Source organism: Lissotriton helveticus, chromosome 1_1 (assembly GCF_964261635.1).
Source record: "Lissotriton helveticus chromosome 1_1, aLisHel1.1, whole genome shotgun sequence".
NCBI classification, from domain to species: Eukaryota; Metazoa; Chordata; class Amphibia; order Caudata; family Salamandridae; genus Lissotriton; species Lissotriton helveticus.
Genome location: NC_136057.1, coordinates 124417721 through 124489809, shown reverse-complemented (window position 1 = coordinate 124489809; position 72089 = coordinate 124417721). Strand labels below are relative to the sequence as shown.

General features: G+C 45.8%; 1 protein-coding gene across 1 annotated transcript; it reads left to right on the top strand.

The window, feature by feature from the left end:
• The first annotated feature begins 19333 nt into the window (after window positions 1-19333).
• LOC144759757 (uncharacterized) lies at window positions 19334-42589 on the top strand. Its single transcript, XM_078646500.1, has 3 exons — window positions 19334-20508; window positions 20599-20763; window positions 41736-42589. Exons 1-3 carry the CDS (start codon window positions 19362-19364, stop codon window positions 42587-42589), a joined length of 2166 nt encoding a protein of 721 aa, XP_078502626.1. The 5' UTR covers window positions 19334-19361.
• Window positions 42590-72089: the final 29500 nt, after the last annotated feature.

Genomic DNA, 72089 nt, shown 5'->3' with positions numbered 1-72089 from the left:
CAGCGGAGAGAGGGGAGGTGAGTCCAGGGGAGAGAGGGGAGGTGAGTCCAGGGGTGTAGAGGGGATGTGAGTCCAGGGGAGAGGGGAGGTGAGTCTAGGGTTGTAGAGGGGAGATGAGTCCAGGGGTGTAGAGGGGAGGTGAGTCCAGGGGGAGAGGGGAGATGAGTCCAGGGTGAAGAGGGGAGGTGAGTCCAGGGGGGAGATGGGAGGTGAGTCCAGGGGTGTAGAGGGGAGGTGAGTCCAGGGGGGAGAGAGGAGGTGAGTCCAGGGGTGTAGAGGGGAGGTGAGTCCAGGGGGGGGGTTAGAGGAGCTGAGTCAAGGGGGGAGAGGGGAGGTGAGTCCAGGGGTGTAGAGGGGAGGTGAGTCCAGGGGTGTAGAGGGGAGGTGAGTCCACGGGTGTAGAGGGGAGGTGAGTCCAGGGGTGTAGAGGGGAGGTGAGTCCAGGAGTGTAGAGAGGAGGTGAGTCCAGGGGTGTAGAGAGGAGGTGAGTCCTGGGGTGTAGAGGGGAGGTGAGTCCAGGAGTGTAGAGAGGAGGTGAGTCCAGGGGTGCAGAGGGGAGGTGAGTCCAGGGGGAGAGAGTGGAGGTGAAGTTGAGTCCAGAGGGTGCAGAGGGGAGGTGAGTCCAGGGGATGAGAGTGGAGGTGAGTCCAGGGATGTAGAGAGGAGATGAGTCCAGGGCTGTAGAGGGGAGGTGAGTCCAGGGGTGTAGAGAGGAGGTGAGTCCAGAGGGGAGAGGGGAGGTGAGTCCAGGGGAGGGGAGGGGAGGTGAGTCCAGGGGGGGTGAGGGGAGGTGAGTCCAGGGGTGTCGAGGGGAGGTGAGTCCAGGGAGAAGGTGGGAGGTGAGTCCAGGGGGGAGAGGGGAGGTGAGTCCTTGGGTGTAGAGGGGAGGTGAGTCCAAGGGTGTAGCGGGGAGGTGAGTCTAGGGGTGTAGAGAGGAGGTGAGTCCAGAGGGGAGGGGGAGTGAGTCCAGGGGTGAAGAGGGGACGTGAGTCCAGGGGTGTAGTGGATAGGTGAGTCCAGGGGTGTAGAGGGGATGTGAGTCCAGGGGGGAGGGGAGGGGGTGAGTCCAGGGGTGTAGAGGGGACATGAGTCTAGGGGTGTAGATGGGAGGTGAGTCCAGGGGTGTAGAGAGGAGGTGAGTCCAGGGGGGTAGAGCGGAGGTGAGTCCAGGGGTGTAGAGGGGAGGTGAGTCCAGGGGTGTAGAAGGGAGGTGAGTCCAGGGGGGTGAGAGGGGAGGTGAGTCCAGGGGTGAAGAGGGGAGGTGAGTCCAGGGGGAGAGGGGAGGTGAGTCCAGGGGGGGAGAGGGGAGGTCAGTCCAGAGGGTGGAGAGGGGAGGTGAGTCTAGGGTGGAGAGGGGAAGTGAGTCTGGAGGGGAGCTCTATTGACTTAATTAACTAAAAGGCAGAGGGGCTGAGAGCAGCGATGTCTCCTGACTGTTGTTCAGACTGACATTGCTTTTATGCTGGATGTCCTGTAGCAGATCTTTGGTTATAAGAGCTTTAGACCTAAGAGGTATCTTCGCCTGAAGGGATGTCTTTCCACATTTCTAGACTGAATATCACCTTTCCTAAATGTTTCATATTTAGGTTTTCCTAATGACCCTAAATGTTGTGTTGTACAATGTTTGAAAGCGGATGAGATTTGCTCAATGGGATTCAAGCAAGATGCTGAAGGCCATTTGTTGATTGCCAAAAGCCCTGTGCTCCTGTCAGATCAGCTGATCTGGTCGGATGGGTTGGGCATTTTATGGCAGAAGGCGGGGTTGACATGAGTAAATTTGGGCACACTCAGTCAGGGGCTCAGTGGTGCCCAAAACATTTTTATTATGCGCCAGGTTAGATGATCTAATGATTGTATAGATTGGTCATCTGATTTTACTTTCAAGACATTTTACTATAAACCAATATCCAATGTGCCATCTGTGCTCGTTGACAAGCTTTAAACATGCATAATCTCAGCCTCCGGTCCTGACATACAATAAAAAATTATCTAGCTCCTGCATCAAGAATTTTCAATTCTATTAAGGGCACAGGATGAGGATTATCCCAGTGTTAGTCAACATGTGCATTAGATGTGAATTAGGTCCTGAATATTATGTTGGTGTTGGGTGTACTCCATCTCAACAGTGACAGAATATGCATACCGCCAACATGAGGGTCCATCTGCTTGATTTAAATGCAGGTGGGCCTTCAGTGTGTCCATAATGTGACTACTTTGTCTCCGCTGTGGCATAAGTAAGGGCCATTGGAGAAATGGCTACATGCCCGTCCAGTTTAGATCCTGGACATGTAGTAATTTTATGCTGTTTCTTACTGCCAGAAGGAACAATAAAAGATTTATAATGCTCCACTCACCATGGGAGAAGACTCTCATGGCGAAAGGAGCATTATATTTTTTGTTTACAAAAAGAAAATCTAGGTTCATTACTCCATGCTACAGGGCTGCGTCCTGCTGGCACAGCCCCATAGAAGAGAGTAATACACATTGCCAGGAACCACCGTCATATTTTGATAAATGATTGCCTGCTCGGCAGTCATTCATAAATTAGGTGGACGGCTCTCCACCATGGGTATGAAGTAATATATTCTGTTCCCTAAGCAAAACTGCAGGCCATCCTCCAAGTAATGAATCAAGCCCATAATATTATATTCCATAATTGTGTCTGGTTTGAATATGTTCATTTGAAGTCCCTCTCTGTTATTTGAATGTTCCGTTTTGGGTTGGACGTTACCTTGTTTGATGTACTGAGCAGAAGCGGAGGAAAGGCCTCTTTAGGAAGTGGCCAGGTCTTACAGGCATTGCGCCATTAACAGGTTGGATCTGTGGTTCTTCTGGAGTTGCTGTCTTTAGTGACAAAAGTTTCTCTTCCATGACCTCCTGAAGGGTTCTACTCTATAGTGGAATTTCGGAACGTTACAATTCCGTTTGATTACAGTGACTTTTCGTTCTTCTGGAAGTGAAGTTCAAGTTGTCAATTCTCTTTTTGCTCAATTTTTTGTCAATTGAGCAAAGAGAGAGGAATAGTTTTGGTGCCTCTAATTGATAAAGGGACATGTATGCGCTGATTAGTCACTAAATTGATGGTAAGTGTAGTTTTTGTGTTTGACTGTCTTAATGGCCGCTGCGAATATTGCAGCAAAGATTGAGAAGCATAATCCTCACCTTCGTATAGTTAATAGAATTGTAGTTATTGACACAAAACGTGCTAAACCTTTTATCCTTCTAAATCTTCTGTTACGTTGTACACTCCAGTGCACATGAACAGTTTCAACTCACAGAAAGCCCTTTAAATGTTCGATTATGGCATACACTCCAGTGTTCGTGAACAGCTTCATGTTTAAGATGCATGTATAATACCCCTCCATCTCTAGGATTCTCTGAGACCACATATCATGTGTTGCTATGTACTGCAGGAGAGGGATTCGTTTATAACATTCTTCAGCCTGACAACCGTCATCGCAAATGTACTATCAAAAGTTCCCATGCTACTCTGTTTAAAAAACATATATTTTATTGATTTTTATGCTTAACAATCTAGCGAGACAGCGAATTCTATGTAACAAAATGCATATATGAGTTTCCTACTGTAATCAGAGGGCGATCATTACAACTTACTTCTATTCTGTAAAGCGGTGTTACCACCGTAGAAGATAGAGTGACAGTGTTGTAACTCGTGGTAGCAGTGCTGGTGTCACTGGTATATTAATTCATTCTACATCAACTTAACATACCCCCGCCTTCCTGTAAATTACAACTAAACATTCCCACCCCTCCCTTCCCTAGACTCTCTCCTGTCCTCCCATGAGTCAATAAATAATTGGTTTCGTTCCTGTTTGTATGTATATTTCAAAATTATTGGTTTACAGCTGTGCGTGTATCTGGTTTGTTCATGTCTGGGGGGATCTGTTTTTGGTTTTCTACGTTTTGTATTGGTGGGTGAGTATCTAAACTACAGCGTCTTAATGTAATGAAGCTTCAGAGGATATAAAGAGTTCACGCACTGCGGCCCATTCTAGTGAAATAGGGGTCTTTCTTAATCCCCTGGTTTCCTCCCTCCTTATTGCCATGCTTTTGGCCCTTCCCCATCTGACTACTTCTCCATGCCAGGTGAGCATTGCAGGGGGCAATGCGGATTTCCACCTCATAGTAATTGAGGGCTTTCCAATATTAGGGCTAAGTTCGCAAATCGGGGTTGTACTGTTTTTTTCTTGCATTTACGGTGCAGTCCTAGTATACAGTATTCTGCGGTGTGTCCCCTAATGTTCTTAACAGTTCCTTAGACCTTCATCACATTTGCCCAGAAGGGGACCATCGAGGACAAGCCTATAACATATGTAGCAGATCAGCAGTCTGTGCAAAGCATTGGGGACAGTGATCCCCCACCCCCGGGTACATCTTTTTTTAATTGGTACGGTGTAAGGTAGGCCCTTTGTAACACCACTTGTTGAATACATTTTAATTTGGCATTGCAGGATACTTTTTTGGGGGTATTCTAATGTGATGTCCCATTCTTTAAGTTATCAGAAGAGACTAGCTCAGTATGGCTTTTATGTTAGGACTCTGACTAGTTTTGTCAGTGGGCACCTTATAGGTGCGTTCATGAAGCCCTCACCCACCAACCTAGTTGGTGGCATGCTTCATCATCGGGCCCACCCAGTAACACCTAACGTGTCCCGGGTGTGCTACGACGCCTGATTACAGCGGAGCTGGTATATTACTGAGAGTGCAGTGTAGGGTGCGTTGTGAAGTGACAGTTAAAACTGCTTGGCGGGGGTCCCAATACCCGAGAGTAAATTACACTTTAATAATTGGGCCGCCGTCATCAGTTAAAATAAGGCTGGAGGATGTTAAGGTGGGGAGTTATGACCTCCTACATCCATAAGTGGGTCGACATGTTTCAGCCAGTGCCTTAAATATCTGGCTTTCCTCAGGACCTAGTATATAAACCAACGGGGACATTCTAGTCCTCCCTCTCTCTTTTGATACATCTATGTCCCATTCTTTGTCAATTGTTTCTTTATCTATATCAGTGCTCCACTTTTCTCTGAGTGTCTCCAGTGAAACTGCTGTGTGGGAGTGAATTCCCTTGTACAGCCATAGAGTTAAATGCCTTCCATTGCCCATAAGGTGTAATGTATGTACTAAATTGTGTGTGGGGCTCTCTGCAATCTGGTGCCCAGTTCCGTCTAATGTACCTACTGATGCTCGCATGTAGAATGTAAAGTGAATTTGGTACCCCTTGCTTTCTAACAAAGTTCTCATGGTCTAATAAAACACTGTCAGCGAACAGCATCCCAACAGTGTTCACACCTTCTCATGTCCATCTGGAGATGCTTTTAGTTTTTATTACTCTTGTTTGTGTGGGGATCCCTAACCATGGAACATTAGGGGCGTAGGGGAGTAACCTCTTGGTGTATTGGATTGTTTTTTTCCAATACCTGAGGGCTGTTTTCAGAAAAGGGGGAGCCACTATTGGGGTCCTTTCTCCAGGCAATAACAGGGTATGGAGGGTCCTCTGGTCTTGTGTCTGTTGCGTCATCCCTGTCTCATGGAGGTTATGACCTGCAGTCCAGTATGATAGCCTTTAAAGTTGACTCGCATAGCAGTGTGCCTCAAAGTCCAGGACCCCCAAGCCTCCCTGGTCAGTACTCAGCTGAATTTTCAAGAGCCCCACTCTCCTGCAGCCCCCACCCCATATTAATTATGAAAGCAGCATGTTCAAAGTTTTGAAGATGGTTTTTGGTACTACTACTATGGGCAGATTTGTGAAACAACATAGCAGTCTTCGGAGCATAACCATTTTTGAAATGGCAAATCTCCCTGCCACCGAAAGTGGTAATGAGGTCCAGAATGTGATCTGATTTTAAGTGCCTTGGTTGCACGTAATAGGTTACCGTCAAGTAGTTCCTGAGTTCCCCTATATATTTGTATGCCGAGGTATTTGAAAGTAGTAGGCTCAACTGGGAATGCCCAGGGGCCAAAGCGGGTCGGCTCTACCCTTGCTGTGTCATTGAAATAGTAGGCATACGATTTGAACTCATTCATGGAAAGGCCTGAAAGACTTTGGAAGGGAACAAATATACTTGGGATGGGCTCGAGATCACCCTGTAGGTTGTTTAAATAAAGTATAATATCATCTGCATTTGATGAGAGAATATGGGTGGTGTTTCCGATCTTAATACCCTTTTCTGTTGCAACAGAACGTAGTTTGATGGCTAATGGTTCGAGTGCTAATACGAACAAAATCGGAGACAGTGGGCATCACTAATGCGTGCTATGGGCTACCGGGTAGTACTGTGAAATGTGGGCACCCGTGCGGGCCCATGCAGTAGGTGCCGTTTATAATAAGTTAACCCATCTCACAAACTCCAGCGGGATAACAAATTTTGAAAGCCTCTTGTACGGCGGTTCCTTTGAGGTCTCAGTGATTGCTGTCTGCTCCAGTCTACTTTCTGTTTCTTTTAGCTCTCTATTAATCGTTCGCCGGACTCCCAATATTGTGCTGATAGCTACACCTCTAATAACTGTCTCAAATGCCTTCCCATTCTACTTGTCGTGATTCTGTAGTATCTGCATTTTCGGGGAAATAATTCGAAATAGCTGTGGCTAGGGTGTTGCGAAATACAGAGTCTTCTAGTGTTGGGGCTGCAGTCTCCATGTTGGGATTGGAGTAGGAATTTTCCCCCAGGAAAATGTTACCTATAAGGGGGTTGTGGTCCAATAGAGTTTTCCCGAAGTATGCTGTTTGGGCAATTTATGCAACCAGGGGCAAAGAGCAAAATATCCTATCTATTCGTGTATGTAACATATGTGGGGAAGAGTAAAATGAATACTCCCAGTCGCTCGGGTTTTTAGTGCGCCAAGCATCAGTTAGTGCCCATCCCTTCACCCATCTATGCAGAGAGGCTGCTTGTTTCTTGGCACCTGTTCCCTGCAATGGAGGGTGAGAGCGATCGAGGTCTATATCATGGACTGCATTTTAATCCCCTCCCAGAAGCCAGGGGGATTCTACCCAATCAGCTCGGATATTGTTACGGGTACCTAAGAATGTATCCTGCTCTGCATTTGGGGCGCATATGCTGCCAATCGCTATATGCATATCGTCTAGTGTACCGTGGATCAATACATATCTACCGTTCACAGCCACTCCTTGGTCTAATGCAACAGAGGGAGTGCCGTTTCTGACCCATATAGCAGCTCCCATTGCAAAGGCAGAGTATGTTGTATGGTATATTTAACCCCTCCATTTTCTCTGTAGCTTGGTGGCCTCTGAGTTAGTGAGGTGTGTCTCCTGCATTAAAACAATATGTGACTTCCACCTATTCACTTGGGCATATATTCTGTCACGCTAATCAATCAATCAATCAATCATGGCATTTATAAAGCACACTACATACCTGTGAGGGTCTCAAGGTGCTGGGAGGGGGTGGGGGGGGGGGCACTGCTACTGTCTTGAGGAGTCTCCTGAAGGATAGGAGGTCTTTGGTCTGCCGCAGGCGGGTGGGGAGGGTGTTCCATGTCTTGGCGGCGAGGTGGGAGAATGATCTGCTGCCGGTGGTCACTCTTTGGATGCAGGGGATGGTGGCAAGGAAGCAGTCTGCGTGCGGAGCTGGCGGGTTGGAGTGTAGAGGCTGAGTCAGCTGTTGAGTTACGCTGGTCCGGTATTGTGGAGTGCCTTGGGTGCGTGGATGAGGAGTCTGAAGGTTAACCTTTTGCTGATGACAAGCCAGTGCAGGTCTCTCAGGTGGGGTGTGATGTGGCTGGGATGTTGAGGATCAGGCGTGCGGAGTCATTCTGGATGCTTTGGAGCCGTTTCAGGAGTTTGGCCGGGGCTCCTGCGTAGTGTGTTGCCGTAGTACAGTCTACTGCTGACGAGGGCCTGGATGAACGTCCTTCTAGTTTCGGTGGGGATCCACTTGAAGATCCTGTGGAGCATGCGGAGGGTGTTGAAGCTGGAGGAGGAGACGGCGTTGACCTGTTTAGTCATGGAGAGGGTGGAGTCGAGGATGACCCCTAGGTTGCGTGCGTGGTTGGTGGGTGTGGGGGTTTCTCCTAGTGCAGTCTGCCACCAGGAGTCGTCCCAGGCCGAGAGGGTGAATCCGAGGATGAGGACCTCCATCTTGTCTGAGTTCAGCTTCAGTCGGCTGTTTCTCATCCAGTCGGCGACGGCCTTCATTCCTTCGTAGAGGTTGGTTTTGGCGGTGTGGGGGTCTTGGGTGAGGGAGAGGATCAGCTGGGTGTCGTCGGCGTAGGAGATGATGTTGAGGTCGTGCCGTCATGCGACGTGGGCGAGTGGTGCCATGTAGACGTTAAACAGTGTTGGGCTGAGGGATGAGCCTTGGGGTACGCCGCAGATGATCTTGGTGGCTTCGGAGCGGAAGGGGGGGCAGGCGGAAGCTCTGTGTTCTACTGGAGAGGAAGGAGGTGGTCCAGTCCAGGGCCTTCTCTTGGATTCCGGCATCGTGGAAGCGTGTTTGTAGTGTGTGGTGGCTTATGCACAGATCCCTATCATCTAACATTCCAGGTTGTTATTGTGTACTTTCCTAACGTAGCCATACGCTTGTTTATGTTTTGTCTTGTGACTTGTCATTCGTTGACAGCTTGTATACAAGGTGGACTTACCTAGGAGTGAGTCAACTGTATGAGTACCCTTAACATTACCTAATACAAGGTCTGTCCGAAGAACTATGGTGGACCAAAGTACAAAACAAGGGTGACTATAATTAAACTTGAACTTTGGTGCAGTCACAATGGGGGAGGTGGGTTCCATAGTCTGCCATGTTTCTATGGGCGGAGTTCTCCCAGCTGCCATACAGCTGGCCGGGTGCAGGCCTTTTGTAATATTGTGAATATATTGCAAGGCCAAGAGGGCATATAGCTCAGTGTCTCGTCTACCTTAGGGTATTTTTCTAAGGCCTGATTGACCTCGAGTCAAGGTATTCATCCAAGGTAATTGTTTACTAATTGTGGGGTGATGGACAGGAAAAGACCCATACTGTTCTCAGAGTCTAAATGCAGGTTAGTATCTTCGGATGATTCGATTGACTCAGCCAGGGAGAGAGTATCTTGGACGTCAAGTGCTGCTATTAGTGCTGATTTTAGGCTTTCTATTACTTGTTCTGGAGATTGGCTTGGCTTTTGTATGTATGAAATGGTTTTCTGAGGCCTGATCATTCTTAACATGATTTATGCGACTTTTGTGATTTCTGTTTGGGGGACTGTGCCGACCCCTGCAATGTGTCGGGAGCCAATGTGACCTCAGTCCATTCCACAGCCTCCTCTGGGTTTTCAAAGAAATAAGAATTCTGTTCGGCGGCGGGATGCCTGACTTTCACCTTGTGGATACCCTGCTATCTCACAGGGGAATATCAGGAAGGGTTCCCTAAGCAAGCGCCGGGAAACCCACTGCGGGTAGCTGTGCGCTATATAAGCTCAACTACATTTACATTTACTTTTAAACGGGCCGTCTTTTTGACCTCCTTGAAGGAGGCTCTTTGGTGCTGAACTGCCAACGTAAAGTCTGGATATAGCAAGATTTGTTTTTTCTCAAATTGAATTGAGGCCTTCTCCCTGGCAGCTCTAATTAAAGTGTCACGATTTTTATAATTAAGTATTCACACAATTATTGGCCTGGGTGGTGCCCCGGCAATCGGTGGTCTCTTGGGGATTCTGTGTGCCCTTTCCACGCTGAAGGATTCGTTTAGTCGCTCCGGGTGATTGTATTTTGTAGCTACTTTTCCACAAATTGCATTGTGTTTGTTCCTTTGCTTCGTTCTGGAAGCCCCACTATTCTCACATTATTCTCCTGTGAACGGCCTTCGGCGTCGTCTACCCACTATTCTCACATTATTCTCCTGTGAACGGCCTTCGGCGTCGTCCACCCTATCTTGCAGGCTGGACACCTGGCACCGCAGTTGTTCTATCTGTTCTGCGCGGGCTTTGTGTTGTGGTACCATTTCAGTGAGGAACATTTTATTGTTTTTCACAGTCGTAGCCGTTTTGTCATGATCGGCCATTAGGAGTGTGAAGCATGTTAGTGTGCTCATTTGTTGCTCAATCACCTTCCTTATTTTATTTGAAAGGTTTTATATAGCGCTGGCTAGCCCCGGAGGTATCAGAGCACTTTACATGAGTATCAGATCATAGTTGCAGGTTACATCGTTACAAAGGTTACACAGTTATTAGAGCATAGCTACATGGTTACATATTAGGTCGAGACAAACAATAAGGACATATGCGTAAGGGAAAAAGCAGGCAAGTGGAAAGATTCAGGGGAGAGGGGTTGGGAGCAGGGGAAGTAGACAGCAAATGTAGGAGGGAAAGAGGAGGTGGCGGGTGAGAGACACAGCATGAAAGTAGAGGGGAAGGGTGATGGGGCACAAACCGGTAGACGAGTAATACTTACGTCCAAAGTCCAGTAAGCTGTAATCCCAGGGGAAGTCCCCAACTCCGTTGTAAGAGGCTCCCTTAACACAGTGGACTCTCACAGAGGGGTCTCTGAGACTCCAATGCCTATCTACTGGATCCTTGCCCGAAAAGGGGAGAGGGAGTGCTTTGGCAAGGGGCGCCACACCATACCTCAACTGTGAGTGACTCCCTTGGCACTGTGGACTCTCTCAGAGGGGTCAATGAGACTCCAGAGTATAAGTAATTGGATCTTTCCCCAACAAGGGGAGAAGGAGTGCTTAGTTAAAGGGCACAAGGGACTGGGGCTAGGCGGCATAGCAGGCACGGGGAGAGATTAAGGGGGGAAGGGATAGGAGATGGGGAAGTAGACAAAGAATGAAAGAGGGAAAGCGGTAGGATAATATCTAGTTTATCTTCAGGGTCTTCGGTGGCTGTTGGCGGAAGGCAGTCTGGAGCAGGTACTTGGACTGTGCCGTCCTGCTCGTTATGTTCTGCTCCCCCGATGAGAGTGGGTCTGGTTGTTTTCCCCTGTACGCCCCATCTTTGGTTATGCAAGGGCTTGATTGAAAAGGTGATTATCTTTTAGGTCAGTGTCACCTTCTTTCACATGTAATTCTCAGCATCTTTGTACCTTGCAAGCAGTGTGAGGTAACTTGCCGGATAGTCCCCAGAAAAAAGCAACAAGGTCTCTATAGGGTGGTGGAGCCTTACTCACGAGTCACCACTACTTTTGGAGTGCGCTGGTGCCAGTTCTGAGGTGTATGCCCAGGGGGTTCCTTTTATTTGTACCCGTATTTTATTGGGCAGATGCAGTTCTAGGTATGGGCTCCCAGCGCAATACACAGCCTTACAGACGCGCTGCACTCACTGCTTATCGGGGGTCTGATGAGGGGCAGGTGATGAGTGGCACTCGTTGCTTGTTCAGGGCCCGCTGGTAGTCCGACTCCAGGGCTCGCCCAGGCCTCTAGGGATCGGGTCTGCATGCTTGTTCGAGTTCAGTCTGCCCACCTGGTACCAAAGAAGGGAGGCCCAGAGCCCGGGGTGCACTCCACACTCACAGTTCTCTTTATTTGCTCCTACTGTAAAGGGGCTCCAGTGGATTTGGGCCAACGTTAGATCGCGGCACTGCCAGGGCCCGGTGAGGCCGCTGCATCCGTTGTTGATCGAGGCCCCTTTGTTTTTCGATCACTTGATAATGACCAGGTGGAGACCATGCCACAGAGGCCTGTTTACATCAAGACTGGATCACCTGCTCCTTGGTTTTTAATCTGCAGACCGGACCCTTTAGCAGAGGCAACTGATGTGTTCTGTCAAGACTGGAGGCAGGCGCTCAATTATGCATGTCCCCTGTTCTCCATGAATGTGAAGCTTATGGCACAGGTCAGGAGACAGAAGATGAACCTGTTGTTATGGACACTGGTTTGGAGATTGCAAGCTTGGTTTCCAATTCTTCTTGACCTTTCTTTGGATTCTCCAATCCGTGTTCCCCAGGCTCAAAACATTCTAAGGGATGTCCAAGGAAACTGCCACCAGGAAGGTTACAGGGAACTCATCCTCTGGTATGTAGACTTCTCAGAGAAATCAGACTTTCACTTCCTCCCCTAACCTTGATATTCACAATTGTAGGACATGAATGTGGTTCTGCACTTCTTGGAATCTTAGCAGGACAAACAATTTCTTTCCAGAAAGGAATTGTTGAGTAATATATCTAGTTTGTCATGTCTTATATTAGGTAAATGGGTCTCTGATGTCAGAGCCCTGGATATTTCTTTCTGAGTGTACACACTGGAAGTGGTTACCTTCACAGTGTCAAGAAATTCCAAATCGCACACTAGGATAGTTGAATATCTGGCATTGCCAGGCAATCCTAAATTGTGCGTAATTGTGCAGAGTAAGTTGTTTACGCGGGTATGAGACCTTAACACTGGAGGTGAGACTCCCTGGGACAAAACAGCTGCGCACTGCAATCAAGAAACCATTTATGCCGGTTCCCCCAGCAACAAATGCACAATTGTTTCGGTGGATTATGGCCAAGGATGGAATCGGTGTCTCCATCTTTTGGTTGCACTGAGTGAGGGGTTCGATGGCATCAAAGGCCTATACCTTGGGTAGCCGTCTTGAGGATAGTTTGAGGGCGGCAGCCTGGTCCTTGGACTCCACCTTAAAGGAATTCTGCTTCAAACTAGTGATGGTGGTGGCACCACTGGTGGTTAATGAAACTTGCATAATCAGAGTCTACGGTCCTAACAAGGAATGTAAATATTGCTCGCAGCATGTAAATGATGTGCAGGACTGCCCGGTTGCAGGAAGCTGTGCTGTTTTAACTTGTGTGTGTGTGTGTGTGTGTGTGTGTGTGTGACCTTGAGCGCTTTTAAAATCTTTGGCATCAGAGTCTGTGCTTGACCTGTATTTTCTCGCTGCCATAATTTGTCTTTTAAAAACGTACGCAAATTGCACAAATTACTCGCGGGTTACCCTTTATCTGCACTCACCGTATCTGGGACTTAAAATCCGCCAATCCCCCTCGGTCCACCACCAGCCATTAGCGGGCTGTGTGTGTGGAGGGAGTTGAGAGTTGCGGATACCCACTTCCGGTGTGCCGCACTCCTCTGCCATTTTGGGTGAGGCGACGGTCTAGTTGCTCAAAACTTAGCACCAGCCCAGTAAAAAGGGGCCGATGGCGCATAAGCACAGAGCAGGCGCCCCAAAGGCACGGCAAAGGCAAGGCTGTTTGCGCCTGTCCACGCCAGACATGCTGTCTCCCCCACTAGAGATAGGCTCTTCTACGCTCAGAATGACCTCCTAAAAATTAGATACTCTGTGAGCAATTGTAGACAGTCCTATGGGGACGCCATTGAGGGCCCGTTCTGCTGTATACAGTGCGGCTTCAGTACTGTACTAGCCCGGTCCCGGCGCTGCTACCTCACCATCCCAGTAAGCATCTTAGCATCCTCAATCTGAACTGTCGCTCCTTAGCCAAACACTTCGCTGATGTCCATGACCTATTAGGGGACACCTCCCCTGAAGTGGCTCTCTGATGCCATGATAGCCGAGCCAGGCATTGCGCTGCCTTCTGGCTACTGCATCCTTACTTTAAATAGGGAGTCCAGAGGTGGAGGCATTGCGATCATTTTTAAATCTTGCTATACATGTACTTCTGTAAAACAGGTCGTCGCCGGATGCGAATGTGCACACTTTAAGATCTCACTGAGCCCCAACTACACGATGTCGGGGCTCCTGGTATACCGCCCCCCTGGGCCATCCACTGACTTTAGGACTACCCTCATGGAGACTGTTAGCGTATTAGCAGTTAACACCGCTAACTTTACCGTCACTGGGGATTTGAACCTCGATCTGGATAATTATGATGACATAGACATAGCTAACTTTGTAGCTGATCTGGCGGCTTGTTAGCTTGTGCAATTGGTATAGGGTCCGACGCACATTGCTGGCCACCTGTTAGACCCAATCTTCACGAACATACCCTCACTTACAGTGCACATGCCCATCCCCAAATTGGGAATCATTCGACGCATACCTTTCGATTACCTGCCTGAGGCTGCCGGTTGACGCCAACAAGGCATACAGGGTATTCTCCGTTAGACAGCCTAATCCCTGGGAAATGGTCTATTAACCGCAAATCTAAAACTAGACCATGGTACAAAGGCGACTTGGCCAATATGCGCAAGAGCTGCAAGCGGCTGGAGCGTATTTGGAGAAGGGATTTCAATCCCGCCGCGAAGGGCATTTACCGGGCGGCGATTAAGAGGTACCACAAGACCATTCAATTGGCCTGAGCGGCATTTTACACCAATAAAATCCGCGAAAGTGATAACCCTGCAAAGAGCGTGTTCTCAATACTCTCTGACCTTCAATCCCAGCAGACTCCGCTGGGCCAACTATCAAGTCCAATGAGCTGTGTGAGGACCTTGCCACCTTCTTCGTTAGGAAGGTGGATAACATCTGTAGGTCCTTACCAACAACACATAGTAGCGAGCAAGCGGCACGGGGCCCTAAAAAGGCAAATACCTTAGACATCTTTCCGCCTATCCCTGCCAACCAGCTGCGAACACTGCGTAATAAAGTCAAGTCTGGATCTCCAGCAGACCCGCTCAAACCAGACCAATTCAGGAAAGTGCTTCCTACTATCTTATCCTCCATGGGTCAGGTGATAAACGGGTCACTTGCCACGGCCACCGTTCCCAGGGCATGGAAACAGGCCAAAGTGATACCCCTTCTTAAAAAACCTTCCCTCGACCCTGCCAAGCCAGAGAACTATCGTCCTATTTCCTTGCTCCCCTGGGTGGCAAAGATCACGGAGGCCTATGTTAACTCCCTCCTATTTGACTTTCTGACCAGGAATAACATGCTGGACCCCTCCCAGAACGGCTTCCGACCAGGCCAGAGCATGGAGTCTGCTCTTCTGGCTGTGACAGAACTTCTCTGGTCCGCACTAGACGCTGGTCAAACGTCGGCGTTGTTCCTACTGGATCTGAGCGCCGTGTTTGACATGGTGTCCCATGCCATACTGCTGCGCCGCCTGGAAGAGGTAGGAATCACTGGTCCAGCACTGGAGTGGCTTGCCTCTTTTCTTCATGAGAGGTCGTTCGTGGTAACAGTCCCTCCATATGCCTCAGCTGAACACCCCATCAAACCCCCCTGCTATTCAATCTTTACTTCCAACCCCTGGCCACTGTAGCTAAGATCAGAGGTCTGACCATGGTCTTCTACGCTGACGATAATTAGTTGGTGGTGGCGCTCTCGGATAACACCGAGCGGGATGCCCTCAAGTTTCAGGACGACCTAGCAGCAGTTGCTGAATGGATGACCACCAACTGGCTCCAGCCGAATGCCAGCAAGTCGGAGGTACTGCTGGTGGGCAAGGACCATCGTCAGTCGAGTGAACGCTGGTAGCCCACAAGCCTTGATAGTGGCCCCCCCACCCCCCACCAAGCAAGTTGTGAAAAATCTACAGGTGTGGATAGACTCATCTCTCAACTTCCGAGCCCAAACCAAAAAAGTGGCAGGTGCCTGCTTTGGACTACTTCGGGGCTTCGACCCCTATTGGGTTTCTTCGATGCATACAGAAACAAAAAAGTCCCTAACTGGTGGGGATATACCCTGGGGCGTAAGATAACCTGGCCGAAGGGCTTGAGGGTTATCTACGCTTACAACAGCTAGAAATATGTCAACATACCATCATTCTAATAGCGGCCAACAGTCAGTGTAGGGACCCTATCTAAATAACACACAATAGTTAAAAGACTGTAATCTTCACCAGTGTAAAATCAACAATTTATTTAAAACAATACACAATCAATTTGCATCAGAAAAAACATTACACAATAAAGTACACATTTATGTGTACTTTATTGTGTAATGTTTTTTCTGATGCAAATTGATTGTGTATTGTTTTAAATAAATTGTTGATTTTACACTGGTGAAGATTACAGTCTTTTAACTATTGTGTGTTATTTAGATAGGGTCCCTACACTGACTGTTGGCCGCTATTAGAATGATGGTATGTTGACATATTTCTAGCTGTTGTAAGCGTAGATAACCTGGCCGAAGGGTTTGAGGGTTATCTTACGCCCCAGGGTATATCCCCACCAGTTAGGGACTTTTTTGTTTCTGTATACTGCTTACCCGGTCCCTTAAACGGTTCTAAGGGTACCTCCCTCCTTGTGTTGTGAGTGTTTCTTCGATGCACCCACACAACAGATCATCATTCAGGCGTCTGTAAAGTCAAGACTGGCCTATGCCTGCTCTCTGTATCTAGGGTCTAATAAGGCTGCAATTCTGAGGCTACAAAGGGCACAGAACGCGGCAGCAGGGACCCTGCTAGGTCTGCGCAGGTCCTGCCCGGTTTCCAACACCATCTGGTACCTTCACTGGTTGCCTGTAGCCAGGCGAATTAAATTCAAGGCTTTATGCATTGCCTTCAAAGCCTTGAAACTGTCTTCCCCTAACATCTTGGCCAGCCTCCTCTTCCATTATGTTCCCTCACGCCATCGTCGCTCACAGAGTCAACACTTGGTAGTGGTCCCCGAACAGAGAAAGTCTGCGCTGGAGGCCGCTCTTTTCGCAGCAGAGCGGTCCTCCTCTGGAATGCACTTCCCGCTCACATGCGTGGCCTTAACAACTATCTAGAATTCAGGAAGGCCATTAAAACTCACCTCTTCCCGGCGCCATAGTCCTTACCTCAGTTCCACCCATACTTGTCAGTTGCTCTGCTGTCAACGGCGGGATGCCCCTTCGCTGGGGCAGCTGTTGCACTTTACAAGTTGTGGTAGCATAACATAACCATATTTCCGAGCTGTCATGAAAGAAAATTAAACTCTATTAATGTCACTGAGGCGAGGATTTTCCCACCCTAGGTACAACTAATACTGCACCCACTCAAGAAGGAGAATGGAAGCTCGTTGAGGCTAGGCCATTTTTAGTATTGAAAGATCTTGACAAATCTTCTCCCATTCGATTGATGATTGTAAGAAATACTTTGCGCAATGTGGACGATTCTACGGTGGCACAGGGTCAACGAATGACGTGACTCACAAGGGCTTTTCCTTTCAAGCTCTGACCAGAAACATTATTACCAGTGGAGGAATGACAAAGGAGAGGCTGAACACGTATCGCCAGATTGGGCAACTTTTCGCCCAACACATTGCATGCAATTTCAGAGTGACTTTTTAAATTATGTGCCTTGTTTTTGCACATTGATTTATTCCGCATTCACGTTGTGCAAAATGCCGTGGGTGACTCTTCAATTGCTTCACTTTGAATCTGCAATAAAGCGTCATCTCTCCCTTCTCCCAACTTTAAAAAAAACTCTTCCCCACGGGCGCCTGGGGATTGGCTCATGTGACCGCAACATCATCCAATGAATAATGAGCATTTACGAACACGGAAGTACACTCTTCCGTGACTGTGAGAAGCGCGACTAAAGATTAACGAAGGTAACACGGCCGGCCCCTTGCAGCTCGTTATATCTTTCCTTTGCATCTATTCCATTCGCCCAGCGTTCGACCGCGGCATTTATAGCTTTGCTCAATCTGTTACAGGGCGAAACAGAGACCTTTCACTTGGCGAATTTTTGAGCTGCAGAGCCGTGTCTGTCTTATGCACGTTACCGGTAAGGTCTCATCCATTAGTCTAGCGCCTATTCAAACGCTTCCCGGTGATTTCAGCAACAGTTCCCACAAAAAAGTCTGGCCCCCATACTTACAAATGTTTCCATTTCCCTTCCTTCTGCAGAGTCATTTTGTCCAAAGTAAATAGGTAAGTGTCGATATCTGCACAGTATTGAAAGGACTACAGTTATGACCAGCCCTAAATACTGAGTATGTTTGTTATGTCGTTTTGTCTAGAGTGCCACTCCCTCCAAACATCTGCTGGGGATTGAATTATACATTAAGAAGGTAGGGAGTTGAGACACCGACAGGTGGTGCCATTAGTATTAATTTCTTGTGTCATTTTGGACTGAACATTAAAACTAGTGTTTGTCGTTTTTTTAGAGACTATTTGGTCCTGAGGAGAACCCTGCAAATTGGGGGTTCGAAACGCGTCGACCTGGTTTTCGTCCTTTTGACACCTACAATATAGCAAGATTAAATTTTTTTAGCAGGGCTCTGCTTCTAAAATGTATTGTTGACCTAAAGAAATCATGTTTAAATAATCATTTATTTGTATGGACAATTCAAGAATTTGTAAATTGTATTGTATATAGCTGCTTTTTATGTAATGTTTTTCATGTGTACATGCAAAGATTTATGTTTTGCTTAAAAGAATAAATACTGTTCAACTAAGATATAAATCAATATAATAAACTAGTGACGTAAGTTAAAAACGGACCAGCATGTTTTATTCATAAAGGTCATCATCAGTAGTTAAAAGTGATCTCCAGTACTGGCAGTTGTGTTGTTGATCTGGTATATTGGGCTTAGCCTTGCTGGTATTAAGCCACAACCCTGTGTGGTTTTTTGTGTCCTTCTCAGTAGTGGAATGTCTACATTCATCCTCCGGCAAAGCCCTAGATGCAAAGGCAAAAATGACTTGCTTTCCGATCATGCCGCTGTTTCAGTTCCACTCCTGGGCCCTTGTCTCTGGCATCTGTAACAACACAACCGGGCAAAACTACGCAGACTGTGAGCATTCACAAGACTCTCTCCTTAACATCTGAAAATCCTTCTCGTATTCCCTACTCCACACGTATTCTGCACCCTTCCTCAGCAGGTCTCACAAGGCACAAGTAAATTAGGTACAAACTGAGAATAGAATGTTTCTCACCAAAAACATGTGTGTCTCTTCTTTCTTAATGGGTCTACGTATTTCCTGTGTGGCTTTAATTGATTCATCTTTGGGGCAGAGCCCATCAGCAGAGATTACGTGACCTAGGTAGCTCAATTCCTTACTAGCAAATTTTTTTTCTTCTGTTTATTAAAATCTAATATTCCCCAATGCTCAACTTCATAGGAAATATCAATTATGGTAATGCTTACCGAATTTTCATTAATAAAAAATGTAAGAATTACAAAAACGTAATAAGTCCGTTAAATTATAGGTTTAGGTTTGATGAGGTCATACTGATACATTTTGAAGCTTAACAGATCAGCTCTGAAAAGGGAGTCCTCTCTGGCAGGGCAGAGCGGACCTGCATGAAATCTCACCATATCACATAAGGGCAGCACTGAGTGGGGTTTGGATGTGTAGCAGGGTAAATCCTGATGTCCTCGGGGACAGTCTGATATTGAGCAGGGTAGATCCTCTCCAGCTCTCGAGATAATTTAGTTCTTTCGAGTCATTAGCTGGACTGAATAATTTTTCTTTAAAGCTTAAACAACGTGTGGTGAGACAGGAAGGAGTATTTTGACCTAAGTGGCCTGTGATAATGTGTTGTCTTTTCTATTTTCTTCCCCTTCACAGACACCTGAGGACTTGAACATCAGAATTTCAGAATGGAGAAAAGGCAGGTTCCAAGACAAAAAGGAGAAGTGCAGTGTTCACCTGAAGCCGCAAAATCCACACTCCCATCTTCTCCTATCCATAATGTGCCTTCTTCAAGATCCCAAACTGATGCTCAGAGGGACTGTGAAATGGAACCGCTATCGGGGAACCTGCCTAACATGATCCTTTTATCTATGTTGGAGCAGTTGGAAGCCAAACTGGACAACTTGCAGAATACCCTAGAGGACGTGCCGTCAAGAGTCGCTGGGCTCATGGAGCAAATCTGGATAGCAAAGGGTCTAGATCACCTTGAAAAAGTGTCTTTGGAGAGGGTTAGTCCGGTGGTGGTGAGAGATTGTCCTCTCAGCAGGTCCCCTCCGATCAATCTTTCAGTCAGGGCCAAGGAGGTGAACCCATGCCTTCAATCTACATCTCCACCTGGCCATGATCCACAGCCGAATCAGTGTCTTCACCCTACGTCTCCTCATGGGCATGAACCAAAGCAGAGCCAGTGGCCCCAACCTCTGTCTCCTCGTGGGCATGAACCAAAGCAGAGCCAGTGCCCCCAACCTCTGTCTCCTCATGGGCATGAACCAAAGCAGAGCCAGTGCCCTCTACCTCTGTGTTCTAATGGGCATGAACCAAAGCAGAGCCAGTGCCCCCAACCTCTGTCTCCGGCTGGCCCTGGACCACGGCAGGACGGTACTGTCTCCAGGTGCCCTCCTCCAGATATTCAAGTCATCCCAGGTGAGCCAAGCCTTCGTCTTCCACCAGTGTTTGATGATGGGCAGGAACCACAGCAGGACCAGTGCATACAACTAGTTTTCCCAGTTCAACAGTTGAAGAAAGAACCATTGTATGCAGATAGTTGGGGCGCACAACAGAACGTCTGCCTGCAGCCACTGCTTCATGAGGGACTTGAGCCACATCAAAACTACTGCAGCCAAACAGTGCTCCCAGATGGGGAGGGAACAAGTGAACTCCTAAAGCAAGAGTTGTTGTGGTTTGATGGTGAGGGTCAACAGCACAACATCTGCAGACAACCAGCATTTCAAGAAGACCAGAGTCTGCAGCACAACACATGCCTGCAGGTTCTTTCTGATGCACATGAATTGCATCAGAACTGCAAGACCGAACCAATGCACCTTGAGACACTCAGTCCAGATCGCGGCTATAAGCTAGAACCACCGAGTCCTGAGGACTACAATCAGAACTACAAGCAAGAACCACTGCACCCTGAGAACCGAGATGAGAACTCTGACCTACAACTGACATGTGCTGATGCGCAGGGCCCATCTGGAGCCTCATCATTCCTGCCACAGAATGCTACTGATACTGATGGAGCTATCGCTAGAGACCCACTGGATCGAGGAAATACAGACGCAGATGGATTGCTGCTCAAAGCCATCCCAGGTATTTGGTTCGTATTAAATTAACATCCAGAATGGCGAGTAACTTGTACAGTTCTGAGGGAATGTAACATAAAATATCTCCAAAGTGGATGTTTCCATATTTTTTGTAAGACCTGCAGGGGGCCAAATCTGAGTTGTGTGGACTGGTATCTTTGTGGGGGCCTTGAGTGCACCAGAAGCGGTCATGTACCTGGTATCTCCTTTATTTTCGCAAAGGAGTTTCTCCTTCCCGTTCAGTGATAGGCTAAGAATTGGGACTCTGCACATGAAAAATGACCTGAATTCTGGTCTGTGCATGAGACACCGCATTCCAGGCTCAGGAACTCTGAGGAATTATGTAGCAGAATCTGTGATTTCAATGCAAGCACCGCGATACTCGCCAATCCCCTAAGTGTGAGGTGAAAGTGAGGTGTTATTCACCGAGAGTAACATTGCCCTTTTTTGTTGCTAGTGCAAACTAAAGCACTTTAGAGATGGGACTGGGTCTTTGTGATGTTCGAGTGTTCAGAATATAAGAGGATTTCTGGGTCAGTCAGGGTCTGACGCTTAGAAGGGGAGGAAGGCAGTGTGAAGAGGACAAGTTATCTGTAAGTCAGGTCTCTAGTGGTGGAATGGGTAGGGTAAGACCTGCGGCACCCCTAAGCCTTCGATAAGAAGTGGTCGTTTTTCTGGGGCAACATCACTTACAACGCAACTTTTACCACGCAGTGCCTTCACATCGCAACTGTTACATCGCAAACCATTACAACGCATTGCGCTGGGGGGCGCTCTAGGATAGGGAATAGGTTAATTTACTATCCAATAACCTTCCCTAGTGTCCACGGGGACTGGAGTTGGAATAGTAAATTAAACTATTCACTATCCAGCGCCCAAAAGCACTATGCGTTGTAATGGTATGCGTTGTAAAAACCGCGTTGTAAAAGCATGCGATGTAAAAGCATGCGTTGTAATGTTGTACATCCGTTTTTCTGACGTGTGTAGGTACATGTACATAGAACTGGGGGGCCTGCAGGTCAGAGAGGGCTGGCTGTATTATAACATACTACATCATGTAGAACAACGTACAAGGTCAAGGGAGGTTCAAGATTATGTGTGGTCTGTAGGGTTAGGTGCTCAGTACTAGGTGGTCTGAATATCAAGCTGGGTTAGTTGTATTACAGTATACAGGATTGGGTGATATATTTTCTCCTGTTTATTTTATCTAATATGGCCCCCATTATAAGGCCTCCGTTGTGTCTCCATAATGTCTCCTGTTACATTTCCCTCAATTTTTTCTCCCTCTAAGTCAGCAATATCAGCAATTACAGAAACTCTGCTGGAGGGTGGGTGAAGTAAATGGTGATTGCTCTGAGATATGTGGAATTACTGTGGAGATTTGGCATCTGATTCCCCCAGTAATTCCAGTGTACTATGATCACATAAGGACCAAATCATGCACATTTCTGCCTCTCTGCACAAAATGGTGTAATGCAGTGTGTTGCAATAAGCTGCAAGCATAGCCCTTGCAGTATCTTCCACTTTGATACCGGCATGAAAAATCCTGATTGACCAATCTTTTCATCCTCTGTGCTTGGCCATTACTCTGTGGGTGATGACGACTAGCACATTTATCTTGAAACCGGTTCCATCTAAATACTGCTTTATTTCCCTCAAGATAAATTGTTCACCATTATCCGATACCAATTCACACAGAAAACCCTCACTTCCATGTACAAATCATACTTTCAACCAATTTGACATGTACTCCACAAGCACAATGGTAAATTTCTGATGCACAGGAAGCATCTGAAACAGACCTAAAAAATCATTACATTCATTGCCCTGCACTCTGTCAGGAAAACCCACTTCTGTCATAAGCAGAACTCTGTATATCATCCTTTTATCATTTTGCAAACAACTGGTAACTCTCTCTAATGGGTTTTTCCACATCCCTCTCCATGTCAGGCCACCAGTATTGCATTGTCAGTCATTTGCTGCTAGATATCACACCTAAATGTCCTTCACGGCTCACCTCTGACAGAATAAACTTGGCTATCGGTCTTCAGTTCACACAACAAATCGTTTTTCTTTTGGCCATTCTTTCCTCATGAAATGAATCACTTTCAATAAAATAGAATCTTCATCCAATGTCTTTCTCTACTTTTATTTGTTATTTGTTTCTTTATTTCGGCCGACGGCCATAAAAGACACACATATATACATACATTAGCTCATATATTAAAATTGAATACGTGCATCAAATCATTTAAGACAAAAATTTCAGTAATACGTTGCAAAATTAATTTTCACCAGTTAAATCAAAAACATCATTTCATTCAGCGGGGAAGTACAATTTTTAGCAGCAAGGTTCACTGTTTAAAATCAGTCCATCTTCAAAGCACCTGTCCCAATTTCTTTCGGACAATAAAAACTGAGTGAAGAAACCTACTGATACTAAATACAATGAACTGTGCAGTATTTGTTTTTAGAATCCTGTATGCTGTAGAACATGATCTAGTTCCTAAAAGAACACACATAGGTTTGAGCCATCTTTTTCGAGCTTTCAGGTATGCATTACATATAAACAACATATGGACCTCATTCTCCTTGCATAAATCTAAACACATAGGGCATCTCTCATTTGTACTATTAGGACAATCCAGTTTTTTATTTGTCCAACGCTCAATGTTAGAATTCAGCATGAGGTTCCCATACCTGAACTTCAGGAAGAGAGTCTTGGCAAGAGGAGGCTCTATTTCGTCCAGGAAGGATTCAAAACATGGTTCGCTTTTGAAGGTTAAAAATTTTTTAGTTAAGGTGCCAATTCTACTGTCATGAACATGTCTGTCGTTCATAAAGCACCAATATGCTCTTTTTACTGTATTTTTAGCAAAAGCTGGTAAATTCTCTGGGTTTTCCCAGAACGAACTCAGACCCAGATTATCAAACCATTTTTTAACATGCCCGAACCACCGAAGGGAATTGAAAGAGTCTAAATTCAATACTTCTTGAAGACCATTTCTGTAATCTACCAGTTCCGGAGTGGACCAAATCCTTATCCAGAACATTAGTGGTCTTATGATAGTTAGGTGGTCGGTTCGTTTGAAGTTCAAATCGAGATGGAGAGGTATTAGTGGTGTGCTGGTTGGGACCTTTACAATTGTTCTCATGAATTTATTATCAAGGCCTTGAAAACTCTCCCTGGCCCAGGGTCCCCATATCTCAGCCCCATATAAGGCTGCAGATTGAATTTTAAATTTAAAAAGTTCAAGTACGGGAGTTATACTTTTACTTGTACTAGCATTCAATCTACAGATTATAGGTTTTGCATTATGGGCGTATGACACCTTACTTTTTTCGATTTGAGCCTTCCATGTTAACTTAGAATCGAGTACTACCCCCAGATAAGTAAAATTCTCCACAGTACCTAAAGTTTCCCCATTCAGGGTCAGGTTCCCTCTATCCGGTCTAATAGGATTTAAAGCCATACATTTTGTTTTATCAACATTTATTTCTAGCCCTTTGGTCACACAGTAGCTGCTGAAGGAGTTTAAGAGTGCCTGGAGGCCCTTCTTGGTTTGGGATATTAAGATGGTATCATCCGCGAAGAGCAACGCGGGCACTCTCTCTCCATTCAGCTGTGGTGAGTCATTACTGCAAGCATTAAGGTAATCAGGCACATCATTGACAAAAATAGAGAACAGGGTGGGGGCCAAGACGCATCCCTGTCGAACACCACGCTTAATCGGGATATCTCGCGTCAGTTCACCTTTCGGACCCCACCTGATGTTTGCGTGATTTCTAGCGTGCAATTCAATAATGTGGACCAAGAGACTTTCTGGCAGACCGGCTGTGTTTAACGATCTCCATAGCAGATTGCGAGGAACAAGGTCGAATGCCGCCCTCAGATCGATAAAGGCTACATACAGATGACCTTTCCGAATGTGAACATACTTCCAAAACAGACAACAAAATCTAAAGACCTGGTCTATCGTACTGGTCTTAGACCTAAAACCTGCCTGAAATTTGGAAAGTATAGCCGACTCCTCCAGCCAGTCATTTATCCTAAATAGTAGATGCTTGGCATAAAGTTTTTGCAGAATGTCCATTAAACTAATAGGTCTGTAATTAGAGGGAACAGATCTTTTTCCCTTTTTAAAAATCGGGACAACTTCTGCTGCGCGCCAACTATCAGGAAAATTACAGCTTATGGACAAAGCATTAAACAAACGATTAATATAGGGTGCCCAAACTTCAGGTACATGTTTATAGAGGTCACCCGATATTTTATCTGGGCCGGGAGCTTTGTTATTTTTTAGTTCATTAATTGCCCTATATGTTTCTTCCAGAGTAAAATCAAGACATACAGGTAGTGAAAGTGAACATGGGAGCTCCTCTTCCTTACCATTATCATATGGTTTGTACAAATTGGAAAAGTGCGTCACCCATGTCATTTCATCAATGAACGAGTCCCTCACAGGTCTACCAGCATGCCCCCCCTTTGCAACCAACCTCCAAAAGCCAACATTATCGTTATGTTTTGCAGCAGACAGCATGTCAGCCCAAATTGACTCTTCCCATGTTTTCTGCGATACCCTTTGGACTCGCTTCTACTCCTCCCTGGCGAGTCTAACATCATCTTGGGTTTTACTTCTGATCGCATTTAGGAGCTTTCTCTTAGCCATTTTACAAGCATGATCATACCAAAGTTTTCCAAAGTTTTCCGTGGCATCCCACGCGTACATTTTGCCGATTCTTCCTCGGCAATTTGGACATGTAGACTCTTAATTCATTAAAAAAGACCTTGTGTAGCTCAACAAAGTGGTCACAGTTATCAGTAGACAAAGGTTGTCCTACAAGGGGTGTAAAGGTCCTGGCAAACAATGAATAAACTGCAGCCAGGGTCTTACCCTCACTTAAAAGATGTGGCCATTTTCATAAAGATGTGGCCATTTTAGCTTCTCTACTTTTACACACACACACACACACACACACACACACATACACACATACACTCACACACACACTCAAACTCACAATCACTCACTCACTCACTCACACACACACTCACACTCACACTCACACTCACACTCTCTACCCGGCCAACAAATACTTGCTGCAATACATTCCACATCTTCGCAGTCATTCTCTTTGTTCTCATGTTCAACATCTTCCTGCCCTCAGGGCAGTTGAGGCAAGCAATCAGTATTTTTGTTCCTCTCTCCTGCAGTGTGTTCAACCTCAAAATTATGTTTCAAAAGTTTCAAACTTAACCTCACCAACCTGGCAGTAGCCTGCTGGTGTTCACATTATTACCATTCAAAAAAGGTTGATTATCAGTTCATATTCTGAACTTGGTCCCACATAAGGATGACTTAGCCAGGTCATTTATAGATTTATTCCTGATCTAATGAGTGAATTTTCGGTTGAGATCAGTTTTTGTCTGTCTCTGGATTAATCTCTTAGAAATTTTCCTACTTCCGTCCCACAGCAGGGAAAGGTCATCTATATCCCGATCTAAATCAGCGCATGGTTTGTCATGTTTTCATTTTGTGATGTCCAGACCACCTGTTATGTGCCCGGGTTAGGCCCATGTATCGAAGTGGCTCATTTTATATATTGTCCAATGTTTTACAGGATCATTTCTGCTGTGACCTTTTGCACATATTTGCATGCATGTTTTCACAAAGACAAGGGAACCCAAAAGGTATGCCATAGGGACCTTGGGCAGTATCAATTTACAAAAAACAGTGGTCCCTACATGTGGACAAGATAACATACAAAAAGCAATAATCATACACCTGATAAGTAGTATGTCTTTTGTCCAGCCGATAACAGATGGGCACAGCCGTGACCCACAACAATCAAATAATATAGCATTATCATATTGCATATGGGGTTTTGTAGTCTAAAAAAACCCATATGCAATATGATTATTTGATGCAATGGTATGGTTATGTTTAAGAGATTGAGTCTGTAGCACTGACCACAAGTATACAGACAGATTTTCGCTTTGCCCTTTTGGCCATTTCTTTGTTGTTTTATCTTGATTGTTGTGGGTCACGGCTGTGCCCACTTGTTATCTTTTTTGGTTCTTAAAATTCACTTTATCAACCAGAACATTTAACATAAATTTCGTTGTCCGGCTGGACAAAAGACATACTACTTATCAGGTGTATGATTATTGCTTTTTGTATGTTGTCTTGTCCACATGTAGGGACCACTGTTTTTTGTAAACATATTTGCATGCATGACAATGTTGGATTTGTTTCTCTGAAACTACTTTGTTTACACATCTAGCTTCGCACAACATTGTCACGATGCCTTGAACACTAAGTACAAGGCCTCTTGACGCACTTTGGACAAATGTCATCTCTATCGTCATCCACAGGGTGACAGGGCTATCTACATATCTATAACATTGTCTAACCTGTACGTACATCACAAGATGCTTTCTATTATAAATAATGAGCATCCCAATAGATTAGTGGAGGAGGCACTACAGCTGACACCCAGGGTCCGTGCGGGCTGAGACTTCACTATGCAGCGGTTTGGCATCTCCGTGGGGGGTGTTCAGTTTGTAACCAATTCGTGGCCTGCATTCTCTCCTGTCATGTCCCTTAGTGGGGATTCTTGGCTTCACACCCACACACACTCTAGGTACACGCAGAGTAGGGAGTGCATAGTAGGAGTACGCCGTGGCTAGGGCGACTGCCTCCGGAATCTGGGGATCATGGTTCGATCCCCGGCACCAGCGGCAGATTAGCCCAGCACCATGTGATTCTGGGCAATAGCTTGCTTAATCTTCCCGACGGCCCCCAGCGCCTAGAGACCCTTACGGGTGATTGTGCGCTTTACAAATGTGGATTATATTATATTGCTGCCTTGCTTATATGCCTGCATATATACACTGTTTTAGCACCATGGTAGAACTATATCTACTATTTACGTGCTTGTAATCACTTTCAGCTGCTTCGGTCTACTGATTATTGCAGCTTGTGTATTCTATACAAGAATAACGTTGGTTCAATAAATATATTGAAAACGTCCCACTCTGTATTCTCTGTATATTTCTCTGAGAGCAAGTAAGCTTGAGTGACTGAGCGAAAGGTTCAGTTCTTTTTCCACGATCCCTGAGGGGTCAGGGTTGTCACATTCAGTGGTTGCCAGAAACCATTCGCTTCCTGGTAAGGAAGCGAATGGTGCCTCCCCGTGCCTAAAAAATGAAAGTAACTGGTGCTATGTAAAGCGCTCTGATAACTGATTCGGTTCGGTTCGGTTCGGTTCAGTTCAAGTTCGCGCTATATAAAACTCTCTAAAAAAAAAAAAAAAAAAAAAAAAAAAGGTTAGGGAGTCTTATGGTGGCACTTTGAGCTAGCTGGTCTCTAGTCCAACTCATCCTGCGGAGGTGCCCAGCGAAGGCACCTCATCCAAAGTTTATATTCACCAACAAACGCGCAGGATTAGTGGGAACTACACAACGGACCTGTTCCTTCCACCAGACCACAAATACATTTGCAGAGCTGGGAGAGCAGGTGCCCATTGCTGTCCCTGAGATTTGTCTGTAATATCTATCTTTAAATATGAAAATATTATTATTTTGGCAAAAGTCATGGTCTCAAGCATCCATGTATAGTCATATGGAGATATTGGTCTATTGCAAAAAGCATTTTTGTAGGCTCTTAGACCTTGCGTGTGTTGTACACATAATTAGCAAGATCACATCCTAGGTAATTGTCAAATATGATTGTCTCCTGTGTTTATCTTTCGTGGAAAATTCTCTCTATCTATACAATATGATGGGAGGCTCTCCACAAGAATCAGCAATAAATGGTTTTAGTTTATTGCTATGTTTTCCAGTAAACTATTGTTGGTGGGCACTATATGCCCCCCTTGTGCTTGCATACATTTGTTAGAAGGTAAAAGCATGGTACAGTAGAGGGTAGTGTTTTACACAAATGAAAATGTTGCCATTCCCATTTCACAACAATCCATATTTAATAATTATTGAAAAGCCTTTTGTTCATAATTGCAAACAATCATTAAAACCACATTCTTGCCCCTTATCGTATGACATTGATACTTATGTTGCCATTACATAATGTGTTAATGGCCTCCCTTTGTCCATTACTCAAGTTGGATCTGATTCTTCCCTTCTTGCCTTGACTGGTGAACAATTTATTTGAACAGGTCTTTGGCGACCAAGTCACTAAAGACATCCAGATTATCATGAGGCAAGGAGGAGTTATATGTAGCTTGCTTTTTGATGCGAGTTAGGCTTCCCTGATCTATCTGTGCCTCCTTTCCCAGCAATGCTTCTCGCTCTTTCGTTGCACATATATTTCCATTATCCAGACCAGCCAATGTCATGAAGTATCAGCGTCTCTTGAACACAAGTCATGTTTTCTGTATTGGGCTTCCCTATTCTCAAGTTCATTGGCTTCGGTCTGATTTTATGTTGATATCTTAGAAACGGAAATATGTCAATTCTACATGAACTGTAATCTAAGTTCCTACTGGGGCAGAAATATAAGTCAAGGTTGTGCATATTTAGTTCATCCTTTGTCAGTTAATGTTGTGATGAGTTAATAATGGAGAATTAATTCATATCTCGCCTTGCTCTATCACCTTTCTCTTCCTATGGGGTGAGTTATCTTTTTGTCTTCCATTTGCTCTTTCCTGTCTTTCTCTTCCTTTGTTTGTGCCTCTTGCTTTTGTTTTTCCTTTTTTATGATATTCCATTGTCCGTCCTTGTCTCAATAACCCGTACTCAGCGAAAAAAGTGGCAAGTAGGTTTTTTTTCCTAGGTAGTTGCTAGCAGAGTCGTCTAAGTCACCTTCTAAGCTTGATTCCTCTGTCAGAAGTTCATGTCGTCTTTGTGTCAATGGAATTTTGACTGCTCTCCTTACTTATTCGTATCATCTTACAAAGTTTAAGGCTCTTCCAGGACAGTAGTAAAATTTCGTCTTTTGTAGCTATTACCTCTTTCTTATCACTTGTTCGTCATTCTCGTTGTACTTAAGTTCAGCGCTTATTTTCAAGTGCAACACATGTGAGGTTTGTGGTAAATATTTTACCTTGATCGGAATTTCTATACAATATCAATAAGGTTAAGTATGAAGAGCAGAGTCCGTGGTGGTTCGAATTCAGGGTCTTTATTCAGTAACTCGAGTTAAGGGAGAGCTCCGTCACCTGAGGAGGATCGGAAGAATCTCTAACTTTATTATCTGAAAACACAGTATTTATAACAAGAAAAGAGGAAGGAACTTCCCTTCAATGCATGCCCGGATCGTGTGTTACAATAAAACAGAAGTCATGTAGGCCCGGATCATATGTGGCAATGAATCAGAAGTCATGACCATAAAAGGAGGCAACGTTGTCAAAAAAAGGGCACGTGGTAGAAGAAATAAGGCTGAGTCATGATTCAGAATGAGGAAGCACAAGAGAGACAAAGGTGTGAAGAAATAACGCTAGGCTGTGTCCTTAGATAAGAGAAAGAGAGACGTGACAGGATGTCTGTTTGTCGTGTTTCAGTATTCGGGGGCTCTTCTTCTCGGAATTGGTCGTCGTGGGTTAACAGAACGGGGGCTATTTCTCGGAATCGGTCTGATTATAGGGAAATGGTTACAGATGGGGGGGTCTTGTTCTCGGCGTTGGCTTGACCACAGAAATGTACGGTTTAAGTGAGGAAACTGGTTCGTGGAATTGCCCTGAGCATGAAGATGTAATGTTGCCTTTGGGGGAAGGCGAGTGCGTGTGCAACTTCGTGAGGTGCATGATCAGCGCGTGATTAGTTCGTGTTCGTGTTTTAGCAAGATGGGCTCGGGGACGTGACTGAAGAGGGTGTATGATGGGACATAATCTACTATAAAATAATCTTTTTCCACATTCTCTCCTTGTCCCATAATATACCCTTCTAAAATTTTTGTCTTTTCTAATCCACTTCTATACTCATTAGGCCGTTTACTTGTTCCTGCAACATAATTCTTTCCTTTTCTTTTCTTCTGGACTGGGTTTTGGGAATACAGATAGTGGCACAGGAACTACAGAGTGCTGGGCCGCACTGAATACAGAGGCAGCAGGTGAAAAGAATGGCTAGAGCGAGACCTATGACTGTAAGCGCCTTCCATCCCCATGTGGACAGGAGGCCCCAGAGCCAACCTGTCAGGGACCAGGCACCAGTGTCTGCATCTAGTTTTCTAGAGAGTATATGAAGGCGTGAAATAGCAGAATACACTGAGGGTGCATTGTCTGGGATAAATACACAACAGCTGGACCCGATCAGTTCACATACACCACCACGGTTAGCCAGTATGATATCTAAGACCATACGGTTCTGTAACGTCATGAGTCTGTCGGCAGCCATCACAGCGGTGATGTTACTTATTGCACCAGCTGTTACGTTTATGGCTCCCTGGACTACACGAGTCAGTTGTCTTATGTGGCAGCTATTGATCATAGGCCCCCAGAATGGGATGAATCCTTTAAAGAAGTCACCGGCCTCTTGGTCTGCTGTATCGTCAGCATCTATGGCCCCCCTTCGCCGTCTATTACTTACGGTCGGAGGGTCACTGAGATGATAATCTGCTGGAGCGGTGTAGGTAGGGGGAAGGAGAAATGCAATGTAGCATTTTCCGGACCAGCCTTGAGGTAGCCAAGTGCGTGCGTGAGGTCCACAGATAAAGTATGTGTTGGGGGCAGTGGTCATCGTTGGGAAATTTGGATCAGGTAGGGTGTACGTCTTGTTACATTCACTATCTCCCATTTTCTGACCCTTGCCCTTTCCTCTTACGCAGAATAGGCCCTTATGGGACACAACCCATCCTCCCTGGTCTGTCTGTCTCTTCTGGACTGAGAATGTTTCCCTAAAGGAGGTAGAGTCATGGAAGAGAGAGTAACTGGTGTTTTCGCTATTGTCTGCTCGCCCCCATGTAGTGGTAAGTGTTATCATTCTTTCTACAGCTCGTGCTGTCTTTGTCTTTATTTCATTCCAGGCACTGGTGTTCTTGGTCTGGGTCTCGGGAATGTTTCTGACAGAAGCGGAGAATATCATAGAGGATGCATAGGTAGAACCAGCATAGCCGAAAGGGAGAGGAATAAAAGGCATTCCTCCATGAACAGAGTGTGGCATTAGGCCGCAGATCCAACAATTGGTCTTGTTGATTACCAATTGATGCTGATGGAGAGTGGTGATGAACGTGTTATTGAAGTATTCACTTCGTCTGCTCTTGAGGTGTGGAGGAAGATCTATGTATGAGTGCATAGCAATGTTGTTCAACGGTGTGGGAGAAGATGGTGGGAAAGCTAGATGAAGGAACCAACCTAGACAAGACATGATGCAGAAAATGAGAATCGAGGTAGAAAGGAGAATAGAGATCTTGGTTGGAAATAAGTTCGCACAAAGAGTCTTTATCTTCATAGTTTCAGCTGCTTAGTCTTTGAGAAAGGAGGAGAAAAAAAATGCACCAGTGACCGGACTCTTCCCAGCAACCGCTTCACCAAGCGTCCGTCTTGGGCTTAAATAGCCACTGGCAAGCCGGTTTCAGATGCAAAATCTCAAGTCTGTTTGGGATAGGATCGCAGCCGCGATTTGTACTCTTCTTGGGGTAAAAGTTCTGGAAGGGGTAAAACAAAGTCTGTCGTTTCAGTGTTTTTAGAGTCTGGTTTTTCAATGTCTCTAGTCTCTGGATCAGTAACGGTGTCCGAAGGAGTTGGTCCATAGAAGGGCTTGCAATGGGAGATGTGGAGCCAGCCTTTTCGTCCTTCGACCTTGATAGCGGTCCTCGTCGTCAGCAGTACCAGCTTCGGGGATGTCCACCTTTTCTCCAGAGGGCTGGTTCGATCAAAATTTCTGACAAGCACCCATTGACCAGGCTGAAGGGGATGCTCGTCGGGCGTTGTCTTGTCTGGAAAGGCTGCAGCCACCTGTGAACGACAATAACATAGTGCAGACATCAAGGAAGCCAAGTAATCCGTCAATACATTTGCGTCAATGTCAATTAACTTTTTAGGAGACGGGACACCCCAGACATTCGGAGGCCTCCCAAAGGTGACCTCGTAGGGCGATAGACCCGTCCGGGAATGTGCCACCATTCTCATATAGAAGAGGGCAACTGGAAGAGCTGTCACCCAATCTATGTGTTTGTCAGCACAAATTTTTGCCAATTTTGTTTTTAATGTCTGGTTGTGTCGCTCAACTAGGCCTGCTGCTTGGGGATGCCTAACACAGTGGAACTTCCAGGTGTATCCTAGCAGTAAGGAGACAGCTTCCATCAATTTAGAGGAAAATGGTTGTCCATTATCAGAGTATATGGCTCTTGGCAACCCATATCGAGGGAAAAATTCCCTCACCAATTGTTTAGCTGTCATTTGGGCACCATAGTCTGGGACAGGGTATGCTTCAGTCCATCGGGTTAAGGTACAGACTACTACGAGGACATATTTATATCCTCTGCATCTCTCCATCTGTATGTAGTCCATCTGTAAGACTTCGAAGGGGTGATCAGGAGGATGGAACCCTCCTTGTTCAACTGAGATACTTTTCCCTGGGTTGAACTGACAGCAAATCATACAGGTTCGTACTTTTTGTTTGGCTGCTGCACGTAGATGCTTGTTGTGCCATATCAAATTGAGACTGTCTAACATTCCTTTTTCTCCTAGATGTACGGGACCATGGGCAGTTTCTATCATTACGGGAACCATAAGGTCAGGGAGAAACCATTTGGACCTGTCTTTGGTTACCCAACCTTGATCTGTACGTGAACCTCCCTCCTCCTCCCATTTTCTCTTTTCTGTCTCTGTGGCTTGGTTTTGGATGTCCACTACATCCTTGGTGGGGTCTACGACTGCACAAATAGTTCTAATGGTGGTTTCGGTGTTTAGTGTTCCCTGCTGAGCAGCGTGTTTAGCTGTAGCGTCTGCTAGAGCATTACCTCTAGTGATAAAGTCTGTGACCTTGGTGTGTGCTTTACATTTCAGTATGGCTACTTCTGTGGGTCTGTGTATTGATTCTAGTAGCTGGAGGATAAGATCTCCATGTTGGATTTTTGTTCCATGAGAGGTTAGAAAACCTCTTTCTCTCCAAAGTATGCCAAAATTATGGACCACCCCGAATGCATATTGTGAATCGGTGTAGATATTGACTCGTTTTCCTTTGGACCATTCACATGCTTGAGTAAGAGCTATTAGTTCTGCTGCTTGTGCTGAATGCACGGATATTCTGGCTGCTAAAAGGACTGAGTTCTCGGTAGTGACAGCATAGGCCGCCGAAAGTTCGCCTGATTGGAGGCGCATACAGGAACCGTCTACAAACAGTGTGTGTTCTGGTGTACTTAGAGGGACATCCGTAAGATCAGACCGGGGTTTCGTGACAAGTTCGACTACCTCTAGGCAATCATGGATCTGATTGTCGACTGGGACAGTAGGCAGTAGTGTTGCTGGGTTGAGGATATTGCATCTTTTGATGATGATGTGGGGTTGGAACAGAGTGACTTCGTAGCTTGTAAGGCGAGCTATGGTCAGGTGTTGTGTTTGTGTCCTATTCAGGAGCAATTCTACTGCATGGGGAACTTGTACTTCAAGAGTGTCCTAATACTATAGAGTCACTTTGTCGTATTGCTAGGGCTGTAGCTGCAACCGACTTCAGACATGCAGGCAAAACTTGTGCAACAGGGTCAAGAGTGCTAGAAAAATAAGCACAGGGACGATGTTTGTTGGCTTGTGTTTGTGTGAGGACTGACAAGGCTGCACCTTCCCGTTCTGTGACAAAGAGGACAAAAGGTTTGGCATAATCGGGTGTAGCTAGGACAGGTGCAGAGCATAATGCTTGTTTGAGGGTGTCAAAAGCAAAGGTATGATCAGGTGTCCATGGTAATGGGGAAGAGGTTGTGGTTGTTAGCTGTATCAGGGGTTTGGCCAAGTATGCGAACTGGGGAATCCATTGTCTACAGTAGGATGTGAGGTCAATAAAGGCACGGACTTCCTTTTGTGTCTTGGGTACAGGAATGTTAAAAATGAGTTGAATTCTTTCAGGTGTGAGTGCCCTACCCTCCTTTGACAGCAGGTGTCCTAGGTAGGCCACCTGCTGTAAACATAGTTGTAATTTTGAGGGTGACACCTTGTGGCCATGCTGTGCAAGGAACATTAGGACAATTCGTGATGCTTGTTCACATTCCGGTTCGGAGCGTGCAGTGATCAGTAGGTCATCGACATATTGTAATAATGTCGTATTGGTGGGCAGGACAATATCATCTAGCTGCCTTTTAAGTGCCTGACTGTAGATACTGGGGCTTTCTGTATATCCTTGGGGAGCTCGTGTGAAGCAGAAGCTACGACCTTGTAAGGAGAATCCGAATAGGTACTGACTGTCTTGGTGGATCGGTACACTGAAGAAAGCATTCTTCAGGTTGATTACAGTAAAATGTGTAGCCTCAGGGTCTATGGCTGTTAACAGAGTACTGATGTCTGAAACTACGGGGTATTGTGGTACTACACATTTGTTGAGTTCGCGTAAATCAACTACAAGTCTGTAGACTGGTGGCGCACCATCATCAGTTTTCTTTCGGACTGGCAGAACTGGTGAGTTACATGTGTTGGAAGGTACTTCTCTAACTACTCCTTTTTGCACTAGGTCATCGATAATCTGGATATGGGCTTGTTCTGCATCTGGAGGTAGTTTGTATTGTCGGACACGAGGCAGGACAACGCCTTCCTTCAATGTCACTAGGTGTGGTGTAATATCCATGAACCCTACATCAGTTGGATCAGTAGCCCATAACATGACAGGAATGTCTCTTAGTCTGACATCTAGTTTTCGTGTGGTGAAATGGCCTTTGAAATCTCGGAGGAATAGTCTGACTCCTTCCGGAGAACAACATATTATAGCACCTAGTTCTTTTAGTGTCTGAATACCTGGTAGATTCTCGGGACAGGATTTTGTGAGCACTAAGTCGGTAGAAGTTTTAAGAGGACCAACTTGTAGTGATATTGGTTCAGAAACTTTGTTGATGACAGGGGTACCTGAAAAACCCAAGGAAATACTATTTGAGCCAGAGAGGGGTACCTTGGGAACCTCGTTGTGCTGCACTGTCGTCCTACTAGCCCCGGTGTCGATCAGAAATGTTGCTTCCTTACCTAGGAGTTTAGCATGTACATAGGGACCCTCTTGGTCAACCGGGACCGGTATTAGTGGACAATTATCGTGTTCCTCCCAGCTGTTTCATGAGATCGTGGGGAATTCACGATAGGATGACACTGGGTATTGGTAGAGTTGGGTGGTAGGTTTAGCATCAGTTGGAGGAGCAGAAGAACGAGGGGGATAGTTACAAGGTTGTGTCTTCCCAGTGGCAATATTATGTTGTAATACTGGACAGTCACGTACGAAATGTCCTGGCTTTTTACAGTAATTACAAGTAACTTTTTCTTGTGATACTTGGGGTTGTTTAGGGGTCTGTTGGATCGTATTAGTTTGTGTTACTAATACCTTCATTTTAGTATCCTTTGTTCTTTTCTTCTCTTGTTCTTGTTCATCTCTGATTCTATTCTGATGATATTGGAGCATTTTAAGTGCTTGTGAAGGAGAGCTTGCTTGCCAAGTACTTTCTACCTTCAGTACTCTATTTCTAATCGTTGGTAAGGCATTCTCTACAAACTTGGAGACAAATAATCGACTTATAGGCGTCTCCACCTGAGGAGAGACCGCTGTTGATGAGAACATTTTTTTAACCTTGTATAATAGTCCCCTATGTCTTCATCTGGTTTCTGTTTGCATGCAGAGATAGCATCCCAATTTTCTTTCTTAGTGGTCAGCAACTGGGATAGTATTTTAGGGAGACAGCGAGGGAGTTCTTGAACTAGGGGTCCTAAACCTTGTCCAGGATTGCGAGTAATGTCTTCTGTCTCTAATTCCGCCCATGCTATCTTTTTCCCTTCAATCTCCCAGTCCTTTCCCTTCAACTTGTCGTATGTTCCTGGTGGTAATAAGACCTTAAGTAGAATATTGAGATCTTTGTAAGTAAAGGAACCCATTTGGAGGATATCCTTGAGTTCCCTATGGAAACCTGAGGGATCCTTTTCATGAGAAGGGACCATTTTCTTCATTTCTAGTATCTCTAATTTTGTCAGAGGGGTGTAAACATACGTTTGTTGTAACTTCCCTGCGGAGTCTGCTACAGGATGTACTTCTCGGGGAGGGAATCGTCCTTGGTCATATTGATTAGCATTTATACTATAACTATCTGTAAAGCATTGAACATATCGTTGCTGTAGGTCAAGGAAAATATTTAGGAATTCTTGTCCCCTGGCCACCCACCTCCCTTCTAAACAGTCCCGTAAGAGAGAGTGTAACTTTTTCGGTGGGCAGCCAGCGTCTTCGTACATTGTAATGAGGTGTTGAACCATATAGATGCTTGCTATCCTTTCAGATGGCAGAGGGATTGATAAGAACATTTGGGCAACTATATCAGGGCCATATATATAGTATTGAGATACCCAATGTGTACTCGATTTGGCGAGTTCCTTTTCTTGTGTGGTGAGTGGAGGCTCGTCATCCATCCAATCATCTAGAGCTTCTTGTGTTCGTTGGAACAACTTATCTGTGGTGGCCGATAATTTTTAATTTTTAATTCTAAATTGTCCATTATTTTGAGAATGAGGGATACGGGAACGTACCGCCCCATGAAAAGAAGTTTCATCTTCCCTGCCTTCGTTTGTACTTTCATGTTCTGTTTCCTGGGCATGGGCATCTTTCTGATGATAATCGGAAACCTTGCTCGTGAAGAGTGGAATAAAAAGATCTATTTCCTTTATTTTGTTATAATTTCCCGCAACTACTGCTTGATCTAGTTGTAATAAATCATCAGGAACTCTTTTTCCTACACTAGCTATCATTCTGATAAAACAAGTGATCATGAATCGTGAGAGGCATTTTTTATGTGCTATGGGTCTATTTTTGATAGCTTCCTGTAAGGCTTCTAAATTCTCTCCTGTTCGGAGAGCCTCGTAAATTTTATTCAAGCAATTCGTAACATTCGGCATCTCTTGTAAACCTTCTATAGTCTCTCGTAGGCGAAGAGAGATACTTGCTTGTGGCCCTTCTCCTGGGGTTGGGTCGTAATCGCATTCTAACATGGGTGGAATGTCGCTTGGGGTGACAGGGGTGGGTTCAGTTTGGGTGACTGTTCGTCTGGTTATTATCTGATTGGTATAAGCAGGAGGAGGTTCCATTAAGTAAGTGGTGATAAAATCATCGGGTACGGAAAGGACTTTAGGGCGCGGAGGTGCTATAGGGGCACTAGGATCCGAGCTAACCTCAGACTCTATTTTTGGTGAGAGGACAGGATATATACCCGTCCCAGAGGCCGAGGCCTCTCTTTTCTTTTGTTCGAAACAAATATCATAATTCTGGTCCTGTAACTTCTTCATCTTACTTTCTTCTGACATTCTTTTTGCTTTCTCAACTTTCCCTTGTTCTTTCTGTTCCCTTCGATGTGCTTCTTTTCGCCATATTTCTACGCTCTCTAACATCGAGGGTCTTGCTTTCTTTTCCCAACACCTTTTTTCAACCGCTAGTATGCAATTTAAATCCCACGTACCACTCTTTGGCCATCTGATCGCAATGTCCAAATCCTTGGTATAGTTTTCCCAAAGATCCAGATACAAGATGGCACCAATCCCATACTTGGTGTACAAAAAATAACCTGGAGTATCCTTCGGGGGGACTGGTACAGATTGTTCCAGTAACCCCTTCCGGGTACCCAGTTTACATAGTTTAGAGAACAGAGGCATTGTATCAAACACAAACAAAGACTTACACTTGAAAAACTCGATATACTCTGAGTATCAGAGTACAGACATACCGTTTTCTAGAAACCTAGAATCCGTCTTTACCGTGCTCTGAAAGATCAGAACCCGTCTTTACCGTGCTCTGAATAATTCAGAACCCGTCTTTACCGTGCTCTGAATAATTCAGAACCCGTCTTGATACACTCCCAGCAGTACTCACCGAGGTGCAGAGAACTCGAAGATCTTGAAGATCTGGATACTTGATTTACGCAGCGCTCGTGGACAGGGACTGGTCGGGTTTCGGACGACCTCGGACTCGGCAATCTTCACAGGTTTCGGGCTCTGGGTCGAGACTTCCGCTGTCGTCCTCACCGCCTCGTATGGATGGCTAGGCCGTGGCTCGGTCCCTCTTTGACACGAAGGAGTTCATGCAGGAACACCCTGCAGTGTGCACTTGGAAGTCCGTCGACTTCTTGAAGAGACCGGTCTAGGTCCGCATCACCGGCGTGTGGGGAGAAAGGGAAGTACCTGTTCGGGCGCCAAATTAGCTGTGGTAAATATTTTAGTAATTTACCTTGATCGGAATTTCTATACAATATCAATAAGGTTAAGTATGAAGAGCAGAGTCCGTGGTGGTTCAAATTCAGGGTCTTTATTCAGTAACTCGAGTTAAGGGAGAGCTCCGTCACCTGAGGAGGATCGGAAGAATCTCTAACTTTATTATCTGAACACACAGTATTTATAACAAGAAAAGAGGAAGGAACTTCCCTTCAATGCATGCCCGGATCGTGTGTTACAATAAAACAGAAGTCATGTAGGCCCGGATCATATGTGGCAATGAATCAGAAGTCATGACCATAAAAGGAGGCAACGTTGTCAAAAAAAGGGCACGTGGTAGAAGAAATAAGGCTGAGTCATGATTCAGAATGAGGAAGCACAAGAGAGACAAAGGTGTGAAGAAATAACGCTAGGCTGGTTCCTTAGATAAGAGAAAGAGAGACGTGACAGGATGTCTGTTTGTCGTGTTTCAGTATTCGGGGGCTCTTCTTCTCGGAATTGGTCGTCGTGGGTTAACAGAACGGGGGCTATTTCTCGGAATCGGTCTGATTATAGGGAAATGGTTACAGATGGGGGGGGGTCTTGTTCTCGGCGTTGGCTTGACCACAGAAATGTACGGTTTAAGTGAGGAAACTGGTTCGTGGAATTGCCCTGAGCATGAAGATGTAATGTTGCCTTTGGGGGAAGGCGAGTGCGTGTGCAACTTCGTGAGGTGCATGATCAGCATGTGATTAGTTCGTGTTCGTGTTTTAGCAAGATGGGCTCGGGGACGTGACTGAAGAGGGTGTATGATGGGACATAATCTACGATAAAATAATCTTTTTCCACAGGTTGGAGAACTCCATCAGACTGCAGACTTAGATCTGTAACAAAAAAAACAAGTTAGCAAGCCTTTTCCATCTGTGAACTCATGATCTGGAACAAAATCCCTGTATCCATCAGGACCGCCCGACATTGCTCCCGTTTAGGAAAGAGTTGAGGACTCCCTTCTTTAAAAATAATTTATGCTTATCTTTGGCCCTAGATTTAGGCTAGGTTTGCAGTATAGAAATAACATATACATACATACATAAAGAAGCCGGCCTAGCCTACACTAACGTTTGAATACTTTTGAAAAAACTCTTGTGAAAATGTTCATGGGAGAGTTGAGAATGGTTATCCCACCAGAGCACCCCTGGCATCCAGTTAAGATTTTAATGTTGTCTTATCAAGAGTAACAAGTCCACCTTTTAAGCCTCTACATCACTGCAAGCCTTAATGTGGATAGTTGTCTACCTAATAGTAGTCTCTTCCTCAAACAGTTAGCAAACTACATGGCCCATTACTAGATGAACAGTTCCTGCAAGTTTACGAAGACAAAGTTAAATATGCATCCAGTGTTAAACATGCACTCATGCCCTACATTATCAGAATTGAAAATGTATGAAAAATAGGACCGTTTTTTGCACCGGCACAATTTGGCATATGGTTTTCTACTCGTGTAGAGACTAGGGGTGGGCGTAATTTGTGTAATCGTGTTACGCAAAGCTCAGCGTAAAAATTTTCCGTGAGCACGCAGAATTCTGCAAACACGCGGAATTGCTTCTTCTGCCCCTTCACAATGCTTTTATCCTGTTCGCGAACGCTGTTTGCGTGCTCGGGGGGAAATATCTTGCGAACACACATTTTGAAAGCGTGAACAAGCAAAAAATTCTACAAAGCCGCGGATCACGGAGGTTTTGGCAATTCCACTTTCTCTGCGGGATGTGAAATTACCCAAATTCCACAAATTCCGCAAGTGGAACTGAATTTACCACCCAGGCCGAGCGGAGACACCACATAGAAATACCACAGGCTGAGTCCACATGTGATAAAGATGCAACCATGGCTTTTCTAACCAACATACCTCTAGTAGATAATTTGTAAAGCCGAAACATTTGGTTCTGTGCATCCTTTCATAAAATATTTCTCTGGTGACATCAACATATTCGGTCGTTGAGGTATGTGGGTCTGATGTTGTTGAGGGATTTGTAGGCGTGGGTGAGGAGTTTGAAGGTGATCCTCTTCTCGACGGGGAGCAAGTGGATGCTTCGTAGATGTTGGGTCATATGTTTGTGGCGTGGTGTCCCTAGAATGAGCCTGGCTGTGGCGTTCTGGACCTTACCGGTTATTTTAAGTTATGGCACAACCTGTGATGTGCCAAGCTTGCTGCAAATGGAAAATGTTACTCTCTTGCAAATACTGTCAGCTTGTCATGTTGCAGGCTCACATGCATCACCCACTTGCTGTATGGTTGGAAAGTATATAGGTTGCTCAGATTAAGCAGTTTATTTTTTTTATTTTACACATATAAGCAGTTGTACTCCGATGGAGAAAACAACACAATGATTTTAATTGGAGTCTGCGCACTGATGCATTATGCCTTTCTGGTATGGGATTACGAGTCATTCTCCAGAACTCAATCTTAAATTAATTATTTTTAGTAGTCAGAACCCAACCCATGAGAGGTCACCATATGTGAACTGTAGTACTAAAAGCAGCAAATGATTGTTTACAGGTAGAAACATTTTCCTTCCTTCCTAGATATTACTGTCCACCTTTCTCATATTATAACCGTGCATTTCTTTCAATAAATATTTCCCATGTATAATTCTCAGTGTTCATTTTATTCTGCAACACAGCAGTCGCAGACAGAAAGTATGAATGGGAAAGAAAAACGTAAAGCTTCTGGAGGAAGGATGAATTTTGCTTATAAAATGAATGAAGGAAAACACCAAGGAATACAGAGGAGGGAGAATTTTAACAATCAAACACTACTTACATGGCAGAAAAGAATAGGCACCAGTCTAAGAGCTTATGCCTGTGCTGAGTGTAAGAAAACATTTACTGGAAAGACGCATTTTTTACTGCACGAACAAACGCACGCAGATCGGTATCCCTACACTGAGCATGAAATGAGGTTTGCTGATAAGGCAACACATGAAAAAACTCACAAAGGAGAGCGCCCCTTTCACTGCAATATCTGTGAGAAAAGTTTTACTCAGAAGGGAAATCTTCTACAACATCAAAGCGTACACACAGGAGAGAAGCCTTATCACTGCACTGTGTGTTCTAAACCCTTTTCTCAGAAGGCGACCCTTGTACGGCATCAAAGAACTCACACAGGAGAGAGGCCTTATCACTGCACTGTGTGTTCCAAACCCTTTTCTCGGAAGGCACACCTTGTACTGCATCGAAGAACACACACCGGAGAGAGGCCTTATCACTGCACTGTGTGTTCCAAGAGGTTTTCTCGAAAGGCGACCCTTGTACAACATCAAAGCGTACACACAGGAGAGAGGCCTTATCACTGCACTGTGTGTTCCAAGGGCTTTACTCTTAAGGCAGCCCTTGTACGCCATCAAAGCATACACACAGGAGAGGGGCCTTATCACTGCACTGTGTGTTCCAAGAGGTTTTCTCGGAAGGCGACCCTTGTACGACATCAAACCGTACACAGGCCAGAGGCTTTATCACTGCACTGTGTGTAGCAAGAGCTTTGTTAAGACAAGCCTTGTACGCCATCAAAGAGCACACAGGTGACGGCCATGACGCCGCACGGGATATGGAAACTGCTGTAAACAAAAGGTGGTGCTCAGCAACCTCAAGTAACACATACAAGATGGAATCCTTCTCGAAGCACTGCCAAAAAACCTTCATTTAAAAAAAGAAATCTGATCTTTTACATCATCTAAGAATCTACAGCTAAAGTTAGACCCCTTATGACATCTAACAATCCTTCCGGGCTGAGATCCTCCCTTTCCTCTGAATGTCAAAAGAGCTTTGAGTTAAAGGACAAACTCTAACATTTGCAGCGTCTCCAAACAGAATGTAGGTTCTTCAACGTCACTAACGTCACTTCACCAAGCAACAACCTTCACAGAGGCTGATTCACTGCGAATTAAACCTGTCAGACTCTCATGAAATATGTGCAGTATTGAGGACATGTTACCAAGTGTGGATCATAAACTATCCTGATATACATAACTTCTGGGATTCAACAAAAAAATATTGAAAGACCTGAGCACATAGGAAAAAGAAACTAGGAGAAGAAATAGGAATCAAAAACCACTTGAGGACAAAAAATATAAACTCCTTTCATCACTAAAGCAGGAACTTCTACTCCCTATCAGTATCTTCAGACCGGCTATGTAAATATTCTGTACAACCCATCCAGGCTGAGAGAACAAAAGAGGATTCATGGCTGTCTAGATTCTAACACCTTGCAAAGGTGGCACCAACCATATAATTCTGCAGTTTCAACTGCCGAGACTGTGACACATTTCACAATGTTTGGAGATGGTTTATTCTGGTGAGAATGTTCCTTTTGTTTAATAATCAATTTTATTATCTTTTTTGAAAAGGAAAAAAAAAGACAGCATACATCTTACACAGTAAAGCCAATTCCATCTCCAACAAACAGTAAAAACCCCCACTGTGTGGGTAGGAGTATTTATGCAAGCCACCCAAGCTGGAAAGCAGCACCCCGTTACATGGAACAGCCAAAACTGACAATTTAAAACAGTAGGTTCATCCATTTGCCCCAAACCCTATGGCAGCCCGTGGGACAACCATGTTCCTCCTGTGCCATGCACCAATCCACTCCCTGGTGCGAATTTCACAGGGTAGGGGGTTTGGGCTGGGCCCAGGCCGCTGCAATATCTCATTTAGCCACAGCGACCGCCGTTCCCAGAAAATGTTTGTCCGCTATAGAGCGGTCCAAACCTTCAAATACACCCAGGAGAAGACGTAAGGGATCGTGTGGAACCTGCCGACCCAAGGTCTGTGTGAGCTCAGATTCCACCTCGGACCAAAAGGGGTAAAGGCCTAGGCAATAAAACAATGCTAATAAACCAATCTGCCTGCCTGTTCCATGTGGTGATGAGACTGGAGATACTTCAAACTCATCAGTAGGTTCAGAGTGTCTGTTTTCTATCTTGGTGATTAGTCTGTAACGGAAGACGGTGGGGAGGAACTTACATCCCCCCCCCTGCAGCCCTTCCACCACCAGCCCCTCAGATGTGAGGCATTTCAGTGTGTAGTTCGCTCCATCACTGTGCTTATTAGAGTAGTGCAAGCGTTACAAGAACAATTTGCACTGTTGATGTCTCAGAAGTCAACTTTTGAAGTTTAATAGTTTAATTGCTTTGGGAACACCTTTGTCCCTTGGACCTTTTCCTTCACTGAGCGTATTGGTTGTCTTAAAATAGTCTGATTACTCTGGACACTGTGCCATCTGTGAACACACAAGGTGTGCCTCCAAACTATTATATGGAAGCAACAGCACTAGTGTATGAAGTCTTGAATGATCCTGGTGAATGTTGTGTGTCCCCCACAAGATCCACCCATAGTCATCAGTGACCATGAAGCAAGGGACAGACAGATGCCTGGTGCGAGGCTGCTCTGGGGTCACTGAGATACCAGTGCCCATGTTGCCACCCCTATCCCCGACAATGTTTAACATCTACGTCTCTCCTTGGGCCAGACTTATCAGGAGGCATGGATTTGCCCTGGTCTCATATGCTGATGATTCTCAGCTTGTTATCTCTATTTTCAATCAGCCTGAGGCCACAGCCGCCAGGTTTCATGCTTGTCTCACTGAGATCATGACCTAGATGAACCATAGTTTCCTGAAAATGAACACTGAAAAAACAGAGGTGATAGAGTTTGGCCCTGGCCAGTGCCTGTGGAATTACTCCTAGTGGCCAGTTCTGGCCGGGGAATGCCCATGTCCTGTCCCCAAGGTCAGGAACATCCTAGTCATCTTCGATGACCAGTTTAATTTTTCTGCCCACGTAAACAGTCTCACTTCCTCCTGCTTCTTTTTACTAAAAACCTTGAGAAAAATCTTCCCTTTTCTCTCACAAGAATAGCAAAAGACGGTTGTGGTGGCGCTCTTCTTGTCTAAACTGGACTATTGCAATGCCCTTTTTTGGGGCATTGATAAGACCCAGCTGAGAAAACTGCAGTCTCTACAGAATACTGCAGCAAGATTACTTCTGAACTATCCTAAAGGACAATCAACCTCGGCAGGAATTAAGTCACTGCACTGGCTTCCCATCCAGCAGCGGGTGGAAGTTAAGGCCTTATGCCTGGTGCACAAAGCACTTTATGGTGGAGGTGCTGAGGATATCCCCAAAAAAATCCTACCTTATACCCCCCCAAGTACCCTTAGATCTGCTAATTTGGGCGCTTAACAAGATTGCTAAGATCAGACGGGCAAGATGGGATGGCAGGACTTTATCAAGTTGTGCAGCAAAGTTATGGAACAAAATGCCTATGGCCATGAAATTTCAATCTAATCAGCAGGTCTTTAGGAAGGACTTGAAAACATGGCTGTTCACTTCCACATAGTCCCCTGGTAACACAGGCCATACTTCCTTTCTACTTACACTAGCGCCAAGACGCCATGGCAATTGGGCGCTCTATAAACCTATATCCTATCCTATCCTATTTGGGCAAGTGCTGGAGCTTGCTGTGGCTGGTAGCAAGCCCTAGATCTGCAGTGACATGTGGATCTCTAGGAATGAACTAAGTAGCAATGGTGGCATGTATGTGTGTGCAATGATGAGACGCCCTGGGTGCTAAGTGAATGATGAGACTAGGAATTGGGGGCCTCAGCTAAAGCTGTGATACTGGATTATTGTCAAGAGCAAGCCAGCGGGTCACAAGATTGTTACAGCTGCGTTGGCACATTTACGGCATATCAGCCAGACATAAAATTTTATTCTGCTTACATAGGGTCTAAAAGTACAAGTTACTAGCATATTAGACTCAAAATTCATTTACTAAAACACAGTTATTTTTTGGCGACAGATGTTTGTCCCGCGCAGTAAAATCAGTGCGAACAGCACCATGCACAGTGCAAGAGGGAACTGCATCTTTCCGCCCTCGCCGCAATTCCACACATCCATAGATCCACCATGGGGGGAAGATCATTCTCCTACTTAGCTGCCAAAACCTGGAATTCTCTCCCCACCCACCTCCGCCTTACACAGAACCACCTCTCCTTCAGAAAACAACTAAAAACTTGGATATTCGATAAGTAAAGCCCCCCCCTCCATCAAGCGCCTTGAGACCCTCTGGGTGAGTAGTGCGCTATACAAATGTTAAACTTGAACTTGAACTTGAACTTGAATAGAAGTTCTACTAGAGCGGCAGCTTCCTCAACGCGAATGGAAGGTTTCTCAACGCGTGTGCTAGTGCCCATCCCCGGGCAGCCGCGTTGAGAAATCTCGCTGGGAGATAGTCCAGTGCTGGATTTTCCTTACTCACGCTCGCCAATTTAACGTTGGTGAGCACAAGCAAGGAAAAGTTTTTCTGAACTCCGAGTGTCTGAGGAGTGCAAAAACTCCACAAAGTCTACCAACGGAGCTGAGTTCACCGCCCAGACCTAATGTGTATGTCTCTGTATATAAGTGTTGAGAGAAAATGTTTTGGAGCTATCACGTCAGGAATTTAAAATGTTATTTAGCACATATTGGTGGGAATAATGCTTCTTTTTCTATTACTGAATTTGCACAGCAAACAATCAACAGTAAACTTAAAAACGAAATTTCCCATGATGTCAGTAACCACAGTCCACAAATCAATGCCCATTATGCTCAGGTTTGGCCAGCACCATCTTACTGCCTCCTCTTTGAGTATGCTCAGTTTCAAACAGTTCAACCACAATATCCGGGTCCTAGATGGGATTACCTTCTACGTCTAACCTGGAACGATGCATTCGTTGAATAAACGTCACTCAGCTGAAGAGCTGTAAAGCTCCAGCTTGAAGCCTGTTACCTTGTCTAGTATCCAGGTGTCTTGAGACATGTCCCAGTTGTTAAAGAAATATCTCACTTTTCCCCCCACCCAAACGTTGTTTGACATGGAATGATCTATACCTGGAAAAATAAGCATGGAGGGATGTCTTGCTCTGGGCGGTCCCCCTTAATGGAATTATTGTAGTCCTTCTCAGTGGTAAGGGCATCAGGGGCCGAGTACCCTGGTACTTGTCAGCTACTCTCTGTAGGCAAATAGTTTTGATCTTGCTGGTGCAAACTCTGGCCTCATTTACAAGCGGCCTGCCCAGCTGGAGCGTCACTTTTCTTTTAAAGCTCATGTGGTGCAGGCCTCTGAATCATATCTACAAGGCGACGCAAAACGCTTCATGGATATGGAATAAGGCTAGGCAGCGCAAAGCGCTGCGTTGGCTTACTATGCATCAAGGAGGCATTCCATGGGTGTTGATATGGGTGGTCCCACGAAACACCCATTTATTTTGACACCGCCCAAGATTTAGACACTCCAGTAAACCTGGGTGTAGGAACTGGGGTCACCAGTTCCCCGGGGGTAGCCTGGCACGAGCAGGTAGGCACCCGAAAGCTTAGGTGTTAAGTCACTACACAGCACACACAACCACTGAGACAATAAAATGCACGCAATGACTGACGCCACTCCAGTGAGTTTTGATTAAAACGATAAACTTTTATCTCAGATAAAGGTTCAGGGTAATCAAATATCACAGTATCAATTCATTTCATCAGAGGGGAGTAAAGGGAGCAGTTCAATAATCAATATAGCATGTCGCAATAAACATTTCATAGAAGGATTAGCATTTCATAACTTAGCACTAAACATTTCAGTAGGTAACTGTAGGCTTTCAGGAAAGCATTTCATTCAGGGGAATAAGTGTTTCCTCACTCAGTGATAACCAGTGCCTCATGTAACTGTAAGCAGTCAGGAGATGCAGCACTAAGTAGGAGTAAACATTTCATTTAGAATAAACATGTCATCAGGCCACACTAATCATGGCATTAGGCAGGGATAAACAACCCTGTTGTAGAACCAGGTCATTAGACTGGGATAAGCCTATCATCGGGTAAAGGTGAACACTTCCTTACGTAAGAATAAACCTTTTTATATGCACTCAGGAAGACCCAAGACATTAGAGGTCAGGCAACATCACATTAGGTAAAGCAACCCTGTCATTATAAACCTGTAGGCAGTTAGTTAACATTTCCTTAGTCGGGAATAAGTATTTCAATGAATAGGGATAACCACTTTAGCAGGTAAGACCCACCCTCTCATTCCTCAGCACTAAACATGCATTAGGCGCTCATGACCATTTCATTATATGAGCAACTCAGGAGGTAACCGTAGACTTTCATTTAGCATCTCCTGTGGCAGGAATGTAACCCCTTATGCAGGCATAGAACATTTCATTGAGCCTTAGTAAAATCTTCCAGTGCACCTGAACACCATTTCCTTATGCAAAGATAAACATCTCATTGGGGGTAAACCAACATTCCATCCCCCAAGAATAAACAGGCCATTAAAAGAGAAAATCAGCCAGGAATAAGCACATTTCCTTAAATCAGGAGTAGACAGCGCCTTAAGCTGGCTTATTCAGCGGGGGTAACCATTCCATTAGCCACATTAAGCATGTAAAACTTTGGGCCAGGGGACCAATAAACCAGCACAACAGCGGTACTCTATGAGGACCTGCCTAGGGGCAGGTTAGCACAACCAGTCCCCCAACGTGGGGTTAACTTTATTAGAATTTTGGCCCCCAAATGGCTTACAGGGCTCTTGCCCAGTTCAGAGGGACTTCAGCGTCATTCCAGGCCAACGGGGCCCAACAACAGTGTTCCCCCAGGGGAGGGGTGAACTCAGGGCCTCCCTCCCTCCTCCCCGGGGTTACCTTCTCTCTTCGGCCTTTCCAGGGCCCTTGCGGAGGTTTTCGGTAGGGGGAGGGCTCCTATTCTCCTTCTTGAGCCCTCCGGTGGTGTCAGTTACGAGGGAGGGCTCTTACCCATTCCTGAGCCCCCCCCGTCAGGCCCCACGCTGCACTGGAACCGGTCCCGGCTCCTCAGGCCTCAGGACCGGTCGGGGACACAGCGTGGGCGGCAGGCTCGGGCCCAAGAAACAATCACCGGAGGTTGAGGGGAGGCGCGCCTGAGGCCGCCAATGGCAGCGCGGCCCTCGGGCGGCCCCGCCTCCCCCAGCAGTAGGCCTCAATGACGGGGGCGCGGCCGGTGACGCGGCTGGCGTCCCCCGTCACGTGATGGGGTTATTCTTTGGCCTCAAAGGCCTTGTGCAGCCTCACGGTAATCCTCAGCGGCCCTCCTCAGACTCTGGGGGCCGCGTTAGGGAGATCCCGAACAAGGCAGGACAACTTCAGGGCCCAGCACAGCCCAATACGGAGCAGCAGCGGCGGTGAGTTGTGCTCTTGCGGGGGTCACGGCGCTTCAGGCCGGAGAGCTCCTGGGAGGCTATAGCGCCTTGGGCCACAGCGCTGGGGACGTTAGGCTTCACAGCCCCTCCCGGCAGTCCTGACACCAGCGCTTGGAGGACACGGTGCTTCAGGGGCAACAGCAGTTCACGTGACACAACGCGGCCCAGTACCCAGCCGGGGGCAATAATAAAGCGCTGTGGGGAGGCACCGCAGGTCTGGAGAGGCCAGCGCCTGGTAGAGATAGCACCTGGGCAATCAACAGGTTAACAGGCTACAGCGCTGGGCAGCTTCTTTAATAGCGCTTCACAGGTAGTTTATTTAAGTTGGAGGCAAATCACAGTTCAAACAGGACAGGCCACACGACAGTGGCAGATCAGCAAAGGGGACCCAGGTGGCGTCAGGAAGCGCAGGGGGTGACACAGCGCCAATACCTGGTTGGTCCCCAAGTAGTCTGGTGGTCTCTAGGTTTCTTCTTGGCGCTAGATGGATCTTGCGCCCTTTGTAGATAGTTGCTTGGTTTCTTGGAGGGGGGGTTGAGTTGAGGGCTGCTTACAGGATTTCTCAGCAGGTCACTGTAGATGGTCCCTGGGTTCCCCTCCCGCCGGGCCAAATCAGTGGGCTAGCTCAGGGTACCTCACTCAACTTGGAAGGCAGCACCTAAGCCCTGTCACTCCCGGTGGCATAGGCCCCTGACTAGGCCCTACCGCCTAAATCTCCTGCGTTGGTCCCCCAGGTCAGTGATGCCCCAACTGACTGGAAAGTTTCCCTCCCTTTCCTTTTATAGGCCCAGGTCAGGTGGCCACCCTCTAAGGCGGCAAAACTAGGCTCCGTCCCTATTCTAGAAGGTGCCAGGAGCTTCCCTACTCAAACTGTGGGCAAGCGAGGCAGGCTGGAATGGCAACAATGTATGGGGACTCAGCCAGCTCCTGGCAACTAGAATGCGCCTTAACAAGACCACGCTGCAGTAACAGGGGCCTACAGCAGCCATGTTGAAGGTAGAGAGCACCTTCACCTAGCATTGATTTTAACATTACCCAGGGCATTTCAACCTCACAGGGCCTATACAACTTTGTTACAATGGGGGGATATCCTGGATTCGGGGAAGCGAAAAGCAAAAAATTTCTGGGCAAAGGGCCAAGTCCAACACTGGGGCAGTGCCAAAACTTACACCTCCCCAAAGCGGCATAATGAGGAGAAATGTTTTCATTTCTCCTCTTTTATTCCTCTTTCCATTTGAGCCACGTTCTTCAGCAGACATAGACCCCAGTGCACCATGGTGCAAGGGTGTCTGTGTTGGCGCTCGGCTGCAAAATGTGCACCTGAAAGGCCAGTAATGCACTGTGTCCTGTATGGTGCACTCATGCCCTTTCGATTGGTGCAGAGCAGTGCACCAAAAAAGACTTGCAATGCTGCTGTATGCCAATTCTTGGTAAATGAGGCCCTCAGTGTTCCTCGATCAGTGTATGAGGTGATATTTAACGTGTCTTGTTGGTCTAATTATCACAGCTCGGCCATGGGCTTATCGCTCGTGCAAAGCAGAGTGGGCACACTAGGGCGCGTGCATCAAAGCAGGCAGTAGAAGACTGCGCTCCTCCGATCAGAGAGGGTACAGTCTGACCCAAATCAACTGCTCCACAGATGAAAACGCTGTGGCAATTGCCCACCGATTGCATCACTCGGCAGACAAGTATAGAAGCTTCTCTTTCAATTACATTAACAATCAAATAAAAGAATCAACCAAGAAGCAAATACACCGTACATAGCTTATATAAGAAGATATCACCACAACCAGATATATGAATGATAACTGTAGGAAACTGGCTCTTTATATAGTATACCAAAAAGAGGTATACTGTGCATTGAGTCATGAGTGGACGGGGTTTGCTTTAGCAATCTCAAGTTGCTCTTCTACGGAGTAGTGAGGTCGAACAGCTTTAGGCTTATCAGAGAGGAGTGTCAGACATCTGCGATACACGCACAGAGTCAATAAATGGTACACACGACCCAATAAGGTGATATATAACCCTTGATATATATATCTAGGCACCAGAATCAATACGATCAGGTAACAGTGCAATTTTCATAAGCGTCAATGCTATCCTATGGAGGAAAACCAAATACTGCATACAAGTTCTTTACAGCGACTCACCTGATCACTCTCTTGGACGTAAGGTGAGTATGGGGCAAGGTCCAAGGCAGCATCAACAGGTCACCCTCAGGGGCACTAGGGCGGCCGGGTGCAGTGGTGCAATTCAGCATCTGGTGCCCAATGTTAATCTACGGGGATCGGTCTGGTTGAACAAAGGCTGCAGGTTTGGACTGGGAGGCCAGTCAGGCTAAATCAGCAGGTGGACTCGGCTCTTATGATGCTCCGGGACACCTTTGGGCCTCTTCGCCAACGGTGCATGCAAGTGTTGTGTTGGGTTTTTGGTGTCTGGAGTTATCTCAGTCCTGAAGGATGCCTGCAGGATGCAGGGAAGCAGCTGTGCTGCTCCATGGGCGATCCTGATTCGTGGGTGTAGTGCTGGAAGTTCTCCCAGGCTTCTGGAGACATGGCAGCTGCAGGACAAGTGGTCTTTGTCGCAGTCGTCAAGGACAGCAATCCGGTTGGCACCAGGTCAGTTAGTGGCTCCTTTTCCTTCTTGTGAATCTTCACAACCGTCTTCTTCTTTCAGGTCATCAGGATCTGATGTCAAAAAAAGCAAAAACAACAATAATGGACAGAATGCAGAACAATGTCATACATTCACCCCAGTACAGAGATCTGGGCCTAAATCCATAGTTTTTTTGCACTCCACTCCACCCCAGGTCAGACATGGCCATATGCAAATCAGTCTTGACCCTGTGCCTCATGAGAACAGTCCAGCCCGAACTACCAAGCCATGTCTTTCCTGGACCGGAATCAAGAATCCAAGGACCGGTTTCTGGCAATCAGCCTTCATCAGCCTGGATAGCTTGACTCCAGTGGTGTGGAGAGCATGGGGCTCACGTCTGAGCATACCCATCCCACTCGGGGTGACAAATGCAAAAACAACAATTGATGGACAGAATGCAGAACAATGTCATACATTCACCCCAGTACAGAGATCTGGGCCTAAATCCATCGTTTTTGTGCACTCCACACCACCCCAGGTCAGACATGGCCATATGCAAATCAGTCTTGACCCTGTGCCTCATGGGAACAGTCCAGCCCGAACTGCCAAGCCATGTCTTTCCTGGACCGGAATCAAGCATCCAAGGACCGGTTTCTGGCTATCAGCCTTCATCAGCCTGGATAGCTTGACTCCAGTGGTGTGGAGAGCATGGGACTCACGTCTTAGCATACCCATCCCACTCGGGGTGACAAATGCAAAAACAACAATTGATGGACAGAATGCAGAACAATGTCATACATTCACCCCAGTACAGAGATCTGGGCCTAAATCCATCGTTTTTTTGCACTCCACACCACCCCAGGTCAGACATGGCCATATGCAAATCAGTCTTGACCCTGTGCCACATGGGAACAGTCCAGCCCGAACTGCCAAGCCATGTCTTTCCTGGACCGGAATCAAGCATCCAAGGACCGGTTTCTGGCTATCAGCCTTCATCAGCCTGGATAGCTTGACTCCAGTGGTGTGGAGAGCCTGGGACTCACGTCTGAGCATACCCAGCCCACTCGGGGTGACAAATGCAAAAACAACAATTGATGGACAGAATGCAGAACAATGTCATACATTCACCCCAGTACAGAGATCTGGGCCTAAATCCATCGTTTTTTTGCACTCCACACCACCCCAGGTCAGACATGGCCATATGCAAATCAGTCTTGACCCTGTGCCACATGGGAACAGTCCAGCCCGAACTGCCAAGCCATGTCTTTCCTGGACCGGAATCAAGCATCCAAGGACCGGTGTCTGGCTATCAGCCTTCATCAGCCTGGATAGCTTGACTCCAGTGGTGTGGAGAGCATGGGACTCATGTCTGAGCATACCCATCCCACTCGGGGTGACAGAAAAAAGCCACATTCCTACAGTTACTTCTGCAATCAAATACTTCCGCATTCATTTTGGCTGCTGAGCAGCAAAAAAGAGGCAGTCAAGATGGTGCTGGCCATATTTGAGGAGAATAAAGGGCAGTGATTGGTAGGCTGTAGTTACTAATATATAGTATATAAATCTGGCTTTTGAGATTACTGCATTATGATTAGGGCTCCCGATTTTATGGTATTCATTGTTTTGCCATTGGTGTCTGTATTTATCCATATTTTTTGGGGGGGCATTTTTTCTTTATTTATCCACATTTATTTTTGCCACAAGCAAAAGATGACTCTACGGCTAGTATTTTTCCACATTTATTTAAATTGACAATGCGCACACGCGCTCGGTTGTTATTGGTCAACACTATACATTCATCTGAAGACTTTGCCATTTGCAGAATGTCCTAAATATGCTTAAAAGTGCTATGACAAGCCATTTGTCTCAGAGCCTTGCAGTTTCTGTCATCCGCAGGGTGCCACATCCTCTTCCCCACTGAACACCATACTGCCCCACTAAGAGAAACTTACACTGCCTTCAGCTAGAGCCCAATTGTGCCCCGCTATAAACACCTGGAAGCAATTCAATTCAACTTATGCACTAGACTACAGTAATATGCTGCCTGAAAAAAAAGTTACAACATACTGGAAAAAAGCAAACACTCATAGGAAATACAACTTAACGCTTTTACACTAATTATTCAGAAACCAATTAGTGTTTTTGCTTGAAAAGCAAACGACATGAAAACAAATGTAGCGCTTCACTGGCAAACTCTGTAAGGTGTTGAGTGTAAATAAAACCAATCTGGCCACTGCGACCACTCTGTCTTGCTTTATTTAGTTATGTATTTATTGGTTGTATTTTCAAGGGGGGGGCTAATTCTTCAGTAAACTGGCATGTTTTCCACTGTCAGCTCGGGACACTTTTCTCTTAGTTCCACTCAGCATACCAGGCTCGTTATTGCACACAGTAGAGTTTTGGGAGGACGTGTATTTTAAAGTTCTTGAAAGTTTGCAGTCCTTATGGAAATTCGATCTCTCACTGGAACTGAATTGTTAATCCTGTTCCCGATCTCTTTGCTTCGACTTCTTGCCACCAGTGTCTGGCGGAGATGGTTCACGTGTTCCTGCTTTGCAATGATGCTCTGCTAAGACATACATAACGACTGTCTCATTCTCTGTTTTGCATTACGTTGTGTACCTGCACTGGATGAATAACTAATACCAGAAAAGTGTGGTACCAATTAGCTACATCACCGAAGCAATCCAAACATTTGAGGATGTCCCATATATTCTGGTGTGCCGCTAATTAGAAAGCTAACTACGAGTTCCAAAATGCAAAAACAAAAAGAGCTACTTGAGCCTGCCACGGCACAGCTCGACTTGTTAAACTGTCTTTTAATAGATTGGAAAAGAAAGGCATTTATTGGATAGCAGAAAAAGGCAGTTCATCCGGTGAGCTCCATCAAAAAACTTCAGGTAACTCAGAATTCTGCAGCACGCTTATTGCTGGGACTGCCTCGGAGACACTCAGGGTCAGCTGCCTTGAAAAAACTCCATTGGCTGCCTATACAGGCCAGGATCCAATTCAAGGCGATGTGCATAGCCCATAAAGCTATGTCACACGCAGGCCCTGCAATGATCTGCTCCTTAGTCACCACCTACCACCCCCCAAGAAATCTACGCTCCAGTACCACCTTCCTGGCAGTAACTCGGAAAATTAATCGAGCTAGATGGGGTGGACGTTCTTTCTCATGGAAAGCCTCCTCCCGCTGGAACTCCTTGCCCCTTACCCTACGTAGCAAACCAGACCTACTTAAGTTTCGCAAACTTTTGAAAACCTTCCTTTTCCACTAACTTCACAGTCTGATGGCTGTCTCCTCCCACCCGTCCTAAGCGCTACGAGGCCTTAGGGTAGAAGTGCGCTCTATAAAACCCCATTTCATTTCATTTCATTTCATCTGGTGACCTCTGAACCCGTCTCTCGTCTGCTATAAATCAAATTGTGCAGGTACGCCATCGAAGTGTTGTCACCTCATCTCATGCATTTAAACACTTTTTTTGGTTTAATATTTATCCATTTTTGTTCTCGTAATCAAATGAAAATTGAAGTGGCTGGACAAGAAAGATCAATTACTCGAAAATATACGACAGCAGCTTGGCTGGCCGTAGTAATGAAAGCAGCACTCAGTCTCCTACTTATTGTCTGTCTTGCTCTTTTACAGGTAATCTTTTGGTGTCTTCCTGTCTCTTAATTTCCTTTCGATCATTGTGCTCCCAGACAGTCGGCAGAGTGAAGAGGCAGGGGCTCTAAGAAGGGGCGTAAAAACAACAAAGCCTTATTAACAAGTAATTGGTCCTTCAAAGACCTGTGAAGTGCTTGGGTGCAGCTGTGTGTGCCCGGGAAGCTGTCTCAGCCCGGGATGACACCTCTTAACGCTCTAAGGAGGGGGAGACACCAGATGGTTGGGGGTGTGATTTTACTGACGTCAATGAAGACCTAACTCGAGGGGCGAAGCGGAGCATCAACAAAAGCATTGTTACTGTCGGCTGGTCTGCTGCTGCATGGCAGCGCCGCAAAATGTACTAGTATTTTTCCGTTTTTATATATAGATACAGATAAAGGAAAACTTGTTTTCGGTCTGTATTTATATGTAAAAACCAGTTTAACTGGAAAACCGGGAGCCCTAATTATGATTGGCAGCTGTGAAAATTCTGTAAAAAAAAAAAGAGTGAAGCATAATCTGAGCCTCCGGGCCTCACATAGAATATTGCTCTCAGGTTCCAAATTATCATTTTAGAATATTTCAAACACTAACTCTTACACTAACTATATACCCTAACTCTTACACTGTATAATGCTAACTTACACTAACTATCTAACCCTACCTCTTGCACTAACTATCTAGCCCTAACTCTTACACCAACTCTCTAACGCTAACTCTTACACTAACTGCGCTCCATACAGAGACACGCCATAGAGATCTGGGACCTGCTCAACACCCTCTCGCCAGACGTCGCCTTCTTCACGGAAACATTGACCAATGCCTCATCTGCCACTGACATCGCCACTGCCATCCCCGACGGATACAAAATCCAGAGTAAGGACCTCCCCCACCGCCCAGGAGGAGGACTCGCCAACACGCACAAGAGCTCCCTCTGACTCTCCATCTCCAGCACGAGCGCCCCCCCTCTCCAACACAGAGCACCTCCACTTCCAGACCAGCCCCAGAACTGTGCTCACGCTGCGCGGGACCCTTGTCTACAGACCGCCCGGGCCTCGTGCCTCTTCCGCCACCACCATTGCCAAACTCGTTGCACCCCACGCCATCGCCTACAAGGACTACATGCTCATCGGAAACCTGAACTTCCACCTCGACAACCGCAGCGACTTTGATTCCACCTCATTCCTTGCCAACCTTGCCAACCTCGGACTGAAACAGGTCGTCACCACCCCCACCCCATCTTCGCAGAAGGGACAAACATCCACTTCAGCCACGCCACACAGCCCCTCTGGGCAGACCACCACTGTGTGTACCTAAACTTCAACACCACCACTGCACCCAAACCCTGCCCGTGCCTGCCACAAAGGCACTGGAGTAAGATCACAGAGGAACACCTCATCACCACCCTCCTCCATGACCCCTATCTATGCTCTTCAACATCTACATGGCCCCCCTCGTCGCCATCATCAGACAGCATGGACTCAGCATAGTATCCTATGCCACCGACACCCAGCTCATCCTCTCCCTCATGAAGAACCCCTAAGAAACCAGACTCTGCTTCCAGGAAGACATGAAGGACGTCGAGGCCTGGATGAACATCAACTGCCTGAAGCTCAGCTCGGAGAAGACAGAGGTCCTTGTCCTTTGACCCTCCTCGACCGCCTGGGACAACACCTGGTGGCCTCCCGTCCTCGGAAACCCACCCACTCAATCAGACAATACCCGTAACCTCTGCATCATCAGAGACCCCTTCCTCTCCATGACCCGCCAGATCAATGCCGTACCTCCACCTGCTTCAACTCCCTCCGCATACTCCACAAGACCTTCAAGTGGATCCCCCCGAAAGTAGAAAGACCGTCACCCATACACTTGTAACCAGCAGACTGAACTACGGCAATGCCCTCTACTCTGCAATAAACAGAACCCTACTACAAAAGCTCCAAACCATCCAAAACACCGCAGCCAGACTCATCCTCTGAACCCCTCGACACAAGTACATGACCCAGCACCCACAAGACTGGCTCCCCGTTGAGAAGAGAGTAACCATCAAACTACTCACCCACGCTTACAAATCCCTCCACAACATTAATGATTTCACAGGTTTTGCTATCCCGGCAATGACTCCAGTTTGTGATTTCGGTGCATCCACTCCCCAGCGTCCAGCACCCAGCAGGAGCAGGAGCAGGAGCTGAGCTGAGCCGAGGAAAGAATGCCGTAGCTCCACGCACAGGACCTCGCTCGGTGCCAGCAGCCGGAGGTATCGCCAGCGTCTGGCCCACACAAAGGAAGATGCTTTTCTGCCGCAGCCCATCTCCCGCCTGCATTGTCCTGCGCCCGCCTCGAAGTCCCGCTCTAGCCGAGCAGGAGCCGGAGGCCGGAGAGCAGAGAGTGGTAAGCAAGTTCAGAGCAGAGCAGAGGAGAGGTTGAGCACGGAAAACGCCGCAGAGAATGCCGTCACGGCTGTCATCAGTTGCCAAGGTCATCCAAGTTCAGGGGCTGGGGGGCCAGGGGACACAGAAAAGCGGCTGGGCCCTCCACCTCATCCTTTACTCAGCTCTCCTTCACCTGACCACCTGAGGACTACCTACATACAGCTCAGTCTGCGACACGAGCCTGCTTGCCCGCTGCCTGCCTGCCCACCCTCCTGCCTGCCCACAAGTATCGCAAGAATCGCAGAGAATAAAAAAACATTACCAGGAAAAACGCGGCAGAGGGCAGAGTGTGGATCCACACCAAGAACAGAAAGACAAAAGACAAGGATGCAAGTGAGCAAGAGCTACCCCCAAAAAGCTCACACCAAAAACTACATTGTAGCAGGTAGCTGAGAACAGAGATAGCGCAGAGGTGGCGCTGGTTGCCCTCGACCCACAGAGAGCATTGGAGCCAGCACTGGAGTCCGCATTGGAGACAGGCACACGTCGAGGCAGTAAATTGGAGGCAAGAGGTAAAAAGGGCGTGGGAGTGCGAGAACTTAAAGCCAACCGAGCACGCTGTAACAGCTGCCCTCTTGGCAGCATGCCAGGCCTCCCGCCCCTGCTCTCTCAAAACACCCTAGCTACCACACCGCTCACCGTGCCTGCCTCCCAGCGCCCCCCCCCAACTGCCTTCCAGTGCCTCCCAGAGCCTTTTGTGCATCCCAGCCCCTCCCAATACCCCCGGACTGAGATTGAGGCTGAGACTGTGTTTCTGCCACGCCAGACTGGGGTGGCCAGTCATAATTCCTATATCCTCAGTCTGTCAACTTCTCCAATCTTTGTTTCATCTTAGTGGCCTCCCCAAGAGGGCAGATCAGGGCGAGATCAAGACCTTATCAAACTCCAAATGAAGCACTGAGGTTCAAACAGCAACCACATTGCCAATATCAACACCAATTATATTATTAATACTCAAGGTCCCATATCAAAGGACCAAAGATCTGGGTTCTAGTCCGGCTAAGCAAGAAGCCCCAAGCTAGACTCTGTCAAGGGAGAAACCCCGGGCTAGACCCTGTCAAGTGGGGGTCTTGCAGAGGGGAGGTTCCTCAAGCCTCAAACACTGAATCAAACACACTTAACTTAATTATAAAAAATAAAAAAAAGCACATCCATAAAAACAATACACAGGAGCTATGAGATCCGGCAGAGTTAGGCAACCCCTACTTAAACCAAAATCCAACTTTAAGTCCAACTCGAGGAAAAGGAAACTTGAGCCAGCAATGTCATCACATTTAGCCAATTCTCAGGAAGTAAATCCTAATGTTCATATAATACATAAAGAAGGACCCATAATGGCAACCTCAACTTCAACTGCAACTCCAAATTCAATTTCAATTCCAACTGTAATATCAATTGAAAACGAAAATAAAAAGGACAACGTATCACTGATGGCAAATGCCTCCACCTCAAGTCCAACAATGGCTCATCAGCAGTCACCGAGACCGCTGACTTCACCTAAGACATCACAGCTAATTCCACAGCCATTATCACCTTCTACACCAAAACCATCATCAAAGGACCCAAACGACCATATAACCATTGAAGGAATGCCAGTGAGGAAAAAGATATGCACCCACCAACCCAAGATATATACAAAGATTTCCTTCCCAAAAGACCCTGGAACAGCCATTTATTCCAAGACTGGGAACATTAAAGGACTGCAAACCCCACTTCTATCAAGCAAAGCCGATTGCAGCCCTACCCAAAGCAATCCATCCGATTCATCATGGCCCGCCGGGGTTCACAACTACTCCGTCGATGAGGCAACATCTGTAACACTAACATCATCTAGAACCAGAGAAGTTGCTGAACACACCTACTCAGCAGGTAAAGGAGCTAACAGCCAGAACAGCCAAAGCAGGGACACCTTGGACCTGCCACAATCCAGAAAAAGGATTGCCAATGTCAACTTACGGAGTCCACCGAAGGCGGTTGAGTCCGCGGAGATAGCGATCCACTCGAATTCAGCCAGTCGAGTTGAGACACACCTAAGCAAAGTTAGCATACCGCACCTAGAAAACCTGGATTCACCAGCCAAAACCAAGATTCAGATTCACAATGGCGGAAAAGGACAAGATTCACTTCTTCCCCAACTGTATAGCAGGTCCCCAATTCAAACGAAGACAATCCGAGTAATACAGACAGAACAATTAACATCGAAAGAACAGGAAAGCAACGGGAAAAAAACGCAAAATGAATTCTCCCATCCAACAACCAGCTTTCCTACTCAAATTAAGACACCCCAAACAACTCAAGTAGATACCTGGGATCAAATATCATCACATAGCAGACCAGCAGCACATATGTCCTCTGTGCGTCGCACTTTACTACCATACAATGATTCCCATTCCATGAACAACTACATGACCTTTATAGCTAAGCAGGAATGGGAAGAACTAGTTGCTTCCTAAAACTTTAAACTAGCTCATGCAAATTCACCCAACGAAGCAAACAATCTCCCAAAATTGGAGAAAAGTAACAATACCTGAAATTCGTTCCAAGAATCTATATGGACAACAATACTAAATACCTTGCAAGACTCAGCCACAGCCCTCGAATTTCAATCACACAAAATGGACTTGCAGCTCGCAGTCCTACAGACAATGGCCAACTCTATTTCAGGATTGACTGGAATATATCATAACTAAACAGTCTCATAAAGAGGGGCCAAGAAGCAGCATACGTGGTCCAAACGATACGACCACCATACCCCTGCGAATCGATCTTAGATAAATTAACAACCCTACCATCCATGTTAGGGGACCTGATATGCGACCTAAAATCAGCAGTTCCACGAACTTCAGATTTCAGCACAGAACTGCCTGCAATACCAGCAACGCTAGATACTCGGCCAGCAGCCGAACAGACTGCAACCAGCAATCCATCCCCTGAGGGTAGAGAAGGTCTACCATCAGCGTCAGAGGACAAGGAAGCTTAACTTATGAACCACAAGGCAATTGCAGTTGAATCAGCATTAGTTAGCGCCCAGGCCTCCTGCAAGACTCGCAGAAATAAAAAAAAAGGAAAGGAAGAAACAGGCTTCTTACTGACACAAGATCTCGTATAGAAATGCAGCTAAATCCATTTTTAGCAACAACCACCCGTTGCCGTCAAGTCACAGATATGGATCAACTTTGACTCCTACCCTTGCAAGAGGATCTAGAAAGTCCTCCAGCATCGCCCACTGTCACCCCGCCTGCAGCACTGATAAAACCACCTGGCGTAGTCACCCAGAAACCTTGACCTCGCAGAAGTAAGCTGAGGCTTTCCCAAGCAAAATCTACCCAACCTGCACATAGCAGTGACCCAACAAAGTCTAAACACATTCTACCAATAGAAACCCAGGACAATGCCTAGACTAGTAACCCGGAGCCACCCCAGCAACCAACAAGAGGTTCAACTAACAACACAAGAGAACCCGGGAGAGATAGCGATCAAAGTGCGCAACCTGCCCAGTCATAGGCAGCCCAAGCCGTCCCCCTCAGTCCGGTGATCTTGGCCATGAGGGACTACCAACAAAACCAACAACAGTGCACCACCAGAACACTCTGACCATCCTCCTTTTCACTCCAGAATACACGTCCCGAGGTAGGGACGACATACTGAACAGGGGAAACATACTAAGACTTTTACACTCGATTACAAGCCTAGGAAACATAAGCTCCTCCGATCTCCTTCAAATAGAGTTTCTGTCAAGCAGTAATCCACAACGCTCAGAAACAACTAAATCAACCTGGAACTTCACTGAGAAAGCCAAGAATTTTTTTAAAGAAGAAGCAACGTTCAAACAATGGGGGATTAATCTGAGATTCGAAAATCAACCTCCCTATCCGACACCTTTCTTACACCCATCAAGTCACCAGCATGGAAAAATCCCAACTCAGTATTAAAAGGAGCAAGGAGCACCTCTCCAAGACCGTACCCCGAAGACACACAAAACATTCTCTCTGGACAAGAACCAAGGCACGGTGGTTACGCTTCGCCGGTCACCCTTCTGAACTGGAAGTCGATCCAACGCACCATCAACACAGTCAACCACACAAATCGACAAAGGGGTAAGAACTCTGTTCATCCCTTAGAAAAGACCAGGCGAATTAGCATATGCCCTTGGAATATCAATGGCCTATCTAGCAAAAGCAACAACCCTGAGTTTTTAGAATATTTAAGCTCATTCGACCGGCTACTGCTCCAAGAAACTTGGGAGGAAAAGGCATTTGAGCTGCAAGGGTTCACATCTTGTTGTCTTCCAGCAAACAAAAGCTCCACCTTCAGTCGCAGATCAGGGGGTCTGATGATTTTTGCCTCTATAACAACAAAAGGTGAGGCCATGACAATAGAATCTCAAATACCCCCTCCAAGCGCAATACAGGTGGCAAAGATCTCACTCCGGTTACATAACCAGCCTCAAGATGTAATATTAATAAATACTTACATCCACCCTAAACAAAAACGACAAGCTGCCAACTAACTGATAAAAGCTTTGGAAAAAATAATGGATGAAGAGGACTCCAATTTAATCATCCTGGCGGGAGACGTTAACATGTTTCTCATCAGTTCGGATTCAGACGACGAGCTTAACTAAGAACTTAGCGCTGCATGGGGAGTCCCAAGACAGGGCTCCGCAAAAATCAACAAATCTACTAATTGCTCAAAAAATCTACTTTGACAACTAGAACATCTTAATTTAAGAGCCTTGAATGGGTGCCTCACGGAAGACGATCCACTGGTCGCAACTTTTCATTCCGACAAGCAATCCTCACACCTGGACTACACATTTACATCTCTAAATATGCTTGGCAGTGTAACAGCGTTCAAAATAGGGACGAGCAACCTTAGTGACCACCTGCCCCAAGAAGCCACAATAAAAGTCAATTCACTTCTGGATACTGAACTATACACAGGCATTGATATTGAAGTGACTTCAAATCTAAGGCGGCTTCGGTGCAATCCCTCTAACATTGACTCCATAAGCCTTGCAGCGAAAACTCTTTTCACTCAAACGGCAAGCTCCACAAAGTTGACACAAGTATGGCAAAACTTTATTCTAGACATCAGTGTGAAATTGTTAAAAGGGCCGCCAAACAAGTTACGCCAAGGACAGGGAACATCAACCAAATTACAATTCACCCCGGAAATGAAAACGCAAAAACGGTTAATAAACTGAACATTGAGACAGATGCGAAAGGATTCAAAGAACCAGGACTTGCAAGCAATCCTACGGAACACAAAAAAACTGTTACAACAGAAAAAATGGGAAAAACAGAAACAAAGAAATGACGAGCTATGGGCAAAACTTTACTATGAAGTAAAACGGAAAAACAGCTCAAGTTTCTGGCAAATGATTAAAAGAATAAAGAATCCAGGCCATCTCTGCCTAAACTCAAACATAACGGAGGAAGTATGGACAAAATACCTACTTAAGCACTTCAACAATGAGGACAGCCTTGAAGAAGCGGTGACAAAAAAGCTCTGCAAAGAAGCTCAGAAGGAAATCAGACAATCACTATATAACGGCCACAACCCAAGGAATGGAGTCATGCTACCACCTCGAACAGAAAAATCAATGCCTGATCCTAGTTCTTCTTGCCACATTGATTCTGGACATTTGGCCACCACGCTAGCCGACTTCAAAAGGCAAATAGCCAGGGGCAGACCGTCAGGAGCCCCTGGGCCAAACGGCATTCCACCGATGCTGTATAAATCAGACACCGAATTCTAGAGCACAGCGCTAACACCGATATTCAACAACATAAAGAACACCCAGACTCTTCCTGAATCCTGGCATGGGTCAATAATCAGCCCAATCTTCAAACATGGCAATAAGAAACATCCAAATAATTATTGGCTTATTGCCATCATAGATGTGGAGGCTAAGTATTTTGCAGGAACCATACTGGAGGAGCTGACGTCATGGGCATCTGAAAACTCAGTAATTACGATCAACCAAACAGGGTTCTGCAGGGGTCGAGGGACCACAACCAACATCATGGCACGGACCCTGCTGATGGAAGCAGCAAAAGAGACCAACAATTCCCTATTCCTCTCCTTTATTGATTACACTGCTGCATTCGACCATGTGGATGGCAACAAACTCTCTGGCAGAAATTGGACAACTGCGGGAATACCTAAACATCTCCTAGATATGCTGATATTACTCCACTCAAACACCTGGATTAAAGTTAAACTAGGAGCAGGCACACACCTCTCTGAACCCATTCCAACAACAAAAGGGTTAAAACAGGGTTGGTGCTAGCACCAATTTTATTCAACCTTTTTCTTGCTGACCTGCCAGGGGAAATCGATAAATGCCTCTGCCACGCACCGAAACTAGGGAAAATTCCACTGTCCAATCTGCTGTACGCGGACAATTTGGTGCTGATAAGCCGGACACCAATAGGCCTCCAGCACCTTCTAAATGTACCTCACACCTTTTCAGAAAGGAATGCCCTGCAAATAAATTTCAACACATCTAAGGTCATGGCAGTGAATTACAAAAAAAAGGAAAATCAATTGGCACATAAATGGAGAAGGGTTGGACCATGTAACCACCTACAAATACTTGGGAGTAATTCTGGACTCCAAGAACTCGTTTAAACCTCAATTGGACTCCTTACGAGGAAAGGGAACTATGACTTACCAGACCATAAAATCTCTAAAGGCCAAACTCCGAAACCTAATGCTCAACCCTCTTCTTCAGGTTCTGCATGCAAAGCTACAGCCGACTCTCACATATGGGAGTGAATCCCTTCAAAGGAAGGACGCTGCAGTATTGGACATAGTAATAGCTAACTCATAGAGGGCTATCTTTAACCTGCCAAGATACGTCTCGCCTGCACAAATCCAGTTCAAATTTGGTATTCTTAAACAAACACTAGAAAGGCGGAGTGCGTATGTTACTAGCTGGCACAAGTGTCGTGTTTTGGCAGCTCCTGAGTTAGCGTTTAGCACAGCTACACGGTCTTTTCGTTAACTTGACCAAAATGTATGGAAGCCATTTTGAATCCTTCTGACTACCATTTTCTATGAACACACTGCCTCGTGGTCAGTGTGCCCTTTCGTCCTTTCTCGATACCCATGGTCATCTACTTTGCCCAGCAACAGGCTATTTTTAGTACTGGTCAAGCGCACATGCGCACTATGCATTAACTAGTCACTCTTTAGGAATGTTAGCACAAACTGACCAGTACTACTAAACTCCTCCCACACGTTGGCTGTGTTCCAAAGATTACCTTATATGTACCTAAAGTGTGTAGCTTGTAACCGCCTACCTTTTTATTGCTATTAAACTGTATAAAAGAGGTCGCACACCGATGTTCGGTGTGCTACTTCTTACATTGCCGAAGGGTGCTGTAGGAATGTACCACCACCCCATGGGGTCTTAATAAACTTGTCTTTTGCATTTTCCAGTGTCCGTGCCAACTTCTATGCTAAGGTGTCCGAGAGTTTAGCAGAGTATGTAGGCCTGATTTGAACCCAACACCACAAATTGGCGACCACGAAGGGACTCATCGGCGACTCGGATGTCCGAAGGAGAGGTCGAGACGAAGGTTTGGAAACTCGCCATGGACGCGATCGCTGCCATTGAGTGACCCGAGTCTTGGCACCCACGGTGTTTCTTCCTTTCCTTCTGATCTGACCTTCCAGGCGGCGCCGGTCTCCGACTGAGATTCTGATCTTGGATTGTCGTGATGTGCCGTTTTGGCTGATTCGATTACAGAACTTGGCAGTTGGACCTTGGACGTTTGAAGATAATCGGTAAGCTTTTGACTGGTGAAGTAGTCTACTGACACTTGCTATGGCTTTTTGAATTTTGAATTTGAATTTGAATTTGTTTGAAGTTAGCTAACGTTTGAATCTTTGAATTTGAATTTGAATATGTGGAGTGCACCTCACATAGGCAGGCATGTAGGGATATTTCTCTGATTATTGGATTTGAACGGCACACCGTGTATGAAGCACCTTAAGTGCCATTTGGCGTAGTATCACGTTCTCGTGTTACTTTTGAACATGCCTGTTTTCAGCACACTCCGAGGAATGTGCTGTTTTGACAATGGTACCAATTATCGATTAAATGAATCACAGCCGGCTCCCCCAGAGGGGACTCCAAATCGTGAGATGTATGTGAAATTTGGTATTCCGCCAATAATGTATAGTACGTTATGGCATAAGTATACTAAAACCGATCGCGAGTTGCAGTGGCCACTACATGGGTCATTCGACCTTCGAAAGGTTCAAAATGTAGAGCAGTGTTTGTTTCAGCGAAGGTCTAGACAAGATATGTTTGATTGTGTGCGAATGTGGGAGAAAGAGGCGCGTGAACGAGTGAAACGTGAGGAAGCCTTGGCGGAGAAGGTACAGCGGAAGGCTGCACGTGATAAAGCTTTACAGCTACAGGAAAAAGAGTTACAGGAAAAGAAAGAGAGGGAGACTCGAGAACATAATTTGCAGGTTAATGGTCAGTTTCCCATCCGTCGTCCTCTTTATCCGGTCCTTACTAATGAAACAGATGATTTTTCGTTACTAGATCGCTGTCCACCACCGTATGTTGCACCTACGGCTCCGAACCAGGACTCGGATGAGGACGATCAGAATGCCCAGCGTACGAGGTTATCGGCGGAACGAACTGCGGAGTTGCGTTCGGTTGCACGAAAGTTAAATATTAATTCCGTGACTGTTTCTGACGTTAGTAAGCAAATGGAAGGATGGTCTGATAGGGAACGGTTATATTTTTTAGATCATTTTGGTGATGAAGTTGTTGAACGATTTAGGAAGTATTCCACAGAGCTAGAACCGAAGGATATATCCAAGGGTCGTGATAATTTTCGTAAAGGTCTTTTTGTTCTTTCAGATGCGGATGAATTTTTCAAACGCTTGGTTCAGCTACGGAATGAGGCGACACAGCTACGGGAGTTGGAAAAGTCAAAGGGTCCGCCTGCGTCCGGATCGACGGAGATATCCAAAGAATGCTCCATCTTTGGAACAGATAAGATCGCTGCGATTAATGTTAGACCTATGCGTGAAGCTGCGCCTTTGTATGTCCCCCATAAAGGGGATGGCACAGATGATGATAAAACATCTAAAGATGCGAAGGGTTATTTCATATATAATTGGGTTTATACGCCATGGAATAGAGCAGATGTTATGGCGCTTAAAAATGCTTTGCCTGATCCCCGTAAAAATCCAGCGGCTTTCTATGAAAGTGTCGAAAGTGCAATTTCCTCGTGTATCATGACGTTAGTCGATATTGACCTGTTCTTTGGGCTAATATAGCCCCCTGATATGTGGAGAGCGATTCGTAAATTTGATGATCATACGTCTCTCGGGCGAGTTGGAAAGATTTAGTCCGAGCTGATTTAGATAGAGAACCAGCATGCAAGCCTTGTCAACTAATATTGGATCTTCCAGGTGCTATATTAAATAAATTGAAAACGCTTGTTCCAGCTAAAAAGATTGACTGGACCGTATTAGCCTCTTGTAAACAGAAAACGGATGAATCGGTTTCAGATTTCTTTTCTCGCTTCGAGGAAGCTTTCCATGATTACAGTGGGCAATCATTAACAGAGGATACAGGCAGGCACTTATTCGTTGACAAGTATGTGGCTAATCTCCTACCGAAGATTGCAAAACGATTAAAAACGAGTGAAAGTTCTTGGACCACGGCAACCCCTGCTTCTTTATTGACTATGGCTCAATATTATGAACGACAGGAATTGGAGGCAAAGGAAAGTAGTGACAAGAAAGCGAAGGATTTGAAGACGAAGGTATTGTTGGCTCAGGTTCAGGCTACGAGGGGAAACACTCGAGGGGGACGAGGATCGTATAATAATGCTCCTCCTCCCCGTTCCGACATATCTGTAAATCAGTGTGCATACTGTAAACAGTTTGGGCATTGGATTGCAGATTGTCCGGTGTTTCGAGAGCAGTGTACATTGAGGGGACGAGGAAGTGGACGGCCTAGGGGTAATTATGGAGGATCGAGAGGATGGGGAGCAAATGATCGCGGAGGTTATGGAACAAATGATCGTGGAGGTTATGGAACGAATGATCGTGGAGGATATGGAGCAAGGGGCCGTGGTCAGACAGATTATAATACGTTTGATAATCGCAATCAGTATCAGATCAATGAAGGTGGTTCTGCTGAGCCACGCGATGAGCATTATGCATAGGATTGCGTAGGATGGGGTGTGGAATCGGTTGAGGTACCAGTTGATCAAAGGGGTCCGTATATAGCAGCACATGTTTTGGGTTCCACTGATAAATTTCTGGTCGATACAGGAGCTACTCGTAGCGCTTTGTCCAAACACTTGGTTCCAAGGGCTCCCCTGTCTGGCGAGGTAATTACAGCTATAGGGTTCGATGGAACACCTACTTCTAGCCCACTGTCTCAACCCGTTGCATTTTATGTTGATAAATTTGCTGCCCCCTGTCCCTTTTTGCTGTCCCCAAATACACCAGATAATATTATGGGACTCGATATGTTGAAACATTTTCGAGCTACTATTCGCTGTGCCCCGGAAGGAGTGCGAGTTGTATTGAACGAAAATTATCCAGAAATTGAGCATGTATGTTTTCTTCATGAATCTGAAGTATTAGCTTCCCTACCGAAAACTTTGTGGGCCACTTCTGATACTGATGTAGGGCAAATGAATATTCCCCCTGTACGTATCACTGTAAAGGAGGGAGTATCTCTGCCACGTGTCCCACAATACAAAATTTCGAGAGAAGGTGAACTTGCTTTGATACACATTGTGAATGATCAGGAGTAGTTGAGGAAGTTCCCTATAATGTTTGCAACAGCCCAATTCTACCAATCCTTAAAAGAGATACTAATGTGAGGGTTTCTTCGACACAAAAAGGGAGAATTCTTGGTGCTGCTTTGTTTGTCCTGACTATAGTGGTGGTTGCACTAATAGCTTGGACTATAGAACTATTGTTTCCTGCACGAGAACATTTACTGCCCACCACTCCAATCCCATCTGAACATTTTCATTTTACTTTGCCCTATCATGAAGAGAGACATAGGCAGACCTATTTGAATAACAGTTTTATTCAGATTTTGCATCACACTCACAATATGACCAATACTTCAAACTGTTGGGTATGTGGCATGTTGCCCGGACATCAGAAGAGGGGAGGAACTCCACTCATACCTCTCCCGTTTTCTCATAATGGTTCTTGTCATGCTTGGTACACTCTTCTTTTCACTTTACGATGGCCAACGAAAGGTGGACTACTCTTTCGATTGAATAAAATATGCTACAATGACAAAGATGGTTATCCACAAGCTGAAGGAACTAAATTCGAGTGGGAAGAATACCGTCCGGACAATGCTTCTGCACCACGTGTTTATACGAATCAAAGATTTATAAATGTAACGAACTTACATGTGATAACGGTCATTGATACAAACGCAGATCTGTGTATTAGAAATAAAGGTACAATCCCTGTAGGCCGCAGTGAATGTAATATTACACTTACCTTTGACACACCAACTGGAATTGCATTTGTAGCCTCACGTAACACGTATTTCATTTGTGGAAACAAGGGATATCATCGTTTGCCCCTGGGATGGTTAGGAACATGTTACATAGCTTTTGTACTACCACCTGTATTCATTGCTCCTCCTATGTATCACAATGATTACGTTCTGTACCACGATTTTGTCCTGAATAGAGTTAATAGAACATTGAATCTTGATGAAATAGATCAAACTGATACCACTTTACAGCAATATGTAGATTTCAATTTGGGTTTATTTTCATTTGTAGGAGCTGCACTAAATAGCAGAAAGATAAGGCGGCTTACACGTGTGGTGGAAGCTGTCGCTAATTAAACTGCCTTTGCTTTAGGGAATATCACTGAGGAACTACAGATTACCAGAATTGTGACGCTCCAGAACCGGATGGTTCTAGATGTTATGCTAGCTGATCGTGGTGGAGCATGCCGCATTATCGGTAGTAGTTGTTGTGTGTACGTACCTGATAACTCACCTTCTGTATATGATTCGATTACGAAATTACACAAGATAGCTGCTGAGATCCACCCAGGAAATGGGACTTGGACTTTTTCTGGTTGGTTCTGGACTCTACTTAGTACTTGGGGTTGGAAATTATTGACTATTCTATGTATGTTTATTGGAGTATTGTTTTCCCTTTGCCTATGTATTCAATGTGGCCCGACAATATGTACTGTATGCATTACAACCTGTATCCCATCCAAGCGAGCTATTTTTAAGCAAGAGAGACTGGTCAATGATGAAGTGATGAAAATAATGGCCATCGACATTGATGATGAGTATCCGGATTATGTTCACTATGAGGTAGCTTTAGCTAAACGCTAAAAGGGCCGTCTGTCGTGTTTTGGCAGCTCCTGAGTTAGCGTTTAGCACAGCTACACGGTCTTTTCGTTAACTTGACCAAAATGTATGGAAGCCATTTTGAATCCTTCTGACTACCATTTTCTATGAACACACTGCCTCGTGGTCAGTGTGCCCTTTCGTCCTTTCTCGATACCCATGGTCATCTACTTTGCCCAGCAACAGGCTATTTTTAGTACTGGTCAAGCGCACATGCGCACTATGCATTAACTAGTCACTCTTTAGGAATGTTAGCACAAACTGACCAGTACTACTAAACTCCTCCCACACGTTGGCTGTGTTCCAAAGATTACCTTATATGTACCTAAAGTGTGTAGCTTGTAACCGCCTACCTTTTTATTGCTATTAAACTGTATAAAAGAGGTCGCACACCGATGTTCGGTGTGCTACTTCTTACATTGCCGAAGGGTGCTGTAGGAATGTACCACCACCCCATGGGGTCTTAATAAACTTGTCTTTTGCATTTTCCAGTGTCCGTGCCAACTTCTATGCTAAGGTGTCTGAGAGTTTAGCAGAGTATGTAGGCCTGATTTTAACCCAACACCACACAAGATTCGCAGCGCTGAGGTTAGTTTTCTAAACTCCAACGTATGGGTGTAGTGTAGTTCCTATTATCCCAATAGGCTCTGCGCATTGGAATAATACCTTCAATAGTATAGGCCTAGACCAGACGTTAACTAGGTCTACTACTGTCGATATTAGACTTAAAGTTTTGGGTTTGCCAGCTAGCTCAGAGTTCACTAGAAACTTTCTCGAATAGGCAAGGAGGAGTTGAACCTCCCTGGATAGACAAGAAGGGATTTAGTTTCTGACAACCATAGAACATGACAACTTTGCTCTCCCCTAATCAAGAGTGTATCTCTAGAGTCGTGTGAAAACAAAAGACGACTTATTTTACTCAGTCAGTACGTGCATTCTTAGTCTCACCAGATTGTAGAGAAAAGGAAGAGACGGGCGTGTTCAATAAAAGATGTTATTTATTGATCAGTCTCTTTTCTCATACAAGAGAAATGGATCGATATTATTGCAATACTTATGGTTAAGTAAAGTGCATACATTAAAAGCAGAAGTATAAAATAATACTGTAAAAACATTGATATGGTTTCTAAGCCATATGAAGGTTTAAAATGAATAAAGTGGATACATACACATATACATTTGACTAATCGTACTCAACTGGTGTTTCTAACTATGCCTACCCCGTGTACCTGACCTAAGCCTAATACGTGGGCGGGAATAGAAAGTTACAGTTTAAGTTAAGTTTGTTTTGCCAAGTGACTGACTAAAGAATTCTCTGCGAGGGGTTATTCAGTTCTGTACCTGGAATCTAGGATGAATGAGGGATGGTATCTCTCGTCTCTGGTCTCGATATTCCAGGCTGCCTGCGAGGGCTACCCGGAAGCGCCGGAGCTGGATTTCTCGGCAGGAGAAAAGGCAGCTTCTCGTTCTCAGCGCGTCAGGAAGGCGGGGCTGCGCCAGCGGGGTCTGCTCTGCTCTGGGCTTCGGTAAGTCTGGCTGCTCCGATCTCGTCACCACTGCGTGTGTTTGCATAGGGCAATATCGGTAATATTTATACCTTTAAGGTGCCGAGATTGACGTAAGGATGGACATAGATACGTCAAAAAGGATGTCATACGACCTGGTCGTTAGCACATTCTTTTGCTGAAGTTCTCGGTGAAATC

Coding starts and splice junctions, on each gene's coding strand:
- LOC144759757 (XM_078646500.1), top strand. CDS start 19,362: ATGGAGAAAAGGCAGGTTCCAAGACAAAAAGGAGAAGTGCAGTGTTCA. Junction 20,509..20,598: donor AATGCACCTTGAGACACTCA/GTCCAGATCGCG, acceptor CTGAGAACCGAG/ATGAGAACTCTGACCTACAA. Junction 20,764..41,735: donor GCTGCTCAAAGCCATCCCAG/GTATTTGGTTCG, acceptor TTTATTCTGCAA/CACAGCAGTCGCAGACAGAA.